At 44.2% G+C, this 71,689-nt stretch overlaps 3 protein-coding genes across 10 annotated transcripts; 2 read left to right on the top strand and 1 right to left on the bottom strand.

Moving 5' to 3' along the window:
• Positions 1 to 7,184: 7,184 nt before the first annotated feature.
• On the top strand, positions 7,185 to 23,320 carry LOC119656159 (raf homolog serine/threonine-protein kinase Raf). 4 transcript variants are annotated; one of them, XR_005250010.1, is made up of 7 exons: positions 7,185 to 8,516; positions 20,228 to 20,752; positions 20,814 to 20,939; positions 21,060 to 21,224; positions 21,282 to 21,655; positions 21,720 to 22,402; positions 22,472 to 23,320. XR_005250010.1 is itself a non-coding variant. In XM_038062497.1 (6 exons), exons 1-6 carry the CDS (start codon positions 7,881 to 7,883, stop codon positions 22,300 to 22,302), a joined length of 2,409 nt encoding a protein of 802 aa, XP_037918425.1. In that variant the 5' UTR covers positions 7,185 to 7,880; the 3' UTR covers positions 22,303 to 23,320. The 4 variants fall into 4 exon arrangements, 2 of the variants coding, with proteins under 2 accessions (XP_037918425.1, XP_037918426.1); XR_005250009.1 differs by having other exon boundaries at positions 21,720 to 22,377; XM_038062497.1 differs by having other exon boundaries at positions 21,720 to 23,320.
• Positions 23,321 to 30,723: 7,403 nt separating this feature from the next.
• Positions 30,724 to 42,187, bottom strand: LOC119656161 (zinc finger and BTB domain-containing protein 17-like). Its single transcript, XM_038062503.1, has 2 exons — positions 41,955 to 42,187; positions 30,724 to 31,818 (listed from the first exon to the last, which is right to left on the bottom strand). Exons 1-2 carry the CDS (start codon positions 42,105 to 42,107, stop codon positions 30,934 to 30,936), a joined length of 1,038 nt encoding a protein of 345 aa, XP_037918431.1. The 5' UTR covers positions 42,108 to 42,187; the 3' UTR covers positions 30,724 to 30,933.
• An 82-nt stretch (positions 42,188 to 42,269) lies between these two features.
• LOC119656160 (pre-mRNA-splicing factor 38B) lies at positions 42,270 to 44,455 on the top strand. 5 transcript variants are annotated; one of them, XR_005250012.1, is made up of 6 exons: positions 42,270 to 42,474; positions 42,577 to 42,702; positions 42,860 to 42,984; positions 43,159 to 43,301; positions 43,457 to 43,601; positions 43,661 to 43,802. XR_005250012.1 is itself a non-coding variant. In XM_038062499.1 (6 exons), exons 1-6 carry the CDS (start codon positions 42,459 to 42,461, stop codon positions 44,225 to 44,227), a joined length of 1,077 nt encoding a protein of 358 aa, XP_037918427.1. In that variant the 5' UTR covers positions 42,270 to 42,458; the 3' UTR covers positions 44,228 to 44,455. The 5 variants fall into 5 exon arrangements, 3 of the variants coding, with proteins under 3 accessions (XP_037918427.1, XP_037918428.1, XP_037918429.1); XR_005250011.1 differs by having other exon boundaries at positions 43,457 to 43,563; XM_038062499.1 differs by having other exon boundaries at positions 43,159 to 43,294; positions 43,457 to 43,563; positions 43,661 to 44,455.
• The last annotated feature ends 27,234 nt before the right edge of the window (positions 44,456 to 71,689 follow it).

The following is a 71,689-nucleotide window of genomic DNA, read 5'->3' on the forward strand; positions in this document are numbered from 1 at the left end:
GGTTTAGCGCTAAATATTAGAAAGTGTCACTCTATGTGCTACTCCCTAAAATCCTCACCCACTTATTTCTCCTACTCGCTTAACGGACATTCCTTATCCTGCTTAAATTCCAGTCAAGACCACGGAGTCACTTTCGACAATAAGCTCCGCTTTGACACCCATTGCCTCGATGTCATCAATCGAGCAGCAAAACTGTCAGCCTTTATTCTTCGCTCCTCCTCTGATTTTGACTCCATCCAAACCTCCTTAGCTCTTTTCAATTCCCTTGTGAGGAATATCCTCGAGTATTACTCCGTGATCTGGTCACCCACTCGTAACTGTGATTGTCTTGCCCTTGAAAATGTGCAACGTAAATTCACCCGTTCTCTCTTCTTTAAGAAAAGCTTCCCTCGTGTGGATTACCCCTCCCGCTTCCGCTTTCTAAACCTTCCCTTCCTACAACAGCGTAGATCCTATCTGGATCTATGCACATTCTTTAAACTTTCCTCGGGCCTGATGGACTGCTCCGCCGCTGACGAGATCACCTGCCGTCCTGCGTCTTATAACACACGTAACGCAGATATTTTCAACGTGCCCTTCGCGGAGCTCGAAGTCTATTTTCATTCCCCGATTCCCAGGCTTTGCCGAAATTATAATGCAAAACAGCTTGGTCATTTTAACTTCCCTACTTTAAGTAGTTTTAAACGTAGGATAAGTTTTTTGCTTTCTCCTCCTCCTGAGGACAATAATTAATTGGAATTCTCTCTGTTTGTTGTCCGTTAATTAAATAAATAAATAAATTAACAACATTTCGAAAAGCTTGCGCAGGAAAATTGGATCTTTGCTAATCTTAGACGCACCAAAGGAGAAAGACACTTTCATAAAGTGCCACAGAACCCTAAAAAAGATCAAATTGGTCATGGTCAACTAGGAAAACAGCAACATGGATGTAAAAAATGGTATTTCAGAGCTCGATATTTTGGAAGCTTGTTGAAAAACTGGTCCAGTCGAGTCGAACCAAAGTAATCAAAATGACTATCTTAAAAAGGAACAACATAACTAACGAAAAAGAGATCGAAATCTTCCCCCCTCAGATACATAAAGGAATCAAAGAGCTGCACAAAGTTCAATTCAGTCTGCAACCAAGGGAAACACCGAGAAAAGGATACAAATGGCAATCCAAAAGAAAGCCACCTAAAACAAGAGAAAAGACGACCCCATGGAATCATCTGAAAACACAAAGCTCAGAAGCAAAATCGGAAAAAACTCAGATTAAGAACCGAGCAGCAAAAACCAAAACAAGGCGTAAATTACCGAACTGGCGGAAAGGGCCCTGCCAAGCAGAAACCTTGAAAATTCAGTGTGAACACACAAACAGAGACCACAATAAAAACCGAAACAAGAGCGCTACTCTTGGAAAAGCAATGAACTCCGAAACGCGGAAAAAATTGGTATAATAGGCAGCATAAGAACTAAGGCAACAATGGCGGAGGCATATGATCCAGACGTACTCATGATTGAAATAGGGATGGCAAGAGCTGCAAGGAAGTTTCTTCCTTACCCGAAAGACCAGAGTTCGGTAGGTTAGGTCTGGTAGGTAGGGGTAGCAGGAACTGTGAGGAAGTTACCTACTTACTCAAAAGAGCAGAGTTCGGTAGGTTCGGTCTGGCAAGTTCAGAGTCAGAAAATAAGGTCAAATGAAGATGAGTCGGCGGCAAGCCCATTATTGTAAGGGATTTTTCTTGAGGGAGAAGAATGCTTGAAATTGCAACGAGACTGAGTCCAATAATTTCAAACAAGGGGTCTAATTCAACCTTCAGGGTACAAAGACACAATTCCAGATATAGTTTGGGCTGTTCTCAAAGATTGTGTAGGCAGCAACCGTTATTACACCTCATACAATATTGAAATTGCCTACAGGAAACCAAAAACCAGCAAAGAAGCGCCGGCAACTGGGACATAACAACTCAGATCATCTATTCACTAAATTTGTTAGACAAGACCGTCAGCCATCCCCAGATGAGATGTCAGAATGTAGGTCGAGTCCTCAATGGAAAATATAATGCAGTCGCCTAATGCTTCGATGCCTAAAATCGGTGTATATCGCAGGTGGTTTATGAATCAGTTTAACTCAGAAAAGCAACAAGAGCCCAACAGATCTGGACTCGCTAAAACAGAAGAAAGCAATTACAAAAATTATTTTCTCCGGAGGATGGGAGAGGCAAAAATCCACTTTTGTTGGCAAAGTTTTTAGCCTTGGGGGATAGATATCTTGTAAGACAAATCACAAAACATCCTACTCCTAGACAGCTTATAATATATTTAGCTGTTCTAGGTTGTGTTAAGTGTTTCAATTGAGGCTTTTTTTTCAAGTTTCAGGTTGCCCTGTAAGTAGGTAGGTATCAGTGGTCACCCCGGGGAGCCCAATTAGCGCCGTGGTGCGCCGTTTTGATGCCACAAACTCCTAAGAACGAGACTGCTGTTATAAGAGCAGGAAGGCAGAGTCTAGCCGGGTCGGATCTTCAGAGCCAGCCCGTAGCATTCACGAAGGAAAGCAGCTCTCCCTCTCTCTGAGGTTCCCAAAGAATGATTTACCTAGTGTCCGTAGCCTAACTCTAGCTATAGCTGGACAATCGCATAGAAAGTGCATGAGGGTTTCCCTTCCTTCTCCACAGCTTCGGCAATGCGAGTTGTAAGGTATGCCGAACCTAGCGGCATGGTCGCCTATGGGCCAGTTCCCCGTGCAGACCGCCGTAATCTTGAATGCATTTGCACGCGTCTGGCACAGGAGCTCTCGTGATCGGGCTATGTTATTAGCGGGCCAAATTCTCCTTGACACAGCTCGTAAGCCTTTGCCATCTTAGGCCCGCGACTGCTAGGTAGTGCGAGTAAACTCGGCCCCCGACAGCCGCCAGCGATACACCGACTGTACTCACTGAAGGACTGCCAAGAGCAGAGCAGAGCCTAGCCAATCCGTCAGCCCGTTCATTCTCCCCTGTAAATCTGTAAACTTTTTTTTAGAATTCATCTAAGAAACCCGTGATAAAATGGTTTTTGTGGAATGTCAATTTGGAAGAAATTGCATTGATTTTGGGATTTTTCGTTGAATTTTGAATAACGCAAATAACTTCAACGTAAAAGATAAAAGTTTTTAGCAGTGTCTTAAAATCATCTAAGGCGCCAAAGCAACTGATGTCCCCCTCATTCTATTCTCAATTTAAAAATGGAAAGGGAAGGAACATCACACTTTAAACTATTGCCATGCAACTAACTGTTTAACTGTTCCCATTTCTGCGAAGTGCATTAGTTACTGCTTCGTTTGGAGCTAAGGATACCCCACAATGTCCCATGCCTATCGTCTCCCTGAGATGAACATCCAGTTACAGCCTCTGGTTGCACTATCATGTTTGTTCTTAAGGGGAATCCGGGAATGTTCCTATTTCAACACAATAACAAATGGAAAGTGATTGCTACTGTTAAGTTACAGGTACTAGCCTTGATCAGCTCATGTCTCCGCAGGGTCATTCGGACCTGCAACAATAACAAATGAAGAACTTCGTCAGTGGTCCAAATACCCCTGGATGGGTTGATCATAAAGCAAATGCGGCTGTGAAGAGGTTACACATTGAGGAAAGACAATAACCCTCTTGCGGGTTATGTAATCGGACCCAACCTTCCAGGATGAAGGGTAGGCCGTCTCTCGCTTCTGGTTTGCCTATACCTACCGAGACAACACCTACGGAACACCCTGAAGCAATTCATGAAATCAGAATCTTCGCTCCACTTATAAGACAGAAGGGATTTGTACAAAAGGAGAATTCCGGAAGAAACTGTTTGATAAGGGGAAAGATGATAAATTTGAGGCTTGAAATTCAACCCATTAAGGCTTTTTCTCGAGGGCGATGGAGAGAAAGGAGAACCGTCTGTCTACAAATAGCAACCAATCTTTGGTTTGAATTAGGAGGTAGTTTGCCGAAATTTTAAGTAAAAGATTCGCCTTTGAAGATATTCTCCTTTTTATTGGCTAAAAGTATTTGGTAATGTATACAAATACGTATTTCGGGGACCAAGTCTCTCCTTCTTCAATATTATTCCGATGCGTGGGTCCGCACCGGATTCTACAATAGACGTTAATACGGATTTCGCGACGGCCTATCGAATGATAAACAGAACGCGAACTAAAATTGGAAATTAAAAGGAAAAAAAAAAAACGGCTCGACCACGCGCGTGGAGCCGTAAGTCTCCGGACCCGAGTGCCGCGATCAAGGAGGGGAAGATCCACGACGGTTCACCGTCTCAATGATCGTCTCTTCCGCCTCAGATCTTGTAGGAGGCACGGCCTCTGAGGTTCCCACCCTTCCTCGACATCCTCAGGCCAGTTATTCACTTTGAGGATGTCGAGCAAGGGTGGGAACCTCAGAGGCCGTGCCTCATACAAGATCTGAGGCGGAAGAGACGATCATTTTTTTCCTTTTAATTTCCAATTTTAGTTCGCGTTCTGTTTATCATTCGATAGGCCGTCGCGAAATCCGTATTAACGTCTATTGTAGAATCCGGTGCGGACCCACGCATCGGAATAGACATGGTTCCCGTACCGGGAATCGAACCCGGGCCTTCTGGGTAGTGTCCTTCCCTACCTTTATGTGAAACGGCTATCTCTTCGTTCCAGAATTTGAAGAAAATTAAATATTCTTTCTTCTTCGTAGGGATGAAGTGACGGGTGAGATGAATCCTTCATGGAATATGGAGGTAGTCGGCTAGATGCTGTGCCGTTTCGTCCTCAATGATTCATCTTCACTTTGTTCTCTGACTCCAGAAATTTTATTTTATTCTCTGTAAATTTTATTATCGACATGTCACATCGACGAGATCACTGGTCTCGCGACCTTTATCGCCTTCCTTTTACGCTACCTCCAGGTCAGTGGAGCTCAGCTGAGCTGGACCTGCCAACACGCCGTGAGGCCGACGGTGGCATGAGGCGGCGAGGAGAGATCCTGTGGGTTGGGTTGATCCTTCCACGCGGGATGCTAGGGCGACGGACGCTTCACGAGTTGAAGGATCGGTTCGAGAGCAATTTGCTGCGCTTGGAGACTCGAACCAGAACACGCACTCAGTGCATCAGGCAGCTCAACATCAGCCTGCTTCAACTCGTGCAGTACATTTTGAGGACAAACGTGCCAATGGACATAATACCAGACCATTTTTACACACCTGACCATAGACGTAACGTTGATTTTTACGGACTTAACGACAGGTCCGGATCCGAGAACTTTAACCGACATAAGGACAGATTCGGACCCGACTATATGTACGATTTTACTGTTTCTGACGATGACGATTCGCCGTATGGATGCCAAGCACGACCGCTTAATACCAAATCAGCGGATCGTGTTTATTCAATTTTGGCATCCTGGGACTTGGTTTTTAATGGCACATCGAAAACTTTGCCCATCAACCAATTTCTGTTCCGCGTGGAGGCTTTGACCAACACAACCCTACAGAGGGATTTCGGCCTGCTGTGTACTTATGTACACACCCTTTTCAGAGACAGAGCAGCAGATTGGTACTGGGACTACCACCAGTCTGTCGGACGAATCGAGTGGACCTCTTTTCATGAGGCTCTTTGCCATGAGTTTAAGGATTCTCTAGATGGCTGGGATATCCTTGAACTGATGAGGGAGCGCATGCAAGGTCCATCCGAAGATTTCGACAGTTACTATAAAGCTGTGGGTTCGCTAGCCAATAGGTTAGAAAATTCCTTAACGGAAGACAAGTTGGTAGAGTTGCTACCGTGTGGGCTGAGACCCGACGTTCAGAGGCAGCTTCTCTATTTTCTGGCTAGTATGGTTTGCGAGCTGCATAAGTTAGTGCAGCAGAGCGAAATTTTAGAGGAGCGTCTCTCAAGCAGGCTCTCTCACCAATTATACAGCTATTCTGCTGAACCTGAAGAGGGTGTTGACATAAAGAACATCTCAGGTAATCCTCAGTCTGAGATTCAGGATCGTGATTTGGACTTGGTCTGCTGGAATTGTCGGCAGATTGGACATTTGTTTGAAGACTGTTGGGATGATCCCAAAGTCTTTTGTTTCGGTTGCGGGCGCCCGTACACTCGTATCATTACAATATTTTATCGGGAAGATTTCGTATTTCGGGGACCAACTGTCCCTTCCTTCAGTATTGTATCTTCTCGATAAAGCATTAAAGAAGGAGAGAGTTGGTCCCCGAAATACGTATTTGTATACTTTTAGCCAATAAAAAGGAAAATATCTTCAAAACAAATCTTTCAAGCAATCTTTGCAAGGTCGAATCCTAAAATTCAAATCGACATCATAACGAACTTAGCATCTTTTCGCTTTATATCTTTCCCCGATGAACTACGCGCCCCTGAACTCTAGTAACCTTGAGAGTAAAAGGCATACATATAACTCCAAAGGACTCTGTTTATGCTCAGCTGCAAGGAAATTGTTCGGTGGCGACATATCGCGACATTCCGGCCGTCAGCAGCAACGACACCAACAAAAGCGAATAACAGAGGGGAACCCGGCAATAATATAACATCCCCGTCGATTGGGATTGGGGAACGTTTTCCACAATGCACAAGTCACCACCAGGCAGCAATCAACAGCAAGCGGCTCGACGGGGTAGAACTTGCGGTTTCTGTACACTCGATTTTCCACCCTTGAACAGTGCGGTACTTTTGCATTGATCAATCGCTCATCAAATCGGTCCGGGAAGCTATTAGTTGCCTGTGAAGTTATACAGATTGCAGTGTGGTGTAATATTCAGTATCCGACCAACCTTTTTCGATGTGACCTTCTGAAAAGTCGAAAGGGAAAGAATTACAAGTTCATTTCAAAAATTTTCACGATTTCCCCACAATGAAAATTTCTCTTCCTTCGGAATTCGTGGCAGTCGAGACTTGAACCGTTGGGGAGACACGCGCGCGCATTGAACGTGTGCTCCCCTCGTATCTACGCACATTCCTCCCTACGTACCTTGGGAAGGGATTACCTGAACGAGCCGCGAAGAGGACCGGTTGCAGCGTACGTGCGGATAGATTTGTATTCCGCCGCTAAGTGAAATTACAAGAGCAGGCTCCTGCCTTACACCGTCTGATTTGAAGTCTATTTCTCCTCGTCACATTCACGTCAAGTTACTGGAGAGATCCCAAATAGGCAAAACGACGGTTGCAGCACTTTCAGTCGCTAATTCGCAGGGACCATAGTTCCTCCGCAAAGTTTTCGACACCCGGCCGAGATTAGATATTTTGCACAAGCTCTTCGTAGATATTGTATCGGGAACGCCAATCAGTCCTTACAACAAAGGAAAACTGAATGGAATTAGTCGAAAAACTGCAGAGAAGACATTATTAAAGTTGTTCAGCTAAAATTGAAACTAACCCGTCGAGGATTTCATGCTTGTCCACGGCAGTAACCACTTTCGCCATCCAGCTAACTTCCCATAAGATCGTCTCCATACTCCACCTGTAAGTGCATGCAAGGACGCATTGTCAGCCGTGCTCAACTTGAAACTAGAAGCAGTCAACAACGCAAAAGTGAAGAACCAACAATTCCGCCGGCCCCGACATATCCCAGGACAATCGCCAGCCCCTCTAGTACTCCACTTTGCACCGACACTTCACTGCAGTACTGACGCAACTGTCAATTCGTCATGACAGGATTTTTCGCCGCAGTGGAAATTGTGAATTTCTATGTGATTGGGAGAAATCGAAGTTGTCGCTCCGTGAGTTTTTTCATATCCGTACAGAATACCTCGTAATCTGTAGGAGCAGGTGTTTCAGGTGAAGGAATACGCGTCGCGCGAACGACAAGTGTCGCTAGGTTCGGGAGCGGGCGTAATAATTGCATGAAGTCTTGTGTATCGCCTGCAATAATGTTGCAATGGCAGTGTATTTAAGTGAAGAGAAAGCGGTTCAGCATTTCGGCGATTACGTTTCGTCCAAAAACCAAGTGGATTTCAAGATTATCAGTTCCAAGTTGTACAAAAACCCGCTGACCGCAGAGGAGTTTTTGAACAGTCTAAAGAGCGGTCCTGGTCCTGTCGCGATCGAGTTAGTGTCGGGTCGTGGAAGCAGTCGCAGTGGGGCTTCGTGCAGCAAGGAAGGTTTCGCTCAGCTTGCAGCCGCCGCAGCTGGCCAGGTTGACTCCTTGACGACAAGGGAGGACTGTTCGCATCGTTGTCACCGCGACCCGTTGCCAACTGTCTCGTTCGTCGTTACAGAAAACATGTCATCCTCAACGGATGACAGTGACGAGCTTCTCGATCCGCTCTCCGAGGAATTGCGGAACATCCAGTCTGTGATCCATGTAACCCGGGAAAATATAGACGCATTAAATGCCAAGTTCGCGAACCTGCAGGAGCCTCCTCCAATGTACATAACCGAGTATCAGGAACTCACTTCAAAACTGCATGAGCTCGAGGCACAGGAGCAAGAACTCATCGAAAAAATCCAAGCGCAGACTGAAGATGGCGAAGGGCAAGAGTCCTGTGAACAACCACACGAGGAGCACGTCGATGTAAGTTGAATTTGTTTCTATAAACTATGCAATCATATCCCTGAAGGTTATTCGATGCCTCCATTGCCAAATGATTTCCGTTCGGATTTGTACTATCGACGAGCCCCCAACACGCAAAGTACTCGCAGTTTGTCATTAAGTGGACACTTAACGCGCGCATTGCCCTTGTCCCGGGTACAGTTGCTCCTCCTCTTGCGCTTTGCAAGCCATAGCGGCGAAAATGTCCTTCGCCCGACGTCCTTCATCTTCTTCCTCGTAAAGATTCTCCTCACGTTTTTCCCCTGTTCAGGCAAACTGTATACCAGTGGAGTGTGGGAAAGAAATTGTAGAATGCGATGAGTCCTTGCAACGTTGTCAAAGTCATGCGAATTCACTTTGTCTGTCGGCATTGAACTTCTTGACATGTCAACAATCAGGTGGCTTGCAAGAATGGTTTGGACTGGAAGCCAAGGGCTTTGAAGATTATTTTTTTCCCTCTTGATGGGGAAAATAAGAAACGGAAGTAGAGAAATGTCCTTAAAACTTAGCTGGGAAACGAGTAAACTAGAGTCAAGGAGATGTGACAGGGACCAGTTGGAAGTTTAGAATTTTTCACAGAAAAATAGGTTTTAGTTAAAAGCAAGGACAAAACTTCGGGAGCATCGCTTAATCTAGCTTTCGTTGCTGGGTCTCAGTTCTTCTTTCTCAATTTATTTAGGAAGAACCTCACTCTTTGGTAGCACGACGTGTTTTGCGTTTTATTTTTCAGTACTTGTTGTTGGACTCCCAATTCGGTACGTCGTCAGACTACCAACTACCTCTCCATCGTCAGAGAGCTAGCCGGGAACCGTTTGTCACATTACTTCGGGCTAGTCTCCGAACTCTCCTGCCTTGCGGAGCCTTCAAATCAGGGAATTCCTTTCACCAACGGGAGGGGAGAGGAGGAAGGGAACTGTCAGTTCAAGGAACCCCCTGCCATCTGGCTCCTCCTCCTCTTAGCAACGAGAAGGGCCCGAACGTAATGGGCAACACATTTCCATCTATTAGCAGTCCTCAGCATCTCTTCGACAATGTTGTCTGGAGAGAGATCCCCTGTGTTTCAATAGAGCTGCTGACGAACCCCATCCCACCTTCTACAAGGAAAAAAAGTGTGGTGGGCGTCGTCCACAACTCCATTGCAAAACACACAATCCGGAGAACGCGCCTTTCCAATCTTGTGCAGGTAAGACTGAAAACTTCCATGCCCACTTAAAAATTGGGCAAGGAAATAATCAGTCTCACCATGGTTCCGATTCAGCCACGCACCTAAGTTGTCGATGAGCCGCGCAGTCCATCTGCCTCTAGTTTCATTTTGCCAAGAGAGCTGCCACTCGTCTAGAGTGTGTTGCCGTTCTTCGCGAGCAACCACCTCCCTTGGCTCATCCCTCTTGCGCTTGTATATGGCCTAACGCTCCCTAGCAAGAAGGGCAACGGGGATAACTTCCGCGATCACCATCACGGCCGGTTCAGAGACAGTGCGGTATGCAGACGCCACCCGTAAAGCTCCCCGTCTCTGTATTTGCGCGAGGCGTTTACGATATACCTCCTTTTTAAGAGCGCCAGCCCATACCTCTGCGCCGTAGAGCAGGACAGACTGCGTTGAGCTCATCAGGAGACGTCGCCTACTAGACGTAGGACCCCCAATGTTTGCCATTAGCCTACTTAATGCCGAAACTCCAGCCGCAGCCTTGTTCGCTGCTGCTTGGATTTGCTCAGAAAAGCTCATCTTTGAGTCAAGAGTCAAACCGAGGTACTATACCGCTGATTTTGACTCGATGATCGACTCGCCGAACGATATGGGACGCAGGGTATCTTTTTCTCTTCTCTTTTTAGTCAGGATGACTACTTCGGTTTTTTCCAGTGCAAGGTTGAAACCATGAGTAGTCATCCATTCGCTTACCCGTCGCATCAATATGCCGAGTCTGCTTTGCGCCTGTTCGACAGTGCGTCCAGCAACAAGCGCTGCGACATCATCTGCGCAGCCGACCAGGCGCGACTCTTCTGGCATGTCGAGTTTAAGCAGACTGTCATAGGTAGCGTTCCAGAGGTCCGGCCCTAGGATGGATCCCTGTGCTACCCCCGACGTGACCTCCATCCTTTGACCCTCTAGTGTTTCATAGAGCAGGGAGCGGTTCCTCAGATAGTCCCTCAAAATCCGTAAGAGATAGTTCGGCACGTTGAAGGTATTGTCTAGTGTGCCTAGAATGTCTTTCCATCTTACGGAATTGAAGGCGTTTCTGACGTCAAGTGTTACGAGGAGCACCACCCGTCGAGTTCGGCGGCTATGTGCCTCTGCTCGTCGAACGGCGTCCACGACTTGCATGACAGCATCAATTGTGGATCTCCCTGCTCTAAAACCAAACTGCCGGGGAGATAAATCTCCGGCAGCGCGTATCGCTTCAGCGAGTCTACTTCTGATGAGCTTTTCGAGCACTTTCCCAGCAGTGTCAAGCATACATAGTGGGCGGTATGAAGACGGCAATTCGGGGTCGCCTTTCCCTTTCGGGATCAACGCAAGCCTTGCAACTTTCTAACGGGCAGGGAAAATGCCCTCTTTCAGGCAAGCGTTGAATGCGCCGAGCAGTAGGTCTGGCCGGTGTTGGAATACCAGTTTGTATACCTCTGCTGGAATACCATCGGGTCCTGGCGTCTTCTTGTCTTTCATAGAGAGGACCAACTCTTCTATAGAGAAAAGTGGACAGTCCTCTGCACCCTCTGCGCCGACGTCACCATCCCATACGGGGTGCGCAGGGAAGAGTGCCCTTACAATGCGGTCCATCTGCTCGGCCTTAAGTGAACAGGGTTTCTGCAGAGCCCCGATTTTTCGGGTTACCAGTTTGTAATTGAGTCCCCACGGATCCCCATTCACCTCGTTGACCAGATCTTGCCAGCAACGAGCTTTGCTCTTGTTTATTGCGCTGCGGAGTCTCCTTTTGGCGGATTTGTACTCCATCATTATGGTAAATGACCCCCCGGTCGCCTAGACGTTGTGTTAAGCGGCGGAGCCTGTGACACTCCTTCCGAAGCTCTACGATTTCCACTGTCCACCAATACATGGAAGGTTTGCCGCGCCTCGTACTTTTCAGTACTTGCTGTACGTTTTAGGTACAGTTCGAGGCCGAAATTAAGAAACATATTAGGCATGGACTACTTCTTGTTGATGGTTTAGAAATAAAAAAAAAATCTCCCGGGTCCTCGGTATGCTCTTCTGACTTTTATCTATTTTTTCGCATATTCACGTGCTCGTGAGTATTTACAACTGCATAAAATTTCGAATCGTAGTTAATAGCGTAGTTCAACCGAAGGATCAATAATTAATCAAATTTGCGGTCTCTGTGGATACTTGCACCACATAGAACTGTGGATTTCGTCGATTAATTCGCATCAAAACCACCTATGCCTACATGATAATGAGCGTTTTTATCAATGGCCAACCCCAAAAGTATTGATATCACGTAAGACTGCATTAGAACCCGCTCCCCCTTTCAATAATCATGCCTTTCCACAATCCAATGGATGAAATGTTTGCTTGGAAATGTTTTTGAAGTCGGGAGACAGATTAAATCTTGAATTTAATGCAAATATATCTAATTCAACTACCAGTTATTTAGGGCCGCAGTAAGAGACCACAGACAACAGATTACCGCGCCGCATCAGGTGCACATGTGTTTATTGAATTTGTTAAAATAAGAGCGTTAGTAATGCTATGAAGTATGGCAGACGCTTAAATTAGCGTGTTCTTCTAATATTCAACTTGGCTTTTGCTACCTCCGCCTTCTAAACATTAGTCATAGTTACGCTTAGATTTTCGTTATCTCAAATTATGTCAGTTAACAATTTGGGTCATAGATAAAAATCGGCAAGAGCGTTATGCATTTGAGTGAAAGTGGCGGTAACTAACTTTCATCGCGCTGCTTCTGCATCTTGGTGGAGCGGGCGCGAACACACCTTTTAAAATGTTCGGCAACAAACATTTTTCAGCGTGACGCATGCATCTTATGTTGTGCCGTGTGAGTTGGGTCTTTAGAATACACTTAAATTCTTCTCTGCTTGTCGTAAGAGGCGACTAAAAGGGATAGACATTTGTGGGCTAGCAATCTGTAAATTTTGAAACTTTACTGCTATCGAAAAGTCAACAACGGCTTAGATAGGGACTGACCTGACGGCAACGACCTTTGGCTTTGGATAACTGACTATGATTGTTTTCTGGCGCACGATCCTCCATATACGGTAGCGAGGGTCCTCAGAATGCTCGCTTTCTCCAACTTGAGCCGGAATCCCCCGGATATAAGCTGGTTATTCTGGGCCTAAGCGAAGTAAGATGGTGGAACTCTGGAGAGTATTCCCCTTCCTCTCGCGTCATGTGCCTTCGTACTCTAGAAAGCCAAGCTGTACCGGACGCGAATCCCGTGTCGGGTTGCTTCTGATGATTACCACAAGGCGCACTGCTCTCTTGGACTAACAGCAAGTTTCTGACAGACTTCTGACTGCAAGATCCGGGGCGAAGGTAAGGAGTATCACAATCGTACAATGCTACGCACTAATGAAGAACTCCGATATAGTAGAGAAGGATGCGAGCAATTAAACGCAATTCAGGGGAGGCTTCCTAATGGTGTCTTTATGACCGTGATGGACAATGGTCATAGTGGGAAGTTCGTGGATTTGTTCGTGGATTGTTCCACTGCCTCGTCATTGGTGACGTTGTTCGAACACAGAGCCTGCCATTAAGTCAGTTGGGTTTCCACTGATCGACGCCGTAGGAACAATCAGATTGACCACTTCGCGATCGGTAGTAGATTTTGGAGTTGCCTACTGGATGTGTCTAACAAGAGAGGGGCTGACATCGGCCTCGAAAGGGATCATCATCTGATGGTCGCTTGCGTGTTACGTCCACCACTTTCCGCAGGGCTGGAGTGCTGTGACTCCCTAAGTTCAGCTGTTAGTCGTCAGTGGGACATCTACTTTTCTGACTGAAAGGCAAATATACTGAGTAATGAGCATTGGACCGCCATCAAAAATTCTCTTTTCTTGGGTGCTATACAGGTCGCCCGTCATGTCCAGAAGGGGCGTCATAAGATCTGGCTGACTATGGAATCGTAGAAGTAAATCGATGAGCGGAAGGGGTAGAAGACTTTACTGATCTCTGCGAGTGATAGCGGGCGTAATGTCGTCGAACTCCGATACCCACAACGAAATCCGGAGAAGTTCAGCTTAGTGTACGCCGTGATAAGAGAGAATTTGCTATTGCCCTGGTCAGGGAAGCGGAAGATGTCGCAGAATTCGATGATTTCAGGACTGTATACCTCATCACGAAAGAGCTTGTATGTGCAAATCTTTCGATGGTCTCGTGGAGGATGTCAACAGTCGACTTCTCATCCACGATGATGAACAATTGAAGAGGCTGAAAGATTACTTCACCACGGTTCTTAACCGTATCACATCCGATGAAGTTCCTCTTTTTCTGAACGAAATTGTTAGTCCAAATCTAAGCACTGAAGAAAGCGGGAAGTAGTCATCGAAATATGCATATTTGCCTTTTAATAAATTATTTTAGTAAAGCAAAAAGACGGTTTTTGAATTTTCTTTTATAAGGACTAGTCACCGAAACATGTTCCGTTTCTCCAAGCAAAAGAGAAGGCATTTCGGCCATCAATGCACTCAAATGAAGTAAAGCCTTGACGGTCTCTTCGCAGAGTTATTTATCGCTTCACGTGTAGTTACTGCAGATCTGCTGCTCCTATTTGTACGGAAATCTTGGGAGTCCGATATCTTTGTCAAAAATTGGAAGAAGGCGATGATCGTCAAGATCCCAAAAAAGGGGACACGTTTTGAGTTTGACAATTGGAGGGGTATTTGCGTGCCTCCTATCGTCGCAAAAATTAGCTAAAATAATCTTGAAACGCATCAAAGAATATATCGAAAGCTGTTTAGCTATTGTCAGAGCGCCCATCATATAATGGTACAAAATATCACGTGCTCCACCGAGACAAAATCTCGGAGGAATTTGAGGTCGACAGTGGAGTCCGCCAGGGTTGCATCCTGTCACCGATATTATTTTTTTTTGTTATCGGCGAATTCTTCATGCTGCCTTGTTCTTCCGACGTGGAGAAGTTCAATAGATAATAACATCTGTTCTCTAACACCTCGACTACGCTGATGACATCTGCTTACTCTCTCACTGCGTCATGAATCTTGACCAAATGGCTCTAGGTTTGAAAAAAGAGGCAAGTAGAGTTGAACTGAAGATAGACCGACAAATCCAAGATTCTCGGATAGAGTATCGAAGACGTCGATCAATTTGTACATCTAAGATTCGTAGTTTCTGCCGACAGTGGGACTGAACTGGATGTTGCCCGACGCATTAACAGCGCTAGATCCGCTTTCATTCCCCTGTCTAAAATCTGAAAATGAAGTTATCTCAACACTAAGATCAAGTTGATACTGTTCTCTGCTAGTGTTCTTTCTGTATTGCCATATGAGAGTAGCACATGGAAAGCTAGTATCCCCTGGATGAAATTGCCTCATTCTTTACGATGATACCATTATGCCAATGTTGAAAGGTTTGGTATCAGGAAAGCAGCTAAAATGTGGTCGTATAGTGCCTGTATCGAGCATTCTTTGGGCTAGTAAATGGATTTATTCTACTTTCCAACTGCTACGCAAACTTGAAAAAATTAAGTTTCAAAACAGGCTGCAGCGATCTTAGAAGGGTCGCCTGACAACCTCTACGTAGAGCACAGGGTGTGATCGATATCAAGGCTATAAGTTGTAACCCGCTTCAAGGTTTTTGGAAAAGCCTACATTCTGTACAATATAATTCCTATTTGTAGGAATTTGTGGTTCTCTGAACAGCACTCATTTCCAATTCTACTTTACCGCAGAACCCTACGAAGTGGATTTACAATTTGTCTGTCGTCGTCATTACGTATACGATATATCTTACTAGTTCTCGTATCTCATCGTTGCCTGTGTCAACTTGCAGAGGAATTTCCTTATATGTTCCCTTCGCAGTTTTTTAAGTTAAAATGCTCAAAGTATATTTGATTCAGCACGATCTCAACATTATTTCTAGAGTCTTGGCTTCAACTCGAGAATATCTTCGGCGAATAATTTTGCCCTGAACTGCAGAGTAGCTCCGTGGTTTTTTCGGCCCTTTGCTGGAAGGATGTGCGAATGTTTGTTGCTCGTATATATCAAACTCGACATGGGTATGAATTATATTTGCCGGATACCACCGGTTTGCAACCTTCGTCGGTCTGAGCCTAGATAACTACTATTTTGTTTGTAGGACTTCGAATGATCAGATACACTGCTGTGAGTACAGCTTCTTATCAAAATGACTTGTTCATATGTTCATCTCGACTTGGACTCGTGGTACCCTGGAAGCTAAGCAAGACGCTGGCCTCCACGAAATTTCACCTGAAACTGGAGTTGTACAATTCTGACTTAGATTGAAATACTGTGGTCAAAGTTGCTCTTCCGAATTGAAAGTAATCTCGAAACTTTTAATTTCCAGTCTTCTTAAAGAACGTTACACTTGAACCCTAAAAGAGGATCGTTCTAAACACGTATCAAGATCTCCTTTTCATTAACTTTCTCAGGACCTCCTCTTGATTACTGGGAAGGTACGTTCCACTCTTAGTGACATTGATTCTCATCGGCCGCTTCAGATCCACAGTGAGAATCTTCGTAATATTCTTTTGTTGTAGCTGCGAAATAAAAACCACTGTTAATTCTCGTTTGTCAGATAACGACTGTTACGCTTTCAAATTTGAATTGTAATGCTTCTTACATAATTTATGTATCTAATCGATCTTATCAGGAATGGAAGGCGAATCGAAATGTTTTTTTTTTCTTTATTTCGTTATGGACCTCGTCTTGTCGCTGATGAAACCCCTCCGGGTGATGGTTCTAAAAAAATGTCCTTGATGCTTTTCCCAATTTGTTTTCTTCGTCTGATGATCCTGTCGTGAAATGGGCAAGGGTTCTTGACGCATGGACGGCGTCAGGACGTAAGCAAGTTAGTCCGCACACAACGAACAAAACAAATACGTGTCTGCACGCTAAATGTTGGTATCCTAACTGGAAAGACCGAGGAACTCGCAAGAACCCTTCGGAAAAGACGCATTGATATCTGCGCTCTGCAAGAAACCCGATGGTCTGCGATATTGAACGCGAACGCGGTAAAAATGGCTACAAACTTCTCTATTTTGGTAACACACACACTCAATATGGTGTTGGCATTGCCATCTCAGAGGGTTTCCGTGATGCCATTAAAGAAGTTGAACGATTTGATGATCGCCTAATGAAGCTCACCATTATATCAGCTGATCGCACAATTCACTTCTTCACCGCGTACGCACCACAGACAGGTCGACCTGATGCCGAGAAAGATGCCTTCTGGCAACTTCTCGATGAAAAGACTTGTCACGTGCCTGCTGACGATTATATAATCATTGTCGGCGACCTTAATGGTCATGTGGGCGAAAAGGCAGACGGTAACAGATGCCATGGGGGAAAGGGGTTCGGAGCGCGCAATGAGGGTGGCGAGCGTATAATCGATTTTGCGGACACCCATGACCCTGTACTTATGAATACATGGTTCATCAAACGATTGTCTCATCTTCCCACATTTTATAGTGGGAACAGTAAAACGCAAATCGACTATATTCTCATAAGACGCCAACATTTTACCACTGTCACTGATTGCAAAGTCGTTCCCTATGAGACCATCGCACCTCAACATCGGCCGTTGATTGCCGTCCTGCGAATTAAGCCACCGATAAAACAGCATGAGGAACGCACTGGCCCGCCGCACATTAAATGGTGGCGATTTGGTGAGAAGAAAGAAGAAACGGTCTCACTCATACGATTGCTGACCATTACGAATATGGAAGAATCATGGAACCAAATGAAAGACACGATCCACAAAGCGGCCTCTGCAACCCTCGGGGTCACCAAGCAGGGTAAGCGGTACATCAACCGAGATACTTGGCTTTGGAATGATGATGTTGAAATGAAGGTCCGTGAAAAGAAACGCCTCTACCACAAATTTCTCGACGATAAAACGCCTGCTAATTGGCAAATTTATAAGAATGCCAACCGGGAAGCAAAGAAAGCGGTCGCTGTCATTCGAGCGAACCATTTCAAAAATCTTTACGATAAACTGGACACTCGGGATGGCGAGAGAGATCTGTATTGACTTGCTAAAAGCCGTAATGAACGCACACAGGATATCGAACACTTTTGTTGTGTTAATTACAAGAACGGTACTTTGCTTACTGATCGTCGGCCGCGACGGATAAATGGCGAGAATACTTCGAGCAGATTTCAACTGAAGAATTTGCTCATCCTCCACTTCCACAATCATTGCCGACATTTGGAGCAGTTCCACCAATCAGCGCAACTGAAGTCGAGGAGGCAATAAAACAAATGAAATCTGGAAAAGCAACAGGACCTGACGACATCGCATCTGAACTCTGGAAACCGAAGAGCTGGGACCCAACACTGTGGCTCAGTGAATTCTTTAACCGGGTTATTCAGGAAGGAAGAACACCATCTGACTGGCAAGAAAGAAGGGCAAGAAGGCCACTGTTCCAATATGGAAAAAAAAGGTAGTTCAGAAGAATGTTCAAATTATCGTCCAATCCGGTTACTTTCCCATACCATGAAGATTTTTGAACGCATTCTTGACAACCGTATTCGCGAAATCGTTGAAATAATCGTGAATCAAGCCGGATTTGTCAAGAACTGCGGAACTACTGACGCAATACACGCTGCGCGGTTACTCATGGAAAAACACCGTGAGAAGCATCGCCCTCTTTACATTGCATTTCTGGATCTAGAGAAAGCGTTTGACCGTGTACCACACGAACTCATCTGGTACGCTTTACGACAACACTTCGTCCCAGAAGAACTCGTGCGCTGGGTTCAATTGCTCCGATCCATGATTCGAAAAGTAAAGTTCGAAGTATGGCGGATGTATCAAAACCGCTTCGTGTCTCTGTTGGTGTTCATCAAGGAAGCGCCCTCTCACCACTCCTTTTTGTTCTTGTTATGGAGACCGTCACACGGGATATCCAACGTCCAGCGCCCTACACACTCCTTTATGCAGATGATGTTTTCCTAGCATCTGATAGCAAAAATGATCTCGAGCAACTTTTTCAAAAATGGAATGATCGCCTCATGAAACACGGTCTCAGATTGAATTTAAACAAAACTAAATTTTTGACGACCGATCCCCATGAAACAGGCACAATCACTGTCAGCGGCAGTGATCTGCCCAGAACTGAGCGATTTAAATACCTCGGGTCAACGCTATCAGCCAATGGAGAACTGCGTTATGAAATTGCTTCACGCATTAACGCAACCTGGATGAAGTGGCGGCCCACAACTGGTGTTCTTTGTGATCGACGTATCAACGAACGTCTCAAATCTAAAATTTACCGCAATGTCGTCCGTCCAGTCGCTCTCTATGGTTCTGAGTGTTGGCCGACCATAAAAGACAATGAACGGCGTCTTGCGGTAATGGAAACGAAGATGCTACGTTGGACTAGTGGCGTCACACGTTTAGATCACATCCGAAATGAGGATATCCGCGATCGTTATGGGGTTGCACCGATCGTGGAAAAGTTGCGAGAGAGGCGTCTTCGATGGTATGGTCACGCAATTCGTGCAAACGAGAAGTCACTTGCCAAGATTGGTCTGAGCTTCGGAGTCGATGGTAAACGACCAAAAGGCAGACCTAAACAACGGTGGCTTGATACGCTAGATGGGGATTTGAAAGCCTCGAGATTGCACCCAGATCAGGCATTCGATAGAGCCAAATGGCGAAGCCGATCACGACGCGCCGACCCCCCTTGTGAACGGGACTAAGGCTGAAGAAAAAGAAGAAGTTTTCTTCGTCTATGAAACTATATAGAGTAAACCTCAAAACATAAATGTTATCGAAATATCAGAATTTATTTGTGCTCGTTTCCCTTTGGAAGATCTGTTTAGACTCGCAAGTGCGTGCGAGCAGCCCAAGCAGGAAACTATTTTAAGCTGCGTGCCTGGAACTAAAGTTTTCATTTTCATGGGGTAGGTAGGTATCAGTGGCCGCTCCGAGGAGCCCAATTAGCGCTTTGGTGCGCCGTTTTGATGCCACAAACTCCTAAGACCGTGACTGTTGTTATAGGAACAGGGAAGCAGAGTCCAGTTGGCTCGGATCTTCAGAGAGAGAGGATCTTCAGCATTCACGAAGGAAAGCAGCTCTCCGACCCTGCAGCTAGAAACCTCACTGAGGTCCCCAAAGAATGGTTTACCCAGCGTCGGCAGCCTGACTCGAGCCAGAGCTTGGCAATCGCAGATAAAGTGCATGAGGGTTTCCCTTCCTTCTCCGCAGCTTCGGCAATGCGAGTTGTAGGGTAAGCCAAGCCTAGCGGCATGGTCCCTATGGGCCAGTGCCCCGTGCAGACCCCCGTAATCTTGAATGCATTTGCCCGCGTCTGGCACAGGAGCTCTCGTGACCGGGCTATGTTATAAGCGGGCCAAATTCTCCTTGATTTGGCACAGCTTGTAAGCCTTCGCCATCTCAGGCCCCCCCTCTCATTTTCATATTTAAATTATATTATAAATGGAAGACATGATCTTTGTATTAAGTTTTTGCTTATATTATACTTTTAACAATTATTTCCCCATCCCCCTTATTACAGACGGAGAGCAATTGCGGCACGATTATCAGACAACCGAAATTATTCCTTCGAGCACATCTTCCTAACCAGCAACGAACGTCTGTACAGAAAACGCCAGGCGTTCGATTAAGTGATGCTCTTATGAAAGCTTTACGACGTCGTAATCTTAACTGTGAAATGTGCGAAGTTAAAGCGCCAGACAGTGATGTGCCCATACCATGGGATACGGATATCAGTTTAATACAAGCTGAAGAGGTTTATGTGAAAGTGAAAGGAAAATGTCCAATCATGACCCACACATCACATCAATTCATACGAAAAACATTCTTTTCGCTAGCATTTTGCGAAGGATGCCGTCGACTGCTGTTTACCGGTTTCTATTGTAATCAATGTAATTTTCGTTTTCATCAACGCTGTGCTGATCAAGTGCCGACATTATGTCAACGTTTTCCGATGGATAATTACTACCAGATTCTGTTGGCTCAAAATCCAGAGAACACTGTGGGAATTTTACATCCTGGAACAGGCGGTGCATTAGGATTTCAGGTTGTAGCGAATATTATGCGTATTTATATTTGATTATTGACTTGAATTTATGCCTTTACAGTCTCGACATCCGCATTCCTTAAATCAGCATGACAGGTCGAATTCGGCACCGAACGTGTGCATTAATAGCGTGAAGCCACTTTCCGAGCATCAGCGAATCCTGGCTCAGTCACGGGGCCCATTGCAGGTTTGTATCCCTAAACTATTCAATGTTGAATATTTCTAATCGTACGACAATGCATATTGTCTACATATTCGAAAGCATATTTACCCATTTCTAGATACGGTTTGCCTAATGACACAGTAGGGCCCTCATTTTTTCCAGGCACAGAATAACGAGCACTCGCATTCAACACAAGCATCACCAACGAATACGTTGAAACATGTGAAAAGGCAGCGCGCCAAATCGGCCGATGAAAGTAATAAAAATCTTCTGTCTCCACGTGATCCGAAAACTTCCGATGAAAATTGGGTATTAGTCTGGCTGTTTTTACTTGAATTCCATAATTACTGATTTCATTATTTCTAGAATATTCAAGCTGAAGAGATTTTAATAGGACCCCGAATAGGTTCCGGGTCATTTGGTACTGTATATAGAGCTCATTGGCACGGCCCCGTGGCAGTGAAAACGCTCAACGTAAAAACACCGAGTCCCGCTCAATTGCAAGCATTCAAGAACGAAGTAGCTATGTTGAAGAAGACCCGACACTGTAATATTTTGCTGTTCATGGGTTGTGTTAGCAAACCGTCGCTAGCGATTGTTACGCAGTGGTGTGAAGGGAGCAGCTTATATAAACACATTCACGTGAACGAGACAAAGTTCAAGATCAACACGGTGATAGATATCAGCCGGCAAGTGGCTCAAGGGATGGACTATCTGCATGCCAAAAATATTATCCACAGGTAAGCTTTACAGTATTTCATAATGCGCAAAAGGTATGGATTTATCTGGATTGAATTTGAACAGGGATCTCAAGTCCAACAATATTTTCCTTCACGAAGACTTGTCTGTGAAAATTGGTGATTTCGGCCTGGCAACAGCCAAAACCAAATGGTCGGGAGAGAAGCAAACTCAGAAACCATCCGGGAGCATACTTTGGATGGCGCCGGAAGTTATTCGTATGCAAGGTCCCAATCCTGTGACGTTTGCTAGTGATGTATATTCTTTTGGAATTGTACTCTATGAATTACTCGCTGAATGTTTGCCATATCGAGGCATGGAAGAGCAGCATCTGATTCTCTGGATGGTTGGCTGTGGTAAATTGAGACCTGACATGTCGTTGGTTCGAAAGGATTCACCGCAAAGTCTGAATCGTCTAATGGAGGATTGCATAAAATTTGAACCAAACGAGAGACCAGTATTTCGTCTTATCCTGAACATGTTGGAGAACATGCTACGCACGCTGCCGAAGATTCATCGTAGTGCCAGTGAACCGAATTTAACCCAGACTCAACTACAAAGTGATGATTTTCTTTATATGTGCTCGAGTCCTAAGACACCGGTTAATTTTCATAATTTCCAATTTTATAATGGGACAGGGAATGTCTAGCGTTTTGACAACTATCAGCATTATCATCGTCGAGAGAGCAATATTGATTATGATGCCTGTGCCAATTTCGCCTGTGTAAGTTATTTATTGAAAGCCTTTGGTTAGTGTCATCTTAGTTGGCTGCGAAATATTGTTTTCATATTTCTTTTTATATATGCATATATTTCAGATTAGACTTGTTTAGCATTAGTCAGTTAAGTAATAATAGTGATTAACAGCTAGTTCGGAAAACTACATCGGAAAGATGGCAGCTCGTAGCTGAACGCGTTGCTTCAGGAATTATGGCGACAAATCTTTTTCTGTTTTCATGCAAATCAAAAATTGGAATGAATTGTTCCAATGGGTTGCAATTTTAGTTTTCAGCAATAGAGGCTAAATAATACAAATGCTGAGCTATACGTAAATATATAAATTGCCGCTGAATTTTATTTGAACAACGCGGAGCTGCAGTGTAAAGGAAACCTCATCAGAAGAGGTTATCTCCTGTAGCATTTATACTGTATACCTTTATTCTACCTTGTTGCCATTCGCTAAAAAAATCAAATCAATCATTACATCAGTTTTGAAAGCAATTTACCGCTTGTTCGTGATCAAACAGACATTCAAGGGATTCAGAGCGATTTAGGAAATTAGTTACTTTTGCTGAATGAGAATTACGTTATCTTCGGTGTTGGGAGACTCTTGTTCCTTTTAATTCGAAGTATGGCTCAGAGTACGCATCACCATCTGATTGGAAAGAGACCGCAACTATACCGATATAAACGAAATTGATGAGATGGTTGAGTTGGCCGAGTGTCAGCCTCTCGATTTCGTTACTGCGGGTTCAGAACTCTGTTTGTCATGTTTGCGTTCGCCTTTGTGCTGTCTTTATGCTGTAACCTTTATCACTAGCACAGCATTCTTTTCTTCAGCCTTTGTCCCGTTCACAAGCGGGGTTGGCTCGTCGTGATCGGCTTCGCCATTTGGCTCTATCGAATGCCTGATCTGGGTGCAATCTCAAGGCTTTCAAATCCCCATCCAGCGTTTCAAACCACCGTTGTTTAGGTCTGCCTTTTGGTCGTTTACCATCGACCTCGATGTTCAGACTAATCTTGGCCAATGAATTCTCGTTTGCACGAATTGCGTGACCATACCATCGAAGACGCCTCTCTCGCAACTTTTCCACGATCGGTGCAACCCCATAACGATCGTGGATATCCTCATTTCGGATGTGATCTAAACGTGTCACGCCACTAGTCCAACGTAGCATCTTCGTTTCCATTACCGCAAGACGCCGTTCATTGTCTTTTATGGTCGGCCAACACTCAGAACCATAGAGAGCGACTGGACGGACGATATTGCGGTAAATTTTAGATTTGAGACGTTCGTTGATACGTCGATCACAAAGAACACCAATTGTGGAACGCCACTTCATCCAATTTCATAACGCAGTTCTCCATTGACTGATAGCGTTGACCCGAGATATTTAAATCGCTCAGTTCTGGGCAGATCACTGCCGCTGACAGTGATTGTGCCTGTTTCATGGGGATCGGTTGTCAAAAATTCAGTTTTGTTTAAATTCTATCTGAGACCGTGTTGCATGAGGCGATCATTCCATTTTTGGACAAGTTGCTAGCACAGCATTAAGAGTGATTATAATGAAACTCACACAGGACAGTCTCATTGGGGATAAAATAGGAAAAATATTGAAAAGCTGGTTCTGACAAATTTCCAAACAAACCACATACCGAGTGCGTTTTAGTTATGGCTAACAATGTTGCGGATTGCAACCATGGTTATTTTTCCATTAGTTTGGGAGCGTTTTGATTGAGAGTTGAAGTGAACTGGACTTAGTGGCATTGCGAGCGTTCAGCTGTCATGGCATTTTCAGTATATTTTTAGTGAATTCAATTAATTGCAGCAGGAAATTTTGATCTGAAATTACAATCATTTCTGTGATTTTAACTATTCCACAACCATATAACATTGAATTTTCACTGAAAACTTATTCATTAACAACGAGACCTATCAATTGACAGCAACGATCCCAACCTCCCACTAAATGACATGGGTCAATATGAGCTAAGTGGAGTTGAAAACAATGACGCCACGGTTGAGCGAGTGTTGTGAGTAAGTCAGTGGAACGTACGCCACAATGCTTCTTTGCCGTCCGAGGAAACTTTCGTAATATGTTCAGCTGCGAATAAAAAATAGAACAAACACGCACGCAGTATATTTTGTCGCCAGGCTTGGCATACCCTACAATTCGCTTTGCTGAAGTTGTGGAGAGAAGGGCACTCCTTTTGCGATTGCCCAACTCTAGCTACTGCGAGCCTGCAGAGCAGACTACGTAAACAATTTTTTTGAGGACCTCAAAGAAATCTCTAGTTGCAGGGCGGGGAGCTGCTATCCTTTGCAAATGCTATGGGCTGGCTCTGAAGATTTGATCCGGCTGAATTCTGCTCCCCTTACTCTCTCCGCCGCAATCATGGTCTTAGGAGTTTGTGGCATGAAAACGGGCACCACAGCGCTAACTGAGCTTCTCAGAACGGCCACTGATACTTACCGACCCTTCCGTAATCTGTTAGGATACATTGCATAGAATTTTTATTTCTGACTGTTATTCAATACGGATTTGCGTTCGCTCATTCTGTCGGTTCGGTTTCCTTTTTGTTCATTCTCTGAATAAATTGCAGGAAAAATTATCTTATTTTCATTCACTGCTCCTTGACGGTTCGACTTTTTGCGTCGAATTATTCTCGGGAATTTGAGCCCATTGTCTATTGGGCGCGGATGAAAAACAATGATAGCAAGATAGCAAAAAGTACTATCGCATGAATAAAGTGGTGGTTCTTGTGACGATTTCGTTTCAACGCGACGGCGGCGTTAATCATCAAAACATTTCACATTCGATTTAACGCTCTAAAACTGACTTTATTTGAAATAATAAAAAACTTGTTGTTTCTTTTTCGATGGTGTAGATATTTATTCTTGCAGATACCGATATTTCGGGAACCACTTGCTCCCTTCATCAGTGCTAACAAGTCTCTCAGTGCGGATTATACAGAACCTAAATCCACCCACACTCTTCAATCGTTAAACGAAAACACACTCCTCAATCATTAAAATGAAACGGAATTTTACTGGATTATCACATACCGTCACGCAAATGCTCCAAGAGCTCCTAGCAGCTCTAAACAATGCTTTGATTCATCCGTGCATCGTTGTGCATCGCTTGTGAAAAAATACGGCAAACAGCGGTTATTTAAAACTATGCCACCCAAACGTGTGTCACGTTGAAACCAGTCAATACATTGTTATCAAAATTTAGGTAGAAGCTTCTAAAAATTGGTTCTGTTGGAGTGTCATAAGGATTTTTTTTCTTACACCGATATTTATATCTTAGACCGATGATTTAGACCTACAAAAGAAGCAATTTCGTCGATGATCTTTCTCCAAAAGCTCCGTAACTGGATGGTTTCGTGTTTGATGGGAGTTCGGAGATGCCGATCGTGACTCAGACCATTATTTCACGTTCTTCAGAAAAACTTGTACGCCACTCGTACACGCGGATTTTGGAGAGAGATTCTGCCCCGAATTGCATCCGTAAACTTGTTAAAATTTCTGAAGGTTTCACTTCTTCTCGCGTCAAAAACTTCATAATAATTCGCAGCGTGACAAAAGTAAGAACAATTGGTCACTCAATGAATTGCAAGTGGGTGCGAAGGTGGACTAGAGAGACCCAGACAGCCTTCCTACTTTCGAACGACGCTTGATAATCCAATTTCCGCTTATATTTGACTGACCCTCATGCATGGCTTGAAAATTGGCATCTCCTCATATTTGAGCTGAGCATGGAAAACATTCAACAATAATTCGCGAACTATAGGATATTTTGGTAGTCATTCTAGAAACTAGGTTTTAACAAATTTCCTGTAGTATTGCGCTTCTTGCATCCTGCACAATTTGACTACAATTCGATTAGCGATTCTGACCGACCTCTTTAATACAGTATAGAGGTTTCGGTGTGATTAGGTCTGAACAGACATAGATAAGTCTAAGTCTTGTTCCGGACTCCTGGAGTCGTTTCAGGATCGACTTTGCTGTGCGTTGCTGATCATTGTCCTGTTAAAAGACATTAACATTTAAATCTTCCATAGTACCAAACAAATCTTCTTCTTTTTGTTCAGCCTTTGTCCCGTTCACAAGCGGGGTCGGCTCGTCGTGACGGTTTCGCCATTTGGCTCTATCAAATACCAAACAAATGATTCTGTAGAACCTTAATATAAGAGTCTGCCGTCATTACCCTACAATCTTCTTCAACCTCCTTTTCTTTTTATACGGTCCCATACCATAATTGAGCCTCATACAAAGTTCAGTGTGGGCTCTACATGGTGTGATTGTCTTTTCCGTCCATGATCCCTCTACACCAATTCTTGGCCACCCAATCCAAAATGGTTTATTTGAGTCTCATCTGGCATATAGCCTTACCCCAATCATCTACAGTCCTGATTTTATATTTTGTTTGCGACCGCCAATCGCTTTGGCTAACTTCCATTGAATTTCAATATTTATCGGTTCTTATACATCTTACAAGGTTCATTCATTCATTCATAATTCATACAATTGATCACGCAATCAAATGGGTCGTTATCCTCCAATTATCTCGGTCACGTGACCGCGTCCTCCAATCTTGGAAGCCCAGTAGTTGCTTGGCGTCCGCATATATATTGTGCTCTCCCACTGTCCTTTCGGTCTTCTTCGTAGTCTCGCTCCGTCGACACGTCGTCCGTTCATAACCTTTTTAAGCATGCGACCGTCGTTGGACATGCCCTGTCCACTGAAGGCATTGTAGTTTAACGAATTTTCGAACTTCTAGCTCATCGTACAATTCATACAACTCATGGTTATACCGGTCACGAACTGCTCTGAAAATATGCCGAAGGACTTTCCTTTCGAATGTGTTTAGCAAATTTTCGAAGGCTTGGGTTAGAGTTCAGGTTTCGCATTCAAAGCGTAGCACTGGTCGTTGATGGTTTTATATACGCGGACCTTCTTGTTTCTGTGCATATGGTTCGATTTCATTATGGGAACGATCGAGAAAAAAGTCGCTTAACCTCGTCAGTTTCATTGGCGTCCTCTGACAGGCTGCTATCCAGGTATATAAAGCTGTTTACGAATTCGACGTTGATGCCCCTCTGTTCATGCTCGAATGAGCTGGCGTCCTACTTCTTGATTGCATCGTTATTTTTATTCATGAAAATAATTCAAACGATCCCAGTTTTGGTGCGTCTCCAGGAACGCCTGGATCAGAATGCTGTTTAGTTCCATCGTCACGGCGAGCTGAATCGTTTCTACTGAGCCATGATGTTTCCCCTTGAGCGTCGATTTTATTCTCGAGAATAGAAAAAAATTGGCAGGGCCAATTCGGAACTGTAGAGGGGCTGAGACAGTGTTGTCACCTTGTGATGTCCAAGATACTTCACTACGAGCTGTGTGGCTCGCCGCGTGTTATGGTGCAGCCACCAATCGTTTACATTAGCTGGGCGGAAATGAACAATGCATTTTCACAGTTTTGTGAGGACTTTCACGTAAAAAAACTGCGTTTTTTGTCTGAGTGGTATGTACTCTCTGAAGATGACCCCATGTCGATTGAAAAAAAAAAAAAAAACAGGAGATAAATCGGATAAATTTCTAAAATATGATAATTGCCATTATTTATTTGCGTAGATATCAGAATGGGATGCATCATTTCGAGGCTTAGATTTCGTGTAAATGCGTCACCGTGATTTGTGTGTGAGGACGAGATCTGTTTCACTTTTTGAGGCACACATTTTGAGTCCTCATTCCCAACATCAGAAATAAGATCGTTTTCGAAAAGTACCAATTGAGCCCTCTCATTTAATACTCGACATGACTGTATTCTGTGAAAAAAAATGTGACACAATCGTTTCGCATATATGGAGAGCAGCATTACAGAAAAAAGGTTAAGAAAAAAATAAATTCTGGGAAGTAATGATACCATGAAAGGAGAAAAACAGTTTGGAAGTGTTATTCCCTCGAACCTGAGAACTATTTGTTTACGGTCCCCACTGTTTTCAGCTTGTGATTCGCTCATAATTTAATAGAATCGACATAACATGGCAACTACCAGGTGTACTCCTAATTTCCGGTTTTTTTGTGAATAGACCACATAATTCCAAGGGAACCGTAATAGTTATTTTATTCGAAATATTTTCCATCGCTTTCTACACATTTCTCCCACCTTTCTGGTAATTTGTGAATACCACGCCAGTAGAATTGACTGTCTTTGGAGTTGAACCATTCAGTGAGTCATTTTCGCAAATTTTCGGAGGAGTCGAAGTGCTTCTTAGAAAGTGCGTGGCCCAATGAGGCAAAGAGGTGGTAATCCGATGGGGCCAGGCATGGTTAAGCACCTTCCACTTGAGTTTTTCCAGCGTGTCGCAAACGACTTTCGACTTATGCGATGGTGCATTGTCGTGGAGCAAAATCACCTTCTTCTGTCTTTCTCGATATTCTGGTCGGTTCTCCGCAATCGCTCGGCTTAAATCTTTCATTTGTTGCTTGTAGCGAACGGCGTTCACAGTTTCACTAGGTTTCAGCAGTTCGAAGTAGATCACACCGGTCTGGTCCCACCATACACACGGCATGACCTTCCGACGGTAACGATTTGGTCGTGCCGTCGATGTCGATGCTTCACTTGGACTCATCCAAGATTTTTTGCGTTTAAGGTTCTCCAAGACAATCCACTCTTCATCGCCCGTAACAATTCGATGGAGAAAAGGCTTTTTTTGTACCGTAAAAACAGCATTTCACACATCACTTTTCGGTTCTCCATTTGTCTCTCGGTCAGTTCATGCGGCACCCACTTTCCACACTTCTGAATTTTTCCCATGGCTCGCAGACGTTTCGAAATTGCTTGCTGTTGAACTCCCAACGTATCTGCAAGCTGTCGTTGCGTTTGCGTGCTGTCTTCATCTAATAATGCTTGCAATTCGGCTTCATCAAACGATTTTGGCTTGCCGGAGCGTGCGCCGTCGTTCAGGTCGAAATCTCAAATTTTTGAATTGTCGAAACCATGTTTCATATGTTCGAATTTTTAATGCTCGATCGCCATAAACTTCCACAAGAGCACAGTGGCTCTCGGACACTTTTTTTCCTTGATTGAACATGAAAAGCAATGCATGGCGCATATGCTCGAAATTCGGTATGTACACCGACATATTTGACGCGCAATAAATACTTGCTGGAGGAAGTTTTTGGGGAAACGTCAACGCAGTTTAGACACTCGACAACAACTAAATAAAATGACAGGTATGTGTGACCAACAGCGACACAAAACAGGACGCCATCTATCGAAAAAACACCGGAAATTAATTAGGAGTACACCTGGTAAGTAATCATAAAAGGTGGAAAAATTGCTTTTAAAACTGATCCACATAATCCCAGAGGTGTATCACAAAATGTACATATGGAAACCTATATTAGCGCCTCAAACTTTCACGGCAAAGTGCTTTTAAATTCCGAATTATTTCTTCGATTCAATAGAAGAAAACTGAGAGTATCTGTCTCTCTGACTGAAATTATCAAAACCAGCATATTTGATGATTCTGTTTGAAAACACTAATTTGTAAAGAAAACTATTGAATTCAAATAATGAACAGTTCAATTATGTAAATTATGGGCCCGGCCTAAATATTTAGGAATCAACAATATGTAAAGGAATTCTGTAGAATTAATGGAGTACGTTAATTGAGACTTTTACTGTAAATAATAATAATAAAATTTGAGATGTGAATATTTGAAAGTGACCGTGACTCGTCAACCGAACGAAAATTGGAGGAAAAGGAATCCAATGAATGTTTGAGTGAGGGAGAAGAAACAAATTACGCAAATGGAACCTAACTACTTACAACTGTATACACATAATTATTTTAAATAAAAACACGTGCTATCATTATAATATCACACTTAAAACACATTCCTGTACTCTATAACTTAGCATTAAACGTAACGAGATGAGAAGAGAAATGTAACTGAGAAAACATAATTCACATTGTATTTTAAAACAAACGACTATGCTCGCTGAAGGCTGTTTCATTTACCTCCAGTTCGGTGTATGTGATTGTACGCTCGGGAAACATGTTTATGAATTCTGTAAATTCTTTCATAACTTTCCTCCCGATGTATCAACTACTAAGCCAAAATCTTCTTGTATATAAATAAATGAGCAAATGATATGTACTACACTATGTTAAGTGAATAATGAGAATTTGCAACAAATTTAATTGGAAACTAATCATACACGTAGCCGTTCTAGCAACGGGAAAGGAAGCGAATCGTTCAAAGAGAGGATCGCGAAGGACACTATCTGCCTATGTGAATAGTAGTTGGAATCTTGCTCGGAAAACAAAGAGTAGATAAGATGTACTTCAATTTTATTCAAAAGGAATACTAGGAAACTAAAATATGTTAAAGACCAATAAATGATAAAACTAAAAGTGCAGTTCTTGATTTTATACTTTTATTTGTACGAGTCGTTGACCGGATCGGCGGCGATTCTAAAGGTATTATCGATCATGAACCCAGTAAGGGTTTTCTGCGCGTCCGACCCCGGTTTATTTCACACTATCATATTAAATGCGTTTCGAAGCTATTCTCGAAAATGATGAACTGTTCTTTATTTCCATCGTGTATGGTCGTGACGGACTTAGTTTCCGCGCAAATTTTCGATCTTTGATGTCTGCGAACTTTAGATGCTGTTGAGAAAGTTTTGCCGCAGTTGGGACAATAAAACGGTCGCTCCTTAAAATGTACGGTACGAATATGAAACTTCAAGGCCCCGATATCCTTAAACTCATTCTCGCAATGAGTGCATTTATGTTCACGAACCAAACTATGGACTTTCATATGACGATTTAGTTCGGCCTGGGTAATGAATATCTTTGCGCATGTTGAACATACAAATGTCCTTTCAAGCGTATGTGAATTTACATGACGTGTCCAGTCACATTTTTTTAGGAACCTCTTCTCACAATGAGGACATTTGCGTCCTTCTTCAAAGTGACAACGCTCATGATCACGTTTGTAGCGGGCGCTGGCGAATGTTTTCGGGCAATACGAGCATTGTATGATATTCGGAGGTCGACTTTCGGATCGATTGCTGATTAAATCGTCAGCCGGTTGGACATATGCTATTTCGATGTAATGCGGAAGTTCACCCTCTTCTGTTTCGCACTCCTTGGGTGTATTTGATTCAATCTTATACTCCTGATATGTGTTAAATTGTTGCGGAATGTCCTGTTCTGTCGTGTCGTTGCAAGTTGTGTCATCTTTACTTAATTCCTTTTCGTTTGAACTAATTTCAGTGTATTCCTCTTCGATATAGTCGCACTGTAGAATGTTGTGTAGGAATTCGTCGTTTTTTCGGATCCTTAAGATGAATGAATACGCATCGGAGAAAAGTTTGTGACAGTGTTGGCAGCAGGTTTCTGGTAAGTTATCCAACGGGGAGAGCTGAAACAGTTCGATATGAGGGAAAGATTTATTTATTTATTTAATGAGGACAATACGCAGAAAGCAAATTTCTTATTACATATTGTCCTCAGAGGGAGGAGCAAGTAAATGGCATATTTTGCGCTTAAAGCTAGAGAGGGACATAGAGTCAAAGGAACCAAGCTGTAGGGCATTGTAGGACCGACAAAACCTCGGGATCGGAGAGTGAAAGTAAATCTCGAGCTCGGCGAAGGGTACATCAAAAATGTCCGCATTACGTGTGTTATGAGACGAGGCGATACGGAAAGTAATATCCGAGTTGGCGGAACAGTCCATCAGACCATTGCAGAGTTTGAAAAGAGTACACATATCAAGAATATACGGTGTTGCTGTAGGGAGGGGAGATTGAGGGTGTGGAGTCGTGACGGATAATTAACCCGTGGAAGGTTCTTTTTATAAAAGAGGGACCGAGTAAATTTGCGTTGTACGGCTTCAAGAGCGCGACCGTCACGGATGCGGTAGGGGGACCAGACTACACAGCAATATTCAAGGATGTTTCTGACAAGGGAATTGAAGAGTGTTAAGGAGGGCTGGATTGAGGTAAAGTCGGAAGAGGAACGTAGGATAAAACCGGACATTTTGGAAGCTCTATTGATGATGTCAACGAAGTGGGAATTGAAACGAAGTTTATCGTCGAATATTACACCCAGGTCTTTGAAGGAGGTCAGTAGTGAAAGGGGTTGACCACTGAGAGAATAGGAAAAGGATGATGGGGAGGGTTTAAGGGAGTAGCGCATCCAGTGGCATTTGTTGACATTCAGTGTTAGCTTGTTGACCGAACACCAACGGGCTAAATTATCAAGGTTGGATTGTAAGAGAGCACAGTCCAATGGAGACGAAACAGAGGCAAACAATTTAAGGTCGTCTGCGTAAAGCAAATACGGACAGGTGAGGATGGAGGCGAGGTCATTGATAAAAAACAGGAAGAGTAGCGGGCCAAGTATATAGCCTTGGGGAACACCAGAGGAAGGAGAGAAGGAACGGGATGAGTGACCATGAAAAGAAACTTTGCAGGAACGGTATGAGAGATAGGAGGAAAGCCAGGAGATGACTGAGGGAGGAAAGTCAAGCGAAGAAAGTTTAGAGAGGAGAATGTTATGGTCAACGGTGTCAAAGGCTTTGGAGAAATCAGTATAAACAGCATGTACCTCCTGTCGTGAATTCAAGCGTTTAGCAACAAAGTTGGTAAAGACCAGAAGATTTGAAGCCGTTGATCTATGTTTCACGAAACCATGCTGCTCTTTGACAATGAGGTGACCGAAGTGCAGTTACTGATATAATAAATCATTTTTACCATCCTAGAATCATCTGTTACGTTTAAAAAAAGTCTTTAGTCAATAAAATTAAAACAAGGAATAAACTTAAAACAGGCTCGGACCTGGACTTTTATCGAGGGCTTGCCATACAAATTTCAATAAAGAAAGGGATAATACAGGGCCTGGGATAGTTTTAATCCCAGGCTTATATAATTTTTACCCCGGGCCCGATTTTTTCGCATAATTTTCATCACGGGCCAGAATTTTCTCTCTATAGCCCTGATCACACTATAAGTGTACAACTCAACCTAATCTTTCGTGGCCTTTTATCATAGCCAATATCCACAGGACTATTATAGGTGGATACTCCCTTTCTCACTACAACTTGTGTATCGATCTTTGCTGCCAATAACTAATAGCTGCAAATAACAAAAATATACATCACGGCCCTTTTTGGGGTTCTTTGAGTTTACAGTATTCTCTGAGACAACGTAACGCAACACAATCTTACCAGCACACTATACACCACTTTCTTCGAGATTTGTCTTTCGAAAGAGCCTATTTGGACAGGGTCATTTTCACTTCAAGGACCACAAATATCAACTTCAAAATTTTTCTCGACCGCAACGCAAATTAGCGAATCAACACCGAGAAATACTTTATTGAAGAAGGTGAAGTAATATACCTAAAGTACTCAGCCTTCACCGACGACTTCAATCCCCTTCCATGCAAAGTCATGGCCATTATGAGCCTTCCTTATCCACAGACGCCCATCAAGTTTTGCTACTGCATGTAGCTGTTAAATTGCTTCCAACGATGCATGCCAAAAGCAGCCAAAGTACTGGTACCACTAGGCGAACTGCCAAAAGTCCTGGCGCCTAAGAATGGAAAAGTTGAGATCACCTGCACTTTTGAAGAAGGCACTGTTATTCCTCATAGCAAAGTTATTAATCCCTAGGCATCCACCACGAACTTTCACCGGTCAGGCTCTACGTACTGATGCTCCGAGCCCCTAAACAACAAGATCCTCAAGAATGTGAATCACTGGTTTCGACACTTACGATCGGGAGCTCCTAGGTAATGGAAAGACAGATCATTTACGATCTGCACAGATTTAAAGCCCGCCACCCCCCCTCTCCCCGTTTACACAATATTCCTCAACTAGGCAAATCCGCAAGTTTGACTTCATTTTACAATTCAGTATTGGATTTTGTGGCTAAAACCACGTGGTTGATGATAACTTTCTGACGTCGCCACCATCTCCTTACATAAACCGAAGCCTGCTCTTATCCCCCTCGATCTTCGCACCACTTTCAAGGGCAATGTTAAAACATATTCAGCGGAAACGCTAATTTCCCCTTTCTTTCAGATACTTGCCCCTCAATATTCGTGAAGGACTTTCGCCACCTTAATTAATTAATAGCTATGTAACTACTTTGCGTATAAGAATAAGAATTAAAGTAAAAGAATAGCCGAAACGATGCCTACGAAACAGATGGGGCATCCTTATAGGTTCCCAAACAACAAGCATTCATGGTAGGACGTGAATAGCCAGCAGTTTACCAATCCCTGATGTGTAAATCGAAATGGATTTGAAAGGAATAATACGAAAATAAAGCATCAACGACATGTTTACGGGGCTTCGAAAAATCACTATCAATCTCTTGAAATAAGAAAGGGGGCTGACGATATCTAACGGCCGTAGAATGTTATGTACAATGTGCGAGTACAATGGGCCAACACGGCCTGAGTGCTCAGAAGCTGAAGCTTCTCCCCCACCATACAGAATGTGGTCGAAAATCTCACTACAGTGAAATTTGCAAAGGGAGAAAAAAATAAGTAGATTATCCTCTGCTTTCAACTAAGGAAAGAAAAAAGTCGAAAACCCCGTCTCAAAAGTATCAAAAGAAAGATTCTAAGGCGAACCAAAACCGTTAAGGTGCGGAGTTTTCTCTGGAAAAAGCTAGGTTGGCTAACAAACCGGCTTCAGTTTAATCACATGTGGATAGTTGTGTGGTAAGGCTTGGATTGCCTGCGAGTGCGTTTCGATGACGACACTCAATGTGTAGCGATTAATTCAGCAGCAATGCGGAGTCAAGTACTGCGCTAAATTTCGAAAATCGCTTGCTAACGCTTTGGATATGATTAGGGGAGCCTACGAGGGAAATGCCATGTCTAAAGCAAAAATTTAAGATTGGCACATGCAGTTCTTTCGGAACGTTAGAGGTTGGCGAAAATGTGGGCGTAGAGCAAACATTCTTGAAGGTAAATCACCACTTCATTTGCATATGAGTAGCATGTGCGCCAAATTCTTCTCGAAGGTATTGACCCATCGTCACAATGCCACCAGTTGCTAGAACGCACCCAGAGTAGGCTCATTTGTTTGAACAGGATTGAAAGTTGTAATAAAAAATGAATTTCCAAGTTTATTTTTAATCAAAATAGGAAAGTAGCGAGTAATACGGAAAGGCAATTTCGTGCCCAAAGAAAGTATTCATTAATAAATCCAGGGTAGATTTGCAACTCGGTTTTTTCGAGACAAAATTATGGGTCACAGTGAGTTTGTGCCTCCTTAGTTGCGAGACAATCCCAAACGCGTTAAGGAGAAATCGCGAAAAATTGCATTTTGCATCACTAAAACATTTCCCTTCTTGTGCAGGAGTTTGTCATTAGGAATCGCAGCCGCGACCCAGCCAACGTCGAGTCCAAGTATGAAACCACCAGACTTTCTTATGTTTCCATGAATAAAAACGATCTTGAATGGCCGTCATCATGGGAAGCTGGCACCTCCGGATTAGGGAGTGGTTGTAGATTTGAAACCCCGCAAAGGCATCAAATATGGCTAGGCTACGTGTGTTCTAAGCGACATTGCAGAGGATAATGCTGAAGGGGTGGGACACACCTTCAGACAAATATTAACTTGAAGCGTACGCATATCAAAGAAAGATCTGCGTTTTTGTACATACCTTAGGTTAAGAAAAGCAGGGGTGAATAGGGTAATCCAAACTGGGGAAGTTTTTCTCAAAAAAGAAGGATCGGATGAATTTGCATTCACCGGCGATTGCGGAAAAGACTCCAATTCACTGGGCAATTTTCAAGAATGTTTCTAACAAGAGGCTTAGAGAATGCTAAGGAAGGCTGAATCAAGTCTGAAGAGGAACACAGGATAAAACCAGTCATTTTGGAAGGGAAGGGTTACTACAGTCTAAATAGCCATATAATACTTTGGCCTCTTGTGGAGTAAGCGTGGGCCTCCCCACCCGGAATAGTCGTACTTTTTATTAAAACATGAAGACGCTGTTCCGCTGAGATAGTCGTTTTATTGTAAATGGAGGCGGTAGAATACAAGTATTTCCGGCTTGTTGCAAAAAGGCGACTGAAAGGGATAGAAATTTGTGGGCTAGCCAACCTGCAATTCTCGAAATTAATTATATAAAGTGGGCTTTGAAAGTATATGTATAGTAAAGTAGGGAAACAATAGTATGAGGCTTGTAGCTTTCTGTAGCCTCCACCGCCTTGTCATTGGTGGTACATTGTTCGAGCACAGAGTCTGCCATAAAGTCACTTGAGTTCAACTGCTCGATAAAGGGAAGCAGATCAACCAAATCGCGATAAGCAATAGATTTAGAAGTTTACTTTTGGATGTGCGAAACAAGAGAGACGGTGAAATCGGCCTCGGGCGAAACCTGCCTGCCTGCTCTTCTCGCAGCGGTGAGGAACTTTGTACCCCGGAGCTCAGCATGGTTCCTTACGGGACGCAGCTGTTATTCTACAGTGGGAAAACTATCTTACAAATCAGGCCGCCATCAAAAATGCTCCTTTCTCTGAAGTAAACAAGGTCGTTGGCCACGTTCCGAAGACGCGCAATAAAATCTGGCTGACTGCCGGGCCATGAAAAAGGAGCGTAGGGGCGAAGATGTTGCCCTTGAACTCCGGTACCGCGAAAATCTCCAACAAGTGAAGCGTATCGTGCTCCGTGAGAAAAGAAAAAAGTGCTATCCAGGGAAGCAGAAGTTGCTGCAAATACTTACAATGCCGCTACCGTATTCCCTATTAGATCGCCTCAAGTCTGTCGATGGATCTTTGGGGTACGTTAACGATAAGCTCCTCATTTAAGACGGTGAACAACTTAAGAGATGGAGGAAACGTCTCGTGGATGAAATGACTGATATGCACTATTCCTCCAAATAAAGGAATCATCTCAGCCAATGAAATTGACGGTCTCCCCGCGGAACTGTTCATCGCAGCTCCGGCTGTCTTTGCAGAGCTGTTTCTTCCATTCATCCTGCTGGTCATCTGGAACTTCCTCAACAACAGGAAGAAGAGAATGATCATCCGAAGAGTGGATAATAGTTAAAATTATCCCGGAATTCATTTAAGAACATTTCGAAAGTATAATTGACAGAGAGCAGGCCGATTTCCGTTCTAGATCCTCCTGCATTGACCACGTCAATACCCTGCAGATAATTGTGTGCCAGTGCATGGAGTTCAGATCTCCATTTCACCTGCTCTTCAAAGATTTTGGAATACTCTACGCAGGAGGGCCATTTCGGGGAAGCTGGTAACTATTATCAGAGCGACATATGATCCTACAAAGTGTTACGTGCTCGAGGTAAAATTTCTGACGAATTTGAAGTTCAGAAAAAAATCCTACCTTTGAGAATCTATCGAGTGAAGTAATAAAAACTTGTTGTTTCTTTTTCGTTGGTGTTGGTATTTATTCTTGCAAATACCGATATTTCGGGAACCACTTGTTCCCTTCATCAGTGCAAACAAGTTTTAAAGTTTAAACTTGTTAGCACTGATGAAGGGAACGAGTGGTTCCCGAAATATCGGTATTTGCAAGAATAAATACCCACACCAAGTTTAAACTTGTTTGCACTGATGAAGGGAACAAGTGGTTCCCGAAATATCGGTATTTGCAAGAATAAATACCAACACCAACGAAAAAGAAACAAAAAGTTTTTATTACTTCAATTAATTAATCATTGGAAACACCGCATAATTTCACTCTGATCTGTCGAGTTTCCAGCACAGGATGGAGGTGACAATGCTAGTGAACACCAACAGCAAGTTGATGCAGATTTAGGACATCTTGTTTTGGGCTCAAACGACACTAAGGGGATGCGTAGGAACCCACGGCCAAGCTTTGTTTGATGAAACATTTGATGAGCTTCCTCTGTGCTGGACGAAACCGTAAGCTGACTCGTTTGTTCCACCACCCTTTTATTTTCGTCCTAGATATACCTTCCAAAAGTAATTTTCGCTCTCCCCCCTTATTGAGACCTTGAGCTTTTCGTCTACCATGTTTCTAATTCCCGTTCTCATTTGTAGTGAAGAAAATGTTTTAAAGGAGCGAAAAACAAAGCCTAACCAGGATGAACTGAGCCAATGGATAGCATAGAATAGGAAGCGGTTTTCAAACGGGTGAGTACCAATACAAATATTTTTCTTATATAAAGAAATACACTCAGCGGTGACATGCAAAACGAATTCGCACCGCGCATAATTGTTCACAGGACATGATTGTTACTGTGGCGTCGATGGGAACTATTGTAAAGATTAAGGCAACAAAATGATTTAGGGGCAAGAAAATTGCTAGAGACTTAGCAATATGACGGTTTCGTCCACTGCAGAGAAAACGCATCAGACGCTGTCTCACCTCTATCTTGGGAGCAGTGTGACCGAAGTGATTACAAGATGGTATTGGGTCCTTTATATTAATTAAAAACACGATATCAGTATGCTTTCCAACTGGTCCGGTCCGCCATTAAGTGGATGGCCGACTTAGGAATCCCTCGATTTTTAAACAAAATTTTTGTTAGCAATATTTAGACGGTGTAGATGAGCAGTGATGATCGGAACCATGAACGTCTTACCAATTTGCCTCCGGAACCTAAAATCCTCAATAAGATATTGTCCGATTACAACCCCTTGCTGAAGACAAGGGGTTATCTCCTATCGCTAGCTTGCCATCAGTTCCTTTGAAACTTGAACTGAAGTAAGCCCGTATAATGAAAGTAACCCCTCCTATACACAGAAAGCGATGAAGAAACGGCAAATCATTTGCTTGAAGTACACTTTCCAGGCGGCATCCAAAATCTAATCTCAGGGCCAACAGGTGCATACAGCCCTCAACCGAGAGACTGAAATCTGGCATGCAAAGTAGTATCACTGGAGCGAGTGAAATGGGCATTTAACTCGTTCCATAGATACAAGTCTGCAGGTCCGGATGGCATAATCCCTACGCTAGTAATAGAAGGAATGGATGCCATGGGTCTACATATTCGGAATATATATCGTGCATGCCTAGCACACGCTTACATTCCAATTAAATCGCGGGAAGTGAAGGTGTTGTTCATTCCCAAATCAGGAAAACCCACCTACACAAACGCAAAAAGTTTTCGACCGATCAGCCTAACGTCCTTTCTGGTAAAAGGACTAGAAAGACTAGTAGATCGATTCATAAGGGATACACACATTCCTAAGTGGCCACTTCACCATAGGCAACACGCCTACCAGAAAGGCAAATCCACGGAGACAGCACTCCATGAACTTACGGCAAAAATTGAAAAGGCGATGTCCGAAAAAGAATACGCCTTAGGTGCATTCATGGACATCGAAGGTGCCTTCAATTATGCCTCATTTGCGGCAAGACAGCATGGAATCGAACCGCTGCTAACCTGTTGGATCCTTCACATGCTAGAGTGGAGAAAAATCCACATATCGGTCGGCCAGAAGTCTATTGAAGCAGAATGTCTCAGGGGCTGCCCACAGGGAGGGGTTCTCTCTCCACTGTTAATCTTAATGGATAGCCTGCTGTGGCTCCTGGAGGACAAAAAGTCTTCGCGCAAGTATTTGCGGACGACCTAGCCGTAATAATTACCGGCAAGTTTGCGGACACAGTATGTGATCGCTTGAATGCAACTCTGCATGTAATCCACAGCTGGTGCCTCCGCAATGGACTCACGGTGAACGCTAGGAACACTGGACTAGTGATGTTCACTAGGAACGTCAGGTGGGGCAGCTATACGCTACCCACCTTAGCAGGAGCGAAAATCCAGCTGGCACAAACAGTCAAGTACTTAGGAGTACATTTCTACTTCAAGTTAACGTGGAAGCATCATATCCAGGAACAATATCAGAAATCCTGCAGATTGCTCTGGTGCTGTAGGAATGCGATAGGTAAGACCTGGGGACTTTCACTTAAATGGATATACTGGATGTATGCATTCATAATAAAACCCATTTTGATGTATGCATGCATCGTCTGGTGACCAAGACTGAACTTTGCTGACAGCAGGAAACTGCTAACGCAGATTCAGAGACTTGATTGCCTAAATATTACTGGAGCAATGAGTACTACACCGACTGCGGCACTTGAAGCTATCCTAAATTTACCCCCCATTCACTTGGAGGTGAAACGGAAAGCAGCCAACGACGCATATAGGTTCGATACCATTGGGGCGTGGAAAGGCGGTCAACCCAACGGGCATGCGTCTATCTGGAAATTCCTTGAAAAACATCCGGTAGCCCTGATGCCGACCGATCATATGGTTTCCAGATTCGTCTTTGAAAAGACATACACTGTCGTAATCACCGAAAGAGAAGAATGGTCGACAAGTGGCCATGAGTCTTTTCAGATTACAGACCTAATAATCTTGACCGACGGGTCAGTTATGGAGGATGGATCGGGTGCAGGGGTGTTCTCGGAGAATCCGATTATAGAACTGGCCCGACCCCTCGGAAAAATGACGACCATATTCCAGGCGGAGATATATGCCATTTCATTGGCAGCAGAAGAATGTCTGCGACAAAAATGGAGGGGTCGCACCATTCGAATCTGTTCCGACAGTCGGGCGGCATTATCAGCACTAAATGGCAACAACATATCAAGCCAGTTGGTGTGGAGTTGTCATCAGGTGCTGCTGAAACTTGGCCGACTGAACGAAACATTCCTGATGTGGGTGCCGGGGCACTCTAACATCGCCGGTAATGAGGAGGCTGACAGACTGGCTCGCCGAGGGTCTGGATCCACAATGGTGGGGCCAGAACCAGCTCTTGGAATCCGACCATCTACTGTCAAGTCTACTCTGAAGGGTGAAATTGCAAGGATTCACGCAACTGAGTGGAGAAATTTGGACTTTTGCCGGCAAGCGAAAATCCTTGTGAAGGAGCCTAGGGCCACTAGAGCGGCATTTTTGTTGTCCCTTAAGAAGTGGGACATGAAAACCCTAGTAGGGCTTTTGACGGAACACTGTCCCTTAAACTGGAAAAGATTGGGGTAGTGGTTTCGGCTGTGTGCAGCCAATGTGAGGAGGAGGAGGAGAAGACGGCCCTGAACTTTTTATGCATCTGCCCGACATCCTCAGATCTCAGACGAAGATACCTTGGCAAGGTTTTCTTCAATGAAAAATCTGCACACTCTCTGCCTCTTGAGAATGTTCTCAGATTCGCTAAAGCCTGCGAACACCGTAGGCGGGAAGCCATTGAATAGGCAACTTACGGGGATAGTATAATGGCCTGAGTGCTCGGAGCTGCGGCTCCCCCCAGTTAACTAAACTAACTAAGCCCTCCTAGCCTGCCAGCATTAATTCTCCTCTAATTTTCTAAAATTCAGTTAATGTACGATAAAATGCTAGAGGAGGGGATGGACTTAAGGTAGACTTTTTGGCCGCTCCATTGCTAGAAACAACATTCCGATATAACCCTCGAATCTGCTCTTTACGCTATAACTGAATTTTACAATGTATTAATTACCTCAGTTCGGATGTTAAGTAAAATATTGTTAACCGATAAAAACGTGGATTGCCACCCAAAACAGCAGACAACCCAACTTACCGCAACCCTGCCCAGATCCTCGATACAATCTTTCAGTGCTCTCTCCAAAATCACGTTGTTCTCGTCGAAAATAGATATGCTATTCTCACAGCTTTTCAAGCACAACCGACATATCTTGTTACTCGTTTTGTAAACAATGTCCTCAGCTGCCATTTTCACAAATTAAATAAACCCTCGTCGGTCTTGACATTTACTAGACGTAATCGTATATCCTAGGTGCGAACCGTATCCCACCCGAATATCAACAATTCACAATAGCAAAACGCTCGCTAATTGTGGAAATCTCAGTCTGACGTTGCCTATCCCCTGTGCAACCATATTGATTTTTTTTATTACAGGACAGAATACTTCAAGAAGTTGGCAGTGGTAAAAGGAACGTTTTGGCTGTTTTTTATTTATAATTTCTGCGTTTTCACCTAAAAAATATGGTTTGGAATCCAAAAGTAAACAACTGAAAGTGTGAGTCTTTTGTTTAAGAGTGATTTCAGCAGGGAAAACGTAAAAATGGAACACAATGAAGGTGAGTAGAAATTCTGCCAGCTTGTGACGTTTGTGCGCCATGGCGAACGTCATGGTATTGTTCACTGGCGGCGGTACTGAGCCAATTGGTCTTCCATTGCAGATCACACTGTCGTCCCGAAAAAATCGAGCAAACAACACAATGTTCTGCCGTTGTGGGGCAACGAAAACTCGATGAACTTGAATCCGCTGATATTGGCGAATATTCAGAGTTCGAGTTATTTCAAAGGTACGTGATCGTGAGCGGGGGCGGTCGGTAATTTTTCTGGACACGAATCCCCGATAGGTGGGAAGGTATCGATTGAAGAATCTTTAATGGCTTTTGTGATTATTGGCGGTGGATCAATGTTTTAGTAACAATGCCTCCCTCTTCCGTCTCATTGCAGTGCACTTGTTCAAACTGAAGACTTACCATGAAGTGGTCGACGAGATTTATTACCAAGTGAAGCACCTGGAGCCGTGGGAACGGGGATCGAGGAAGACGTCTGGTCAGACGGGCATGTGTGGCGGGGTAGGTAATGTTTCTTCATCAGTTCTCTGAGGGACTGTGGCTTGCCCGCTATGCCGTAACGTTGCCGAGCTGGGACACGGCAAGAGCAGGCCAACCCAGAAATTCGAATTCTGACGGTCGCTTCTGATGTATTCCCTGCGCACTGACTGAATAATGAAGAGTTTCTCTTTGCAGGTGCGTGGTGTGGGCGCCGGTGGTATTGTGTCAACAGCGTTCTGCCTCCTTTATAAACTATACACGCTGCGCCTAACACGTAAGCAAGTCAATGGACTCCTGAGCCACACCGACTCACCCTACATTCGGGCACTAGGTAAGTGGTAAGTCGATTGGGCATAATCAGCACTTCTTTCTTCTCCAATTTATTTTTAGTACAAAAGTTGTTCTGAATGTCGAATGTTAAACAAAAAGCCAGCCAGGTATGCTACCTTCCGCTGAAGCCGCGTCTAATCAGTGTCCCCTTCTTTCCCGGCAGGTTTTATGTACATAAGATACACGCAGCCGCCCGGCGATCTGTACGACTGGTATGAGGACTATTTGCTCGACGAGGAAGAGATTGATGTGAAGGCCGGCGGAGGACAGGTGGGTTCCGTTCACAATGTTGACCGCGACGACGATGTGTAATGTCTGTCGTATTGCTCGCAAAGCAGGCATTAATGTGGTCTCCCATCCATTCTAGATAATGACAATCGGCCAAATGGTCTACCAATTTCTGACAAAGCTGGATTGGTTTTCAACCCTATTCCCGCGTGTCCCGGTGCCTATTGAGAAGCAGATCGAGAAGAAGCTTGCGGAATTCTCAAGGACAAATAACGTTAACTTCCACAAATTGCATCAGCAAACTACCTCGGCGGCGCCGGCACGAGCCATGGGCAGCAGCGGCGGGAGTGGGAATGGTGTAGGTTCCGGCGGTAGCGGAAACTACAGCGGTCGCGCCGGCGGCAGTTATTTGGAACGAGATCGTGACCGTGAACCTTACGACAGGAGGAGAACGGACGATCGGGAATTCCATGCACGAGAACGAGAATCTCGGTACAACTTCCTTCGAGATGATCGACGTGATGGTCGCTACGAGCGATCGCGTTCCAGAGATCGGGAGTATCGTGGCGATCGTGAGAAGCATAAGAAAAAGCACAAGAACAGAGATCGTAGTCGGAGTAGAGAAAGGCGAGAGCGCGAGTATGTACGGGAGAGGAGTGTGGAACGGTATAAGGAACATCGTGACTATGATAGGCGCTATCGCTAGGAACGGCAACCGACATTACTTGGTGGGAGCCGAGTTACTACCATTGCTATTGTTTCGAAGCACATACGTTTGTCGTCTGGACAGGATCAATAGTACCACGCATTACTCGTATTACGGATTTAGTTTATTCTTTTTTTTAAGAAAATCACAAAGTTTAAATATTAATGAAAACACAACTTTTTCCAAATAAAAATAGAATCATGAATTGTTTTTACCAAAATTTACAAATGCTGTCTTTCATGTTATGACGATTTCCCCTCGAAAATTGTGATATTGCAATCGCCTGAAGCTCAGGGAAAAAGAAGACGAGGCAGACCCTGCCTAAGATGGAGCGATGGCGTGGGTCAGGACACCAGACATCTTTTAGGGATATCGAATTGGTGGACCTCGGCGCAAAACCGGGATGTCTGGAGTTCTTTATTAAGGCAGGCCTAGACCGGATACCGGTTGTTGCGCCGTTGATGATGATGAAGCTCAGGGAAGAAGGCGCAATTCTAATTGCAGAAGATTATCTGTTGTGATCCAATTGGTATCTACCTTTATGTCTAAGCATCTTAAAAATGTGCTACTTTCGTTTGGTTTCCGTTGGGGAAAAATCCAACCGATTGAGTCCCTATAATAAAACGTGCAGACAATTTTTGATTATTATGGCTTACGTGACCTTTGCTAGACAAAAATTTTTAAATCAAATTTAATCGTAAATAATCTAGTCATCATCATCATCATCAACGGCGCAACAACCGGTATCCGGTCTAGGCCTGCCGTAATAAGGAACTCCAGACATCACGGTTTTGCGCCGAGGTCCACCAATTCGATATCCCTAAAAGCTGTCTGGTGTCCTGGCCTACGCCATCGCTCCATCTTAGGCAGGGTCTGCCTCATCTTCTTTTTCTACCATAGATATTACCCTTATAGACTTTCCGGGTGAGATCATCCTCATCCATACGGATTAAGTGACCCGCCCACCGTAACCTATTGAGCCGGATTTTATCCACAACCGAACGGTCATTGTATCGCTCATAGATTTCGTCATTGTGTAGCCTACGGAATCGTCAATCCTCATGTAGGGAGTCAACAATTTTTCGGAGGACTCTTCTCTTGAACGCGGCCAAAAGTTCGCAATTCGTCTTGCTAAGAACCCAAGTTTCCGAGGAATACATGAGGACTGGCAAGATCATTGTCTTGTCCTATGGTGAGACGCTTCAAGCGGAACAGTTTTTGTAAGCTGAAATAGGCTCTGTTGGCTGACAACCGTACGCGGATTTCATCATCGTAACTGTTATCGGTTGTGATTTTCAACCTTAGATAGGAGAAATTGTCAACGGTCTCCAAGTTGTATTCTCCTATCCTTATTCTTCCTGTTTGACCAGTGCGGTTTGATGTTGTTGGTTGGTTGATTTTCGGTGCTGACGTTGCCACCATATACTTTGTCTTGCCTTCATTGATATGCAGCCCAAGATCTTGACTGACATAGTGCAGATGTCCCTTGAAATTGATTCAAGCGTTAATCATCATCCCCAGATATTCGATAATCGGCTTCTTCCTACAGTTGATAATCCAGACCGCCTCCGTCTTTTGTTCTGCAAGGTCAAGCTGAATCATCTCCAGCCACGCTTTTATGGCACTAATGGTTTCGTTAGCGTACACTTCAACATCTAGATCATCTGCGAAACCGATTACCGGAAGCTCCTTTGGCATGGGAGGACATGGGCCCCATTGTGCATCGCATTCCACAGGAAAGGACCCAACGCTGAGCTCTGCGGTACTCTTGTTGTGACGGTGTACTGCTTAAATCCCTCATCCGTATCGTACCAAAGTATTCTCTCCGCGAAGCGACTTTCAAGAAGCTTAGTCAAATAACTAGGGACACCCGTTTTAGTCAGTGAATTTTTATCCACTCCCAGCTGGCTGAATGGAACGCATTTTTGATTTCCAACATCATCACGGCTCAGCATTTATTGGACGACATCGCGTCTCGAGCCAGTTTCAAAACAACGTCTATGGCCAATGTTTGAGTGGGTTTGAAGAAATTCAAGTTGTCGCTTCGATAATCCATCCTCATATTAAATGTGGATACGGAAAATCAGGCAGTATGATGATGGATGTCCTGGTTGCTTATTCGCTTTCGGTAGCAAAACTAGATTTTGCCTCTTCCACCGAGCTGGGGAAACTGCTACCAGCATGCATGTTTGAAATACGTTGATAAACCAGTCGAGTCTGTTCTGAGCAGTGAGTTTAAGAGCTTAATAGTTTAAGAGCTTTATTGGGAACAGCATCCAAACCGGGAGCTTTATTATCACCAATTCTCCGGAAAACCCAAGCAAGTTCCTTCCTAGTTACAGCAGGTATGGTGTGGATGTCCAACGCTTGCTTATATTTTTTGCGCTCCCCTTTCTCTGGGAGGAAGAGCGACGATATCGAGCAAAAGATGCGGGCGGGTCACTTGCGGTGTTCGCCCTCCCATCTTCTTCATAACCCCAGGGGCTTTGGTCTGCCTCTGTGCGAAATTCCTTGAAGCATTCTGCTTTGATAGTCTGTACATAAGCGTACATAAGTTTACCTTGAAGGTTCGCATATACTTTCCGTTTCTCGTCGAAGTCTGGTCTCCCTCTACACCCTTAGCAAACCCTTCTAGCTCGAAGACATGCAGCTTGTAACTTCGCGATCTCTTCCTTCCACCAATGGTTTGATCGCCGTTTTGGGAGAACTCGCCGCCTCGGCATAGCAGCGTCGTATGCTCTCATTATGCGTTCCATCATTTGCTCTACCTTTTCTCAAGCCTGTCTTCCCAATAGCATCTCTATGAATGCATCCTCTTCAAACTTTTCCATGGACCAGTCCTAGTTTCCGGCTCCGCGGAAACCATCGCGCATGGTCATATTCGATCTGGAGCAAAATGTCCTGGTGGTCGCTATGGGTATAATGCTGACTGACAAACCATGCTATTCTCCACCCCAATGTGGTATTCGCATATGTCTGATCGGCTATTGAGCCCGTCCCACAAAAGGTGAGCAAATTTCCCGTATTTGGAAGAAAAAGTCTAGCCTCGAGCAGGATACGTAATCCACAGCCCACACGTTGAAATTACTCGCTATGATCTTGGAGTTTCGACGTCTTGTATCCGACATGAGCATTGCTAACATTTCCTCGAATTCTGATATCGTCGCGCTTGGTAGAGTATAGCAACTATATATGTGGATGCCAGCTATTTTTGCCCTGACGAATCCAACTTCTGGAAACTCCATCACTTCTTAAAAGGCTTGATTTTTACGCGCCCATATTGCCGCCTTGCCTCTTACATCTATAGCCCAGGCGCCACTCTTGTTGTTGCGATAAGGCTCGCTGGTTATAGCAGCTTCGATTCCCTTCGCATAGATGATCTGCGAGGGTAGGTTTTGCGCTGACTCGCAGTGGTTGAGGTTGATATGTATCAACCTTCTTTCTTTACTGCATCCAGAGCTTTCTTAAACACTGGGCATTTGTGGTTGACTATCCTGAGGATATCGGCATATGTCATATCACCTTTTTCCGAGATGATAATCAATTCGGGATGCAATCTTATTTTACAGGTCACATTTTTCTTTTCGCCAACCTTGGTCCATGCTTCCTTGGTTCCTTTTTCGGGCTTTACCTCCTTTGGGTCGAATGGAGCCGCCGCGGCCGCTTTCGCGATTTTGGTCAAATTGTTTGCCTTCCCCTTTGCCGGTGAGAGACCTTCTTGCCTTCGATCCAAAAGAATCTTTCGCGCCCTCTCTACTACTCTTTTCAAGTTTATCGCCCTTTGGGTTTAGAGGGGGTGTCACTTGTGTTGACTGAGTGACGCTTGCTTCCTTCGAGGCATTTTTTTTTGCCTTGGCAATATTATACAGTACACGAATGGCTCGGACCATGTTTTGATGGCCTAGTGCACATTATGTTTGTCCTTTATGAATTCGGACAATTCTATTATTTTTCCTCCGAATAGGAGCAACAATAATTCGTCCATATTCTGACACTGTTCCTCTGCTTGATTTTTGCATTGGGTATTTCCGTATTTATTAATCTTCAGGAGCTTCCCTGACTTCTTTTCTTCACTAACGTTGACTTCGGGGGAGATCGCCCGCTCGATCTGGATGAAGGCAGTTTGTACGTCTCGGGTGGTTCTTCTCATGATGTCGTCAGCATAGGCCAGTAGTTGGGTGGACTTGAAGAGGATCGTACCTCTTGCATTTACCTCAGCATCACGAATCACTTTCTCGAGGGCCAGGTTAAAGAGGACGCATGATAGCGCATCCCCTTGTCGTAGACCGTTGTTGATGTCGAATGGTCTTGAGAGTGATCCTGCTGCTTTTATCTGGCCTCGCACATTGGTCAGGGTCAGCCTAGTCAGTCTTATTAATTTCGTCGGGATACCGAATTCTCCCATGGCCGTGTACAGTTTTACCCTGGCTATGCTATCATAAGCGGCTTTAAAGTCGATGAACAGATGGTGCAACTGTTGTCCATATTTCAACAGTTTTTCCATCGCTTGCCGCACAGAGAAAATCTGATCTGTTGCTGATTTGCCTGGAGTGAAGCCTCTTTGGTATGGGCCAATGATGTTCTGGGCGTATGGGGCTATCCGGCCTAGCAAGATAGTGGAGAATATCTTATAGATGGTACTCAGCAACGTGATACCTCTATAATTGCTGCACTGTGTGATATCTCTCTTTTCATATATGAGACAGATAATGCCTCGTTGCCAATCGTCAGGCATTGATTCGCTGTCCCATACCTTGAGCACAAGTTGATGAACCACTTGGTGTAACTGGTCGCCTCCATATTTAACCAATTCGGCTGTAATTCCATCGGCTCCTGGCGACTTATGATTTTTAAGCCGATAAATTGCACGGACTGTTTCTCCTAAACTTGGTGGTGGCAGTATTTGTCCGTCGTCTTCAGTTGGCGGGACCTCCAACTCGCCGGTGTTCTGGTTGTTCAGTAGCTCATCAAAGTACTCAACCCATCGCACCAATATGCCCATTCTGTCGGAAATCAGATTTCCCTCTTTGTCTCGACAGGATGAGCATCGTGGTGTATAAGGCTTCATCCTGCTGACTTGTTGATAAAATGTCCGCGCCTGGTGCGGTTGCTCCCTGTACTTTTCTAGTTCACAGACTTGTTGGTTCTCCTAGGCTTCCTTTTTCTGTCTGTGAAGTCGCTTCTCCACTCGACGGAGTTCGTGATAAGTGTCTGCGGCGCGTGCCCGCATTCTTTGAGAATGCAACATTACTCGGTATGCGGCATTCTTCCGTTCCGTTGCTAGCTTACATTCATCGTCAAACCAGCCGTTCGGACTTTTTTGCGGCTGGGGCCAAGTATGTTTGTGGCCGTGAAAGTGGTCCCGTCTGAGGAGGCCCACGTATGTTTGTGGACCGCTTTCCGCGCAAACCAGGCACTTCCAACAACCATTTCGTATGACCCTACTAATTAAATAATCCGCAGCCCGTTATCATTTGTTTTTTCGTGTAAGCTATGGGAGCCAACGTATCGCCTGAATACGGGCTCCTTCCCTACTTGGCTGTTAAAATCCCCAAGTATGATTTTTATATCATATCTGGGACAGGCTTCGAGGGTTCGTTTTACTGCCTCGAAGAAGGTATCCTTCTCCGACTCTGCAGTCTCCTCTGTAGGGGCGTGAACGTTAATGAGGCTTATATTTCTAAACTTGCCTCGTAAGTGCAGAGTGCATAGCCGTTCGCTTATGTTTTCGAAGCCGATAACAGCAGGTTTCATTTTTTGGCTGACTAAGAAACCTACTCCGAGCACGTGGTTTACTGGATGACCGCTCCAGGAAACCGGTCCCTGTCCATCGCATCTCTTGTAACGCTGTTATATCAGCCCTATATTGGGACAGGGTATCGGCTAGCTGTTCAGCAGCATTCGGTCTGTACAGGGAGCGCACGTTCCACGAGAAAATGCGCAAATCGTTGATCCGTTGTCGTTGCCGGGTTCGTCGTTGTAAGATCCATCCTGTCCGAGGCTGCTTTCGTGGCTTCGTAACATCGGTTTTCCGTGTAGGGTTGTCAGCCCTATCCAACCCCCAACCTGGAGGACCAGTTGATACATTTGGTCCCGTTTTTAGGCGCGGGAGACTCGCCTTCGTCCTTCTCCATCTGCAGTTTTTCATAAAGAAAGAACTCCCAGCGATCACCATGTGGAAGTGGAGATAGGGTAGTAGGGTAGTAGAGCTATGGGTGTTGGTTCAGCAGGCGTTTCCCAGGTTTTATGCACCATCGTGGGTACCAATCCACGTTTCGCCCTGGGACCTATACTACCCTTTGACCGGCGCATATGATGTCTGTCTGAATAAGACAAATGTTTCCATCCGGATTGTACTTCGCATCCTATAAAGGACGTACATATTGTAGTGGTTAGAGTGGATATAAGAGGATCAGGTCGATCATCCTGAGTGGCCGATAACAACCTAGAGGGCAGAGCTATCCCAGAAATCTAAACAAATTGGCTAAGTTGACCCTGGAGGTCCGCCCGCAAAGATTGAAACTCCATCAAAGTGCTCGGTCGACACGTTCTTGCACGCCTCTGTGCTAGACAGGCTCGTGGTCAAACGTGGACATAGGGCGACCAGGTCGCCCAATTGAGGTGGCTGTGGCCAAAAACATCCAAAAAGGCTTAAAAATCGTTATGCCCGATCGTAAAACGAGGTTGAAGCACATAAGTAAAATCCCGAAGATAGCAAAGGGGGCAGTGTGTCCACAATTGTGCATGACAATTTGGATATGAAACAATTTTTGTTGCAAGTGGATGCCGCGTTTGCTCACAGTGGAGCAAAAACAATAGTGAATTGATGATTCAGAGCGCTGTTTGCTGCTGTTTACGCGGGATAGAAAGGATCTTTTGCGTCGGTACATAATGATGGATGAAACGTAGATCATTATAATCCGCAGTCAGCCGAAGGTAGACGAAAGGATGAAAGCCGGTCAAAATGTATGAAACATAGCAGTCAGCAGGCAAGGTCATGCTCTCTCTGTTTTGAGGCATCCACGGAATTTTGCTTTTGGAATCTATTCCAAAGACCCAGATCATCAACAGCGACTGCTATATTCAATTATTGGATCGATTGGTTGACCCTAATTGGGCAGAAAAGGCCTCCACTTGCTCCTTCTTTAGTGCTACACAGCCGGGAAGTTGTTCCCGAAATATCGGTATATGCGTATTAAAATAAAATACTAGCGAATAAGAAAATAAAAACTGTCCAGACGGTACTAGCTCGATCTTCATAAAATTTTGAGAGCTAGTCGTTGCTAACTTCCTCTCCTCCTATACAGAGTCTGAAGTCCATCGGAAAAGGAATTATTACAAACAATTTGAAGAAAAGGAAGCATTGTATGCGGTTTATTTGACACAGGTGGGACAGTTATGTGTGTGGTTTAACGTGGCTACCTGTTAAGTTGTTTTAAACCCACTGTCTTCTTAAGACACAGACAGATTTTGTGACCACAATCAGAACCCCGTTGAGATAAGCAACAACGGTACCAGTGTATACTGAGTGTATGACTCAGCATTCATGCTGGTGGCTGCAAGACTGAACTTTGGAGTACGACTCCCGGTTTGAAAGGCAACACCCTGTTTAAGGCCGAAAGATCTCTTATCCGCTTGGACGTAACCACAACCCCTTTGAAACTCACACTAGGAGGCCAACGCTACAAACGAGCTGAAAATTCATGAACCAGAAATTCTCCTGAGACATGTAAATTCAGAGGACCATCCCCGTTTCCTTTCTACCAGTATACCCCTGGTAAGGGTTACGGGTTCCTCATAGTCATAGTGATTGCAGCGTTTTCCGGTGTCACAACGTGATGGTTCTCCTTGACCACTTCGTTTTGGCCTGGCCCTGTTTTCCTTTCGGCTACTTCAATATACCAACACGGGTGGGGCAGAGCCAGCAACGAGTTTCTTATTCGCATTGCTAGAAATAATTCATACACAGCCGAATTTTCTTGAATTCATTATTGAGATTGTGGAAGTAGATATTTTACGTGTAATCTCCAAACAAAACGTGGAAGTGCTGAGCTGGTCGGTAAAAACTCACCATCGCCAAAAAAAATTGTCTGTAACTCTTACAAGGTGCACGACTAGTTTGTTACATATGCCCCCTGTCATCCAGACAGACATTTCAACGATAGTGTAGGGACCCTTTTCATCACCTTTCGCAATCTATCCAACAGACAAATAGGTCGATATGCTGCTGGGTTTCCTGGAGGCTCAATCAGTTCCATCTTAAATTACTTCACAGGGAATACCGAACAGATCCGATCTTGTCAGGGCCGAAAAGAGAGAGGCCCGGGATGAAAATTGTGCAGACAAGAGGCCCAGCGTGAAAATTATACGCCCCTGGGGAAAACATTATGCGAGCCTACCCTTTTTTGATTCAAATTTCTTTCCCGCTGCCCCCCCCCCCCCCCCCCCCCCCCACTCTCCGAGACGACTTCGGTTGTGAGGGGGAACTCCCCCCTTTCCACACCTCTTTCGTCAGGCCTGGAGCTAGTTTCCATCAACAACTTCGAAGCTATACTGGAAAAGACTCTTAGCCTTTGAGCCTTTGTATCGCCGATCCTGCTACATATCCTCAGACAGACATATTCGACCTACTGTCGAGACTTTAAGAATGTCTGGAATTCCTTACTAAGGCAGGCGTAGCTCTAATACCGGTTGTTGCGCCGTTGATGATGACGATTTGTAAGGACATAATCACTTGTGGGGCCAACCACTTTGCACTTTTTTGCGCTTCGTTGAATTGTACCCTTAAAAGGTACTATGATTGTGTACAGCTAAGGATGCTTTATTGGAAGTAGTTTCAACCATATTATGTGTTTTATTTCCAATTAAATTTCCTCTTCAGCAAGTCACCAAGTTACTTCGCATGAGTGGGCAGTGTTAATCTCCCACCGTTCAATGGAGGTAGGCTAAAATTTTGTATTTAGGTTTTCATTGTAAATATCATCATGTCGGATGTACTTGAATTAACACTTAGGCAATAGTTTGCGGCCCACGAGCACACCTCTTCCAAGGTATCCGTCATGACCTCATTGATCACGCAAGGAAATAAACCCCAAATTCATAATAACACCGTTTCTTCAAAATTTCATCCATAACCAATAATCAGAGGATAGGATAGTTCCGCCTTGGGGACTTTTTTGATAAGTCAGTTGCTTCTTAACTTTGTCGTAATTATCCTGGTTTTTAGTTTAAATAATCTGCATTTATGGAGACAACAATTTATTATTTATGATATTTTACATGAGGAACGTATCGGAAGCGGCACCTGACTTCAGGTTCTTGCCGAGGCCAAAAGGATGGGTTTGCCTAGAATCGCTGTTTAGGAATAATATTTTTCAGCCTTCATCTTAAGCCAAATGAGACGATGCCGGTCGGGAGTGACTTAAATGCCAGGGAGTTCTGGAAGACTTCTCGGCAAGTGACGACCAACACATTATGTTCAAAGTGGTTCGCTATTTCCCGGCCTGCACTAGTTCAACCCTGTTCCTGTGCGTAGAATGTCGGGGAAGTGAACCTTGGGACGATTCATCAAAACTTTTTTACCTATCAGAGCCGAACTGTAGGGTGCTTCGGAAGGTGGTGGCTTTGTGGCTGACACTGTTGCAAATTCCATTATGAATTGGATAAAGACAGTCTGAGGGTGACAACGTTTAAGATGAGTGCACCACAGCGACAGAGTATAGATCAGCGAAAAGGGACTCCGCGGTTCGATCAACAAAAACATAGCTCGTTGCTGGTAGAACCTAATCGAAGAGGTGAATGTGAATCCGTGAGGCCTCGATTATAAACTTGTCATTTGGAAACCTTTGTTATCTTAATGCTGAATAGATGGACCGGGCATTGTTTCCTAAACGCCTCGTACAAGTTGACGACATCAGCGGGAAAGGTACCGAGGACGCCTGCTTTGCGCCATGAAAGAGCTTGAAGATTCAGTTTTCCTTATGGAAAATTAGAAGGCGCCAGACCCTGATAGTATCTCGGCAGAGTATATAATCAGCCAGAGTTACTGCTAAGCGCATTCAATGCTTGCCGGAAAGAGGGCATTTTTCCTTAGCGCCGGAAAGTAGCCACACTTGGGCTGATTAACAAAGGCTCTCTAGGCTCTGAGCTGCCGTCTGCATTCCGACCTCTTTGTGTGCTTGACATGGCTGGGAAAGTGCTCGTAAGCTTATCAGACGGTACGTGCTGCTGGGGACTTATCCTCAAGGGAGTTAAACTTTGTAGCAGAGAGAAAGGGGGTGATTGCTGGGTAGGTCGTTGAGTTAAGGCATACAGCTGCTCATCTCGACTATTAATGTTGCTCTTAACGTTAGTTATCAGAAATGCTTTCAATTCCGCAAGATACGCCGATATACTAGGCACACTAGAAAATTATTTCCGTACTCTGAGCTATCTCTTGCGAATATTGCGAAGTTATTGGAGAAATCACTTCTTGCTCTATAAGAGGCTTGAGAGCTAAAGTCAGATGTCAGGGGGGGGGGGGATAGCACATGGATCTTTTTTAGGGCTGAACCTCTGGAGCGCTTCCTATGATAATTTGCTAAGATTCGACTTATTAGAATATTCGCGTCTGGTTGGATATGTGGATGAAGTTACGGAATGATGCTATATGTAAGCCAATGGATGCCTTCATAGTTTCAGCCTTTCGCTGGGAAAAGAATCGAAGACTAAAAAGAGAATCGTGGTCTTGCGTTCCACATTTATTGGTGAATTGATTATAGGATCAAAACGGTTTTGTATCTTTGGTTAACGCTCGACTCGAAGTTAAGTCTCTTTTAAAAAAAAATCAAAGCAGCATCGGATAAGCCTGTAGCTGTAGTGTCGGCCGTAAATCGGATAATGATGAACGTTGAGAATCAATATCTATAAGGGGGCGTCATTTTAGGAGTGTAACGCAGTACGTTCTGCTCTATGACGCGGAGGTGTGAGATAATGCTCTTAATAAGGAGGTGTATCACATCATGGTTTCGTTTAAGCACAGAAACGGGGAGCTTTGCGGCTGACGTCAACCCATCTTACTACCTCAGAAGCGGCAATAATGGTGATCGCGGTAATGATCTTCGTTGCCTTTGTTGCTAAGGAACGTAAAGCTGTACAGGTGCCAAGGTGACTTAACAAATTGGGAGGTAGTTGCTTGTGAAGTACGGCAAGATACACTAAATAAGCGGCAACAAAGTAGGAGGGGTTTCATCAGGAACTTTATGCAGCCACAGGGGGCCTTCCCCCAGTTAACGTTGTCAGGAAGATGATGAAGAGCGCTTGCCGATATTGAGCTTTACGTTCGAGTTCGCCTTGTTGTGGAAAAGATTGGGCTCGACCGGTGGAAGGACTAACTAATAACTTTCCTTCTTTTCTCCCTTCCTGTTTATGAAAGGAATTCCCTGACTTGGAGGCGACAGAGCGGAAAGGCTAGCCCGAAGCAATATATCAAACGATTCTGGGCTATTTCGCGAGGTGCACGCATTAACATACGAACTTCTGTCTGTTACCATCACGGAAGGGCATTTCTTTTGACCACTTGGTATTGCTCAAGCTATCAAAGGCGCTGCTCTTAAAGGTGTCCAGGACTTCCTAAAAAGAAATTACTATCCATAGGAGAAAGTTTTCAAAACCACGACAGTGGTCTCTAAATAAGCGAACAAAGTTGCTTATCATATCGCCCTTGACATATGGAATTTAATGCAGGATTAAAAAAAAACGCTTTGGAATAGATACTTTTCACTAGTTTATTTACATAATTACATAAATTGAAAAATAAAAAATAATCGGACGTTTTCATAATACATAATTCCGTTTTCGTCACTAAATCCCAAAGCCAGTTTCAAGTTTCATACATGCCCACCACCCATTGCGTTCACTTTATGATTTTCTAATCCGCAACGATAAATTGTCACATCCCTTTGAACGCCACAGGATACCACGAGATACGTTTCCGTGTTGCATTCAGAAGATTAGAGAGTTTTAATCGGTCTGTCGTTTTTTACTTTAAACTATTCAACAATTGAGCTTGCACTTAAATGCATTTTCCAGGGTGGGTTTAGCACTGTGTAGTGCTGGTGCTGGCACATGCCTTTCACACCCTCTCTCGGGGGGATTGGGCTGAGATTTTGTTATAAATGGGTTAGATGAAATACAGAATCGTTGAGTGAAATTCATAGTCCTGAATTCATTGAAGTTCATTTAAGTATGAAAATGTCAATCAAATATTGTAGATTGTAAAAGTGTTTGGGGTGAAGGTGTGGATATTAGTGGCGACAACGAGGATCTATTGTTCTTCCAGATCAAGGACTTTGAATTAAATCCTAGTTACATGTGCCGGTCATTGTTGCAATTCATTCAAATGGAAGAAATATGAACAAGATATCCATGGAAGCATGTCAAAGTCCATCTCTGGGTGGTAGTACAGAAAACTAGTCTATAGCCCTTTATCCTTCCCATCTGGCACCTAAAACCATTGCTGCTACGTAAAAGATACACATTATATCTAAATCGAGACAAACCTACAGATTCCATGAAGCAATCATGGGTCTTTCCTCCCCGCTTTCTACTCTTGTTTTCTTTTTTATTTGTGGGACCAAAATGTTACTCCTTATGCCCACAGAAATGCAGAGCTTCTTCCCAGGCCTTGTATACCTGTATGACTTTTCCCGCTGCTCCTTGCTACGATTCTTCAACTTCCAATGTTACTTAGCATGAAATTTATATAACAACAATAAACAACAACACAAACATCCCAACAACAAGAAAATGTGGTGCAAAATTTCTCATTCTTCTTCAAGAGCAATAGAAGATGGATCCGAAGAAAATTCTGCATTCTCTTCGTATTCTTTCCCAATGGAAAGGGTAAAAATTAATCGTTTACCGATCAGAAAATTATAGGCCTTTTTGAAGAAATTTGCGACAATATCTCAAAGGAAAGGAAGAGAAACCCTTTTCCATCAGAACCTCTCCCAAGACTATGTCCTTTTTCTGATACCATTTCATGAAATTCATACACAAAGGTGCAATCTCACCGGGAAAATTTCTTGGTTTATAAAAATAAAACGCAGTGAAAGGGGAAAGTGTCATGTAGGCATCAAAACCCACCAATTTTCACATTAGGAGCATACACACGAATATTGAATAGGAAATTCTCCTGGGGTGCATTTTCAACCAAGGAAAATTGAATAAGTAGAGTGGTTGCATTTAGATAATCACAGGTTATAGCTCTTCGATGTCCGCTAATTTTCATATGGGATGGTGATTGCATGCTAATCCGCTTTATTTAAATTCAACATAGAATGGCCTATAAATCGGGAAACGATAATTCAACCTATTATACTACGACGGTGGAGACAAGTCAGCTAATTCCTCTGAGATTGCTTATGGAAAAAAAGTACACAAAACAGAATAGCCATAATCGTCAGTGACTTTATGTCCCTATAAATAAAGAGATTTGTCGTCGAAATTGCTCGATCATGTTTATGCATAAATTAATCCTTTATACCCCTTCGCGGATATTAAACGTTCGACCGCATATCATCATCGAGCATTCTGGCTTACATATTATGACTGATTGAATTTACATTGGCTTTAAGATACGGAAGAGATAGAGCTGGAGGGAGAAGTTTTGGGTTTACTTCACGAAGGATTCTTTATCATAACATTTCGGATTTTCGATAATTAACACTCGTTTATTTTGAATTCACTTAATTATATTATATGAAATCATCCTTGGACTCAGGAGTAGCCAAAAAAGTTCAAAACTCCCGAAATCACCCCTTATATCTTATATGGGTAACATCCCCATGGAATCAAGATGACTCCTGGAATGAAAAGGAAGCCGATAGAGCATGTTTTCGATGGGTTAGTTAGTTAGCTTAGTTAACTGGGGGGAGCCGCAGCTCCGAGCACTGAGGCCATTGTTAGGCCTATTGTACTATCCCCGTAAGTTGCCTATTCGATGGCTTCCCGCCTACGGTGTTCGCAGGCTTTAGCGAATCTGATAACATTCTACAGAGGCAGAGAGTGTGCAGATTCTTCATTGAAGAAAACCTTGCCAAGGTGTCTTCGTCTGAGATCTAAGGATGCCGGGCAGATGCATAAAAAGTGCAGGGCCGTCTCCTCCTCCTCCTCTTCCTCACATTGGCTGCACATAGCCGAAACCACTATCCCAATCTTTTCCATATGGTAGTTCAAGGAGCAGTGACCCGTCAAAAGTCCTACTAGGGTTTTCAGAGTAGACTTAACAGTAGATGGTCGGATTCCAAGAGCTGGTTCTGACCCCACTATTGTGGATCCAGACCCTCGGCGAGCCAGTCTGTCAGCCTCCTCATTACCGGCGATGTTAGAGTGTCCCGGCATCCACATCAGGAATGTTTCGTTCAGTCGGCCAAGTTTCAGCAGCACCTGATGACAACTCCACACCAACTGGCTTGATATGTCGTTGCCATTTAGTGCTGATAATGCCGCCCGACTGTCGGAACAGATTCGAATGGTGCGACCCCTCCATTTTTTCGCAGACATTCTTCTGCTGCCAATGAAATCGCGTATATCTCCGCTTGGAATATTGTCGTCATTTTTCCGAGGGGTCGGGTCAGTTCTGTAATCGGATTCTCCGAGAACACCACTGCGCCCGATCCATCCTCCATGACTGACTCGTCGGTTAAGATTATTAGGTATGTAATCTGAAAAGACTCATGGCCACTTGTTGACCATTCTTCTCTTTCGGTGATTACAACAGTGTATGTCTTTTCAAAGACGAATCTGGAAACCATATGATCGGTCGGAATCAGGGCTACCGGATGTTTTTCAAGGAATTTCTAGATAGACGCATGACCGTTTGATTGGCCGCCTTTCCACGCCCCAATGGTATCTAGCCTATATGCGTCGTTGGCTGCTTTCCGTTTCACCTCCAAGTGAATGGGGGGTAAATTTAGGATAGCTTCAAGTGCCGCAGTCGGCGTAGTACTCATTGCTCCGGTAATACTTAGGCAATCAAGTCTCTGCATCTGCGTTAGCAGCTTCCTGCCGTTAGCAAAGTTCATTCTTGGCCACCAGACGATGCATGCATACATCAAAATGGGTTTTATTATGGATGTATACATCCAGTATATGCGTTTAGGTAAAAGTACCCAGCTCTTACCTATCGCATTCCTACAGCACCAGAGCAATCTGCAGGATTTCTGATATTGTTCTTGGATATGATGCTTCCACGTTAACTTGGAGTAGGAAATGTACTCCTAAGTACTTGACTGTTTGTGCCAGCTGGATTTCCGCCCCTGCTAAGGTGGGTAGCGTATAGCTGCCCCACCTGACGTTCCTAGTGAACATAATTAGTCCAGTCTTTCTAGCGTTCACCGTGAGTCCATTTGCGGCGGCACCAGCTGTGGATTACATGCATTCAAGCGGTCACATACTGTGTCCGCAAACTTGCCGTTAATTATTACGGCTAGGTCGTAAGCAAATACTTGCGCGAAAACTTTTTTGTCCTCCAGGAGTCACAGCAGGCTATCCATTACCAAGAGCCATAACAGTGGAGATTGAACCTCTCCCTGTGGGGAGCCCCTGAGACATCCTGCTTCAATAGACTTCTGGCCGACCGATATGTGGATTTTTCCCCACTCTAGCATGTGAAGGATCCAACTGATTAGCAGCGGTTCGATTCCATGCTGTCTTGCCGCACCACACATTGCCGCGAATGAGGCATAATTTCGATGGGTAATGCTCTAAGCGATAGTTTATCTCATTCGGGGAAGAAAAAAAGCAATTTCTAAGTATTTGGCGTATTATAAGAAATATTAGGTTTTCATATGGCAAAACCCAGGATGAAAGAAACAGGAAAGTATCAAGGGTAGAAGTAAAGTAGACAAAGTAAGTGAAAGAAACTCAATATTCAAAGAGAGCGATCAGTAGCGCTTACTAAAGGTGATGGGTCTGAGAAGTAGAGCATCAAGAAACGTCCTTTTTAAGAAAAAGGAACCTCGGGGGAAGATACGATTGGATGTAATCATGATCTTTAAAATAGACGAGGGGAGACCAGCTTATATCTTTCAAAAGGCTAAGCCACACTCAGAGCTTGTCAACATAAGAAAGATAGTCAGGAGCAACGACAGACAATCTCATGCTAGAATTCATCAGAGATGGGGTCATCACAAAGGAGGAAGTTCACGAGACCGTGGAAAAGGGTTTGGAGAAGTTGGCAATAATGATACTACAAATGGCTTATAACGAGACATGGATCGCATAGAGTTATACGGCGCTATCGTCAAGATAACAAAACTGCTGAGATCAGGGCTAGTGATAAGGGATAAGTGTTTGGATACCATAAAATTTAAAATTCTGGACTAGTAAGCTCAATTTAGTGGTATGACTGTCATCAGATGGGAAACTAAGTAAACGTCTCACAGAGGCGATGCGTATCCTAATAGACTCCTGCTTCGACCCTTTAGATTATTCTCAATCTATCGGTGAAGACCACAGTGTCAAAGTCAACCTAGTTGGAATTTTCGTAGTAAGGCTAACTTTTGTTGTGATATAGATCATTAAAGTTGATCTCAGCTTTGTGGGCAACCATTTCAGGATATCGGCTATTCAACATTCAGATAGCACTGCATGGGTAATAAAACGTTCAAAGCATTTGTAGGACATGACCGCAAAGCACTCGCCGTGCCGGTACATGCCGTTTTCTGTACTCTTTTGAGCTTCGTCTTATTGTAACTTTTCTTCAGCGCAGGTTACTGCACAAAAGGATCTATGAGAATAGGACATACTGCTGACTGCTCATTCCACTCTTTCTACTTTCATAAATGAGTCGAACATAGAAGGCGTTGAACAATTTGCATATCTAGGCAGGTTTATTTCTGCGAAAGCGGCACCAAACTTGATATCGTTCAACGTATTTGCATCGCTAAATCCGCCTTCGCAGTTTTATCTAAAATCTGGAAATGCACCAATGTTCTATTTGTGCTGCTGCTGCTCTGAGGTGATAACGAGGATGACGGAGCAGCAACCCTGAAGGCCAAACCAAAACTAGGTGGCCGAGAAGAACCTTCACGAGGGAAACGCTGCACTTACTTTGGCTTGTTGGCCGTGATGGAGTAGGCGAATGCTCCAAAGCTTATATAGGCGATCAGACCCAAGTCTGCACGGAGGCTCATCTGAAGTGTCTTCGGCCACGGAACTTTACCAGATGTATATTGATAGCATGAGAACCGGGATGGCCCTCTGAATGCCGCATTCTGTAGCTCGCTAGAGATTTAAATATGTCTCGCAGTATAAACTGTGAGCCTCAATTCAGTACAGACTAGTATTCTTGTCCTTGTTATAGCGAGGCTCTGTTTGTGGTCATAAAATCAATCCGTGTCTTAAGAAGACTGTGGGGTTAAGTATACAATACAGGTCTTCATGTTAAACCACCAGGATTTAACTGTTTGTGCTGCTATAGAGAAGTAGCAAATGGAGCTTCCATCAACTTATATCTGCCTCGTATGATTGGTGTATTTTGACCTGAGACAATAACACTTCGGACGTGAACGTGTTGATAAGAAAGGGTCTCCATTGCGGATTATGACAAGCAATGAAACTCACCATCTCTGGATAGCCAGTGAGTGGGTCGCCGAGAATTTCATTGCGTATAATAGTGAAGAGGAGGAGCAAACTTCTCGGAAAATCATGGGGTTAGTTGAAGTACGGTGCCATGATTCGTTGACACGTTATGATCCACATGCAGGTTTATGTGGCAACCATTATAGCTGCGTACATCCAAGAAAACCATATTTCGCTGCATCCTTTCTGTTTCCTGTTAAAAACAATTAAAAAACAGTTTATGCGACATTATGCATCTCTAAGCCGGAAAAGATGTAACATCAGCGTAATACTTCCGAGACGACAGTTCCCAGCACAATAGAGGAACCATTTTACAAGCTTGAGGGAACTTCAGTAAACAACAATATTACTTTAGTTTTTACGGTCTATTTGGGTATTCGCCTATTATTGTTGGGATATGGTCGGGGAAGTTGGTTATCGAAGCTTTCAAAACACAGTCGGCTATCGCAACGTTCAGTACTCCGCCAGTCAGCTAACTTTAGTCTGCAGTAGGACAGTGGAACTGCATTTTAATAAAGTTAAATTAATAGCAAAGAAATTTGATATTTTTTCTCTGAAAGTAAGGGGGCGAATAATTGAGGGTGGGACAAATTAAGGCAATTAGATTTCCCTTTCAGATGGAATGGAAGTAAATAATAGATAAATAGAACTAAGGATTCAAAAAGGAAACCGCGTATGTAGGTGCTACTGAGGCTATGCAATTCTGCCCGGCAGATGCCTTCAACCTGCTCCTACACTTTTTCTCCCTGGATACGCAGTAGCTTGCAGTACTGTAAGACTTTGAATCTGGATGTAGGATAGCGAAGCCCTACGGTACCTTGAGAACTCTGGGCATTCCAAACTGAGCTTCAAGAGTTATTTTGCTGTGGGCCAGATGTTCTATGAAGTCCGTATGGGGGTCTTCTCAGCCACACAGACGAATCGTAAGATTTTCCAGGATCCGTCAATGTACTCCAAGTGGAGATACTGCCAATACTGGAAACTTGTCGATGACTGAAGCATGATCCATGCCCAAAACGTAACATAGTCAATCTGACCAAGGCTTTGTACCCGGTGACATTCTCGAGGTTGGTGGGCCAATGCAGAGGCGCGCTGAACAGTCTGGGCGACACAATCAAAGTTTGTAATGTCAAAATTAGGATTGTCTAAAGTCACTCAGGATGGTCGTTTGATCATTAACAATCTCATCGAGATTAGTCATCCATTCCATTTCATCCATTTAGTTTTTACAATTGGCGCCCAACGTGGGGCTCACATTTTCTTGGTGCATGCTCAACATTTCCTAGGATACGACTACGTGAACCAGTGGAAGATAGCCTATTCCGGCTTATAACTTTGTTTTGTTGTATCAGATAGAGAAACAAAATTTTCTTAACATTGTTCCTGGCTAGGTTCCACGTAAACTACACGCCTTTTCCCCAAGAAAGAAGTGTTCGTAAGCTTCAATTTTCCTTGCCACCTTGTAGAGTAGAATTTCCTGTCCTATTCTCGGTAGTATATTACAAGAGCTGGTTATTTCTTGTTTTTGACTTTGACATTTAGGGTCTCGTCGGTGATTCATCATCATCATCAACGGCGCAACAACCGGTATCCGGTCTAGGCCTGCCTTAATAAGGAACTCCAGACATCCCGGTTTTGCGCCGAGGTCCACCAATTCGAAATCCCTAAAAGCTGTCTGGCGTCCTGACCTACGCCATCGCTCCATCTTAGGCAGGGTCTGCCTCGTCTTCTTTTTCTACCATAGATATTGCCCTTATAGACTTTCCGGGTGGGATCATCTTCATCCATACGGATTAAGTGACCCGCCCACCGTAACCTATTGAGCCGGATTTTATCCACAACCGGACGGTCATGGTATCGCTCATAGATTTCGTCATTGTGTAGGCTACGGAATAAAGTAGATATAGTAAGTGAAAAAAACTCAATATTCGAAGAGAGCGATCAGTAGTGCTTACTGAAAGTGATGGGCTTGAGTAGTAGAACATCAAGAAACGTCCTTTTTAAGAAAAAGGAACCTCGGGGGAAGATACGATTGGATGTAATCATGATCTTTAAAATAGACGAGGGGAGACCAGCTTATATCTTCTAAAAGGCTAAGCCATACTCAGAGCTTGTCAACATAAGAAAGAAAGCCAGGAGCAACGACAGACAATCTCATACTAGAATTCATCAAAGACAGTCGTCCCTGATGAAGTCACCACAAAGGAAGAAGTTCACGAGACCCTGGAAAAGGGTTTGGAGAAGTTGGCAACAACCGCACAGATTTGGAAGAGGATTCGATTGTACAGGATACAGGTGCAGGAGGATTATAGGAATCAGTAATATTTTGGTGAGACAGAGGCTGCAATTATCAAATTGCTAATGAGAAGCGGGGAAGGAATAAGTTGGGTTGTGCTGGAATATGAAATTGAATAGAAATCAGCCACAGTGATAACGAGATGACGAAATGCAAATTCGAATTCACAGGTTAGTTTAGATTTACAAGTCTCTTTGATCTCCTTATGTTTTCTCTCCAGCCACTTCCTGATGTTAAAAATCAATCAATGTGTCCAACGACCTGTATTTGAACGGTCCCACCGCTGTTTTCATCTAATTATAGATCCCTGCCTTTCGAATTTTTTTCACTTTCGATAGAAGAAAGATGGACTTGATGTAATATACTCGTATGTTCGTCATCTCATCCGCCAGGATGTCAATGGGCACTATTCCTCAGATGGCGAACGCCGCATCATCTGAGACGGTTGGGAAAGCAAAACGCACCTTCAGGGCTATTTTTCTGTAGACCGCACTCAGTTCATATGCGCTAGATAAGATATCCAGCGTTGATCCCCAAACTGGGTCTGCATACAGTAAGAAGGAACTCACCACCCTGGCTACAAGCATCATCCTACATTCGGCATCATTCTTGCCAGAGTCATACATACGTGCTGGTTAAAACTGAACTAAGCTCTCTATCATCACTCCCAAGCATTTGATGGTAGGCCTGGAAGTGACCGCTTCTGTCTTTTCCTCCACATCATTGTACACGATATTCCACAGTAGTGGGCCTAGTACGGAGCACTGCGTACACCCGCGGAGACAACATACTCTTGAGGTCCATCATTGGTGCCACACTTCCATGAAGGTGTGCTCATCCTGTGCTTTTGCGGACTAGCCTGACGTCCCTCTCGCTTTTGGTATGTTATTTGCCTATAGTGTGGTTCCTTAGTTCGAAGATAATGGTATCGCTGTGGGTATAGTCCTCGCTAATGTATCATACAACGCGTCAGCGCAGAGTTAACAAAGGTCAGGTCTACGATTGAAGTAGACTTCACTAGCACTTTCGTTGGCCAGAACCATAAATTACTGGGGAAAAGCTTTTAATAGACTTCAGCCCTTTACGTTATACTCTTTGCTTCCTCATTCCAGGGTCCACGTATTATCATAAAATCACCGGCAATCACCTTTGGACTTTAGCCCCTTTCGTTGTGAACAAAGTTGTCCAACATCTTCTTCTTCAAACTTAGACAATGTGAGACTGGGTGGGGTGTAGCAGCTGTGCACGTACACGCCGCTTCCTTTTGCCCACACAAGGCCACTGGCGGACTGACTCATGGTAGATTGTAAAGCTTGCCTACTGCAAGCCCAAGTCGCTCCACCAGTCGAGTCTGTGACCCACACCCCCACGTGGCAGTTCCTGTATGGTTCACTTACGATGGCAACTTCCATCTCAAACTCATGGGTGGTTTGCTCGAGTAAATCCTGAGCGACCCTGTAATGATTGAGGTCTATTTGAATGAACCTCATTTTTCAACGCCTTCCTGTATTCTGGGCATTTAGTTTATTCTGCATGTCATGTGTCAAGGCCATTTTCGTAGTAACGCTAACTCTAGTCAGATTAGATCAAGGGTTTTTTTGGCAGCAGTTGCGGGATATTGATTATTCAGTATTCAGATTCGTATAATCGGATAGCTATCCTCTTCTTTTTCTTCAGCTTTTGTTCCGTTCACAAGCGGGGTCGGCTCGTCGTGATCGGCCTCGCCATTTGGCTCTATCGAATGCCTGATCCGGGTGCAATCTCGAGGCCTTCAAATCCCCGTCCAGCGCATCAAGCCACCGTTGCTTAGGTCTGCCTTTTGGTCGTTTACCATCGACTTCGATGTTCAGACCAATCTTTATCCATGTGAAATAAAACATTCAGAGCATCTGTAAGGCATGACTGCAAAGAACTCGCCGTATCGGCCCATGCCGTTTTCTATACCCTTTAGAACTTCGTCGTCTTGTAATTTTTTTTCACCACAAGCTATTACACAAAATGGGTAGAATATTGAAGGCATCATCATAGGTATATCAAGGCAGCGTGATTTCTCTCGATAGTGGCTCCGAACTTGATATCGCTCGACGTATTTACGGTGCTAGATCCGTCCTCGCTGTTTCGTCTAAAATCTGGATATACGTCAATATTCGCTGTTGCTATAGAGGAGTAGTATATGAAGAGTGATTATTGATTGATTCATGAACTCATGCCTGCTCCGGTTCTTCGAGGAAATCTGGAAAGAGACAGGTAACAAATGGCAAGCTTCGGACGTGGACATGTTGATGAGAAAGCGGAAGTAGCAGTGGAAATATTTCACATTGAGAAAGGACGCCAATTCCACTGCCGGTTATATCATGCAATGGAGCTCACCACCTCTGAATGACTGGTTGTCTAGAATTACATGGCGTAGAACAGTGAAGAAGAAGTGCAGACTTCTCAGAAAATCAAGAAGTGTGTTGAACCACATTGCGAAGGACCGACAACTAGGGCGTGTAGGTGTGCTTCACACGCTATACCAGTGTACATTGAAAAAAACTATTCGTCATTGTACCTCCTACCTTCTGTTTAAAGCAATTTTGCAGATATAGAAAGAGTTTACGATGGTGCGAAGAGGAGGGAAAAGTTCCCAGGCACTTCCTATGAGATTGCCCAGACCTAAGTAGAGCCAAACTGCGGACACTTGGTAAACAATTCTTTGGAACCTCAAAGAGATTTCTAGCTGCACGGAGGTTTAACTGCTATCCTTCGGAAGTGCTACGGACTGGCATTGAAGATCTGACCCGATCCTTTCCTTACATTTCCCATATTAGTCATGGTCTTGTGGCATTAAAACGGAGCATTAAGGAGCTAATTGGACTCTTCGAAGCGGACACTGAGGTCAAAGCCTACCTATCGTTGGATCGTTGCAAAGACTCCGGGTAGGTAAAAATTATGCGGGTATGGGAAATACATGATAGATCCAATTTTGTTATAGATTTTCAATTCCGAGCACCGAGAGAACTTCGGGACAGGGGAATCTGACCTTTCTCCCCCTCCCCCTCTTGATGGATCTGATGATGGCTTAGAAATTAGGCTTTCAGTAGGCTACTCCGCCTTTCTTGGCTCCCAGCTCTATGCTTTTTTTGCAGTTAAAAGTAGTATCTAGTGCTACATCAATGTATGTACTTCGCACTAGTGGACAGTCTTAATCTCTGGTTGTTCAGTCGAGGAAGACTGAAGTCACATTTTATCGCAATCACGGAAAGGAGATAGAAACCTTTTAAATTTTATTAGCAAATGTACGGATTTAGAAGGAATTAGGCAACGGACATTAAGGCGCCCACATATAAGCAATCTGAATGTCAACGAAGTTGCGATTCTTTTATCATAGACCATGAATCTAACTTGCACCATAATTAAGTTCTGAGATCTTGACCAAAGTTGAGATGGTATAGTGAACGATTCTTTTGTTATTTTACCAAGGATGAAAACCAATTGCAATCGACGCAACAGACAGTCCAAGTTGGTTGGAACTGGGAAGGCAAAATGATTTATCTTTTAGAAAGGCGCAACTGCGCTAATTGAGCCTTCATAAAAAATTTGGAGAGCGACCCCTAAAACCTACATATATATATTTTTTTTTTGGAGTAGGGTAGGTGAATGCGTTTACGCACAGAGTGTTGAGTGTTGGGCTCCCGCAACAGCACGCTGGCGGACTACCAACTAAACACCTCCCTGTCATCAGAGAACTAGCCTGGAACCGTTTGACACATTACTTCGGGCTAGCCCTCCCGCTCTCCCCGCTTTGGGATCCTTCAAGTCATGGAATTCCTTTCACCAACGGGAGGGGAGGGGAGGAAGGGAGTTGTTGTTATTTCAGGGAACCCCTTACCGTCCGATCCCTCCGCCGGTCGAGTTCAATCTTCTTCGTAGTAAGAAGAGCCCTAACATAATACGCAATATGACTCCAGCTGCCAGCGCTCTTCAGCATCTCTCTGACAATGTTGTCTGGAGAGAGCTCCCCTGTGTTTGCATAAAGCTGCTGGCGGAGGCCGTCCCACCTCTCGCAAGAGAAAAAGGTGTGCTCAGCGTCATCCGCCACTCTATTGCAGAACACACAATCAGGAGATCGCGCCTTCCCAACCCTGTGCAGGTAAGACTGAAAACCTCCATGCCCACTTAGAAGTTGGGTAAGGAAGTAATCAATCTCACCGTGCTTTCTGTTCAACCATGGGTCTAATTTGTCGATGAGCCGCGCAGTCCACTTGCCCCTTGGCGCATTTTGCCAAGAAAGTTGCCACTCGCTAAGGGTGCGTTCACGTTCTTCACGGGCAACCACTTCTCTTAAGTTTTCGCCCTTACGGCGATAGATAGCTTTGCGCTCCTTGGCAAGGAGGGCAACGGGGATCACTCCCGCAATCACCACCACAGCCGGTTCGGAGACGGTGCGATAAGCAGACGCCACTCGCAAAGCTCCCCGCCTCTGCACTTGAGCGAGGCGTTTACGATGCACCTCCTTGTCAAGGGCATCAGCCCATACCTCAGCACCATAGAGAAGAACGGACTGCGTTGCTCCCATGAGGAGACGTCTCCTAGTTGATATAGGGCCCCCGACATTCGCCATTAGCCGACTCAAGGCCGAGACTCCTGTTGCAGCCCTGTCCGCGGCTGCTTTGATTTGCTCGAAGAAGCTCATCTTCGAGTCGAGCATTAAACCAAGGTATTTAATCGCTGGTTTTGACTCTATAGTCAACTCGCGGATCGTTATGGGACGCAAGGTCGGGATTTTCCTTCTGGTCAGGATGACTACTTCGGTTTTTTCCAGCGCAAGGTTGAAACCGTGAGCAGTCATCCATCCGCTTACCCGTCGCATCAATATGCCAAGCCTACTTTGCGCCTGTTCAACAGTGCGTCCGGCAACAAGTGCCGCAACGTCGTGTGCCTAGCATATCTGTCCATCTTAGGGAATTGAAGGCATTTGTGACATCAAGCGTCATGAGGAGCACTATCCGTTGAGATCGGCGGCTGTGTGCCTCGTCTCGATTAAACGCATCTACGACCTCCATAACAGCATCCACTGTAGATTTCCCTGTTCTAAACCCGAGCTGCCTTGCGGATAAGTCCCCGGCAGCACGGATCGCTTCAGCGAGTGTACCCCTGATGAGTTTCTTGAGCACTTTTCCGGCCGTGTCAAGCATACACAACGGTCGGTATGCAGACGGGAACTCCGGGTCTCCTTTACCCTTACTGATCAACGCGAGTCTGGCCACTTTCCAGCGACAAGGAAAAATGCCCTCCTTCGAGCACGCGTTGAACACTTCCAGCAGCAATTCTGGCCGTTGGCGGAACACCAGTTTGTAAACTTCCACCGGGATGCCATCAGGACCTGGCGCCTTCCTGTTTTTCATAGTGAGAACCGCTTCTTCGAGTTCTCCCATTGTGAAAAGGGGGCAATCCACGACGTTTTCCGCGCTATTTACATCAACCCGTACAGGGTGTCTGGGAACAATGCCCGCACAATGCGGTCCATCTGGTCGGTGCTCAATATGCAGGGCTTCCGCAGAGCCCCGATTTTCCGAGTGACAAGCTTATAGACAAGTCCCCACGGGTCATCATTCACCTCATTAACAAGATTTTGCCAGCCGCGAGCTTTGCTTTTATTTATAGCGCTGCGGAGTCTCCTTTTTGCTGATCTATATTGTGCCTTTATGGCACATGCCTCCTCGTTGGAAACAAACGTTGTGTCAAACGGCGGAGCTTATGACACTCCTTCCGTAGGTCGGAAATTTCTGACGTCCACCAGTACATAGAAGGCTTATCGCGCCCGGGGCCTCGCCGGGGCATGGAAGCCTCACACATCGTCGTTATCAGATCCATCACTGAATTTACGACGGTGTCAGCTGCGACACCACCACCTCCCGAAGTGCCCCCCAGCGCGGCATATATTAAGAGTATACAACTCAACATCAGTAAGTAAATTAATTAGAGAATTTTACCTAAAACAAAAAAGAAATTCCAAGGCATCCGGCTTTATACAATTTTAATCTCCAACTTCCAAATTTACTTGCAGTAGGAACCTTTTCCATGATGTCTAAAGATAATATTTAAATTACTTCCAACCCATTATCTATACTAAGTGAATTGAAACCCATGCGAATTTAGGTTGATTTGCTTCCTCCTGAATACCGTGACATCAATCACTCCTCGTTTCGCACCAATGTCGGTGTGAACCACTTTAAATTAATATTCCTCACAGACCCTTGAATGCATTATTGGAGGGAAGAGACTCTGAGGAAACCGATCAATGATCGCATCACTAATCAATTGTCATTTCAACTGAACTGTGTGCATCTAATCAAGAGGTTTTCCACACCTAATGTCACCATTGATGGCAAAAGGGTTGTACCACCCTTTTGAGCAACAAGCACTACCGGCTTTAGCCTTCCAGACAGCTTCGAGCATTTGTTGATCTTTCGCATGCATTGCAAAAAATGCCCTGCTTGTGTGGTTTTTCATTACTCAGTCGATTATACACATTTAGCCTTGGGAGATTTTTGCATGAAAGGATAATGATTGTTATTCCGAGTTAATCGAGAGTGAAGACTTCCTACGGAGAAGAAACAAGCAGTCGAAAATCATTGAAGTGAAACTAATTACCGTCTTGTTGTGGTTCCGGTTAGCAACCAAGTTTTATATATGCGACTCACACCGAATTCATATTCAGAAATATGCAATCCATGTAATTATGAGAAAAATACAAAAAAAAAATCCTTTGAAGTCTCCTTCCAAACGATGCTAATACCTGGGCAAAGGCATCATCCTTGGACGATGTTTTTCTTCATTTATAAAAATTAAATGATCATAACTGTCAAGAAAAAGATCAGTTTCCTATTCTTCTCAGATTGTAAATTCCTTTCTCACTACCCTCCTATGCATTTGGCAGTAATTAACATTCACAACGTGTTGTAGACGGAATAACACGTTGGGCGTCACAATGCAACCCCTTTCGTTGGAAATTTCACGGTGTAACTTTTCACCGCAGAGACATCGTAAAATTTTCCCGAAAACGTAGGATCATTAAATATTCCTGCCATCACAGATATATTCTAGTAAACATCATACGCATGAAAGGAAAGCGGTTTTGTATACAACATGAACATAGGCCATAAATGACATGCTTTCGTGTTTCACCCAAGTTACGCGGCCACACTTTCTTCAAACCCTCATTAGAGGACGTGAAAGCGTGGAAAAGATGGTTTCGAAAGAAAATAAACTCGCGGTCAACGATCGCTGACCACTTCCTATTGTCCGCGATAAGACCCTATGATCTTCTTGGTGTCATAAACTAAGGATATAAACATGCGCTTATAATCTCAATAACAAGAGGGCCAACGAGGTGAAAGCCTCTTCGTCTTGTCTACGAAGGCTGCAGGGTCAGTTTTCGGGATGACCCTTTCACTTCGCGATTTCTCTGGATGATGATTTCATGATATGTATGCACATATGTACGTGGGGTAGTTGTCGGAAAAAGGATTGCACTTTGTGTTATCTTTATAATTCAC

Source organism: Hermetia illucens, chromosome 4 (assembly GCF_905115235.1).
Source record: "Hermetia illucens chromosome 4, iHerIll2.2.curated.20191125, whole genome shotgun sequence".
Lineage (NCBI taxonomy): Eukaryota > Metazoa > Arthropoda > Insecta > Diptera > Stratiomyidae > Hermetia > Hermetia illucens.

Bases quoted from the DNA above. Each gene is read 5' to 3' on its own strand.
- LOC119656160 (XM_038062499.1), top strand. The intron at 42,703-42,859 runs GTACGTGATCGT...GTCTCATTGCAG, and splicing joins GAGTTCGAGTTATTTCAAAG to TGCACTTGTTCAAACTGAAG. The intron at 42,985-43,158 runs GTAGGTAATGTT...TTCTCTTTGCAG, and splicing joins AGACGGGCATGTGTGGCGGG to GTGCGTGGTGTGGGCGCCGG.
- LOC119656159 (XM_038062497.1), top strand. From the start codon at position 7,881: ATGGCAGTGTATTTAAGTGAAGAGAAAGCGGTTCAGCATTTCGGCGAT. The intron at 20,753-20,813 runs GTTGTAGCGAAT...ATGCCTTTACAG, and splicing joins GCGGTGCATTAGGATTTCAG to TCTCGACATCCGCATTCCTT. The intron at 21,225-21,281 runs GTATTAGTCTGG...CATTATTTCTAG, and splicing joins AAACTTCCGATGAAAATTGG to AATATTCAAGCTGAAGAGAT.
- LOC119656161 (XM_038062503.1), bottom strand. From the start codon at position 42,107: ATGGCAGCTGAGGACATTGTTTACAAAACGAGTAACAAGATATGTCGG. The intron at 31,819-41,954 runs GTAAGTTGGGTT...GAACTGTTTCAG, and splicing joins AGGATCTGGGCAGGGTTGCG to CTCTCCCCGTTGGATAACTT.